The 54960-nt window shown below is 39.9% G+C and overlaps 3 protein-coding genes, 1 long non-coding RNA gene and 1 gene segment (V, D, J or C); 1 reads left to right on the top strand and 4 right to left on the bottom strand.

Annotated features, from left to right (window-relative positions):
- Window positions 1-9529: 9529 nt before the first annotated feature.
- On the bottom strand, window positions 9530-19980 carry LOC137099499 (CD209 antigen-like protein A). 3 transcript variants are annotated; one of them, XM_067476439.1, is made up of 6 exons: window positions 19703-19980; window positions 17599-17715; window positions 13171-13281; window positions 12363-12505; window positions 12070-12197; window positions 9530-10972 (listed from the first exon to the last, which is right to left on the bottom strand). In XM_067476439.1, exons 1-6 carry the CDS (start codon window positions 19863-19865, stop codon window positions 10849-10851), a joined length of 786 nt encoding a protein of 261 aa, XP_067332540.1. In that variant the 5' UTR covers window positions 19866-19980; the 3' UTR covers window positions 9530-10848. The 3 variants fall into 3 exon arrangements, with proteins under 3 accessions (XP_067332540.1, XP_067332549.1, XP_067332558.1); XM_067476448.1 differs by having other exon boundaries at window positions 12079-12197; XM_067476457.1 differs by lacking the exons at window positions 17599-17715; window positions 19703-19980 and adding an exon at window positions 14691-16980.
- A 536-nt stretch (window positions 19981-20516) lies between these two features.
- On the bottom strand, window positions 20517-27712 carry LOC137099538 (C-type lectin domain family 6 member A-like). Its single transcript, XM_067476518.1, has 5 exons — window positions 27407-27712; window positions 26654-26770; window positions 23554-23619; window positions 23003-23145; window positions 20517-22096 (listed from the first exon to the last, which is right to left on the bottom strand). The coding sequence occupies exons 1-5, from the start codon at window positions 27567-27569 to the stop codon at window positions 22037-22039; spliced, it is 549 nt and encodes a 182-aa protein (XP_067332619.1). The 5' UTR covers window positions 27570-27712; the 3' UTR covers window positions 20517-22036.
- Window positions 27713-33076: 5364 nt separating this feature from the next.
- Window positions 33077-41197, bottom strand: LOC137102143 (NLR family CARD domain-containing protein 3-like). Its single transcript, XM_067481331.1, has 9 exons — window positions 41142-41197; window positions 39988-40098; window positions 39208-39343; window positions 38805-39018; window positions 36762-38559; window positions 36487-36660; window positions 35627-35800; window positions 35439-35485; window positions 33077-34414 (listed from the first exon to the last, which is right to left on the bottom strand). The coding sequence occupies exons 1-9, from the start codon at window positions 41195-41197 to the stop codon at window positions 33882-33884; spliced, it is 3243 nt and encodes a 1080-aa protein (XP_067337432.1). The 3' UTR covers window positions 33077-33881.
- A 1329-nt stretch (window positions 41198-42526) lies between these two features.
- On the bottom strand, window positions 42527-47252 carry LOC137099673 (uncharacterized). The gene is made up of 4 exons (XR_010910779.1): window positions 47127-47252; window positions 46922-47044; window positions 46786-46846; window positions 42527-46548 (listed from the first exon to the last, which is right to left on the bottom strand). It is a non-coding gene; the product is annotated as an uncharacterized lncRNA (long non-coding RNA).
- A 6978-nt stretch (window positions 47253-54230) lies between these two features.
- LOC137099626 (Ig kappa-b4 chain C region-like) overlaps window positions 54231-54960 on the top strand; it is a gene marked incomplete at its 5' end in the record, with an annotated part of 1452 nt that continues 722 nt past the window's right edge. Inside the window, 1 exon segment of the C gene segment in view lies at window positions 54231-54411. Within this exon segment, the coding sequence occupies window positions 54231-54411 (181 nt within the window).

Here is a 54960-nt window from a genome sequence, read left to right as displayed (position 1 = left end):
GGAGGAACAAACAAACAAAGCGTTAAGCCGACGCTGACGGACAAGTAAATAATCAAACTTCAAACCAAAAATAGGGTAAACAGGGTCCAAAGACAGAAGTTCAGCAAAACAGGGAAGTCAGGAGTCCAAACAGGAAGACAAAATGTCCAGGAGCATGAGGAGCATAAAAAGACCATTTGGCAGTGAACTGTGGGGAAAGTCGGGTTTAAATAGACGGGGAAGAAGTTAAAATCATAGAGCTGATGATGAGCAGTGACGTGACCGCAAAGGCTAAAGACAGGAAGTAGGGTTGCTGGGCTACAAAATAAAAGCTGGAAACAGGAAATGAAGCTGGGGAAACAGGGACAAACTGAAGTCAGGGACCATGATGTTTTCCATTTTACGTTTTACATCTTCACTTCATTATACTGACATAATTATATTAATTGTGTCAAGAATAGCATTATTATCTTTATCTATGACTGTTGGTCTGTATATGTTTGTGCTCTATAAAACTCTTTTTTCAGCTGGACACATTCTTGCATTCCTGCAAAAATCACGAGGCCTGTAGAGCAGAGAAACAAGAGGTGCAAAAGCAGCGATTCACTCATTGAAAAGAAACACAACTGCTAAAACCCGTTGTGTCTGATTAGGGTCTTAGACAAACCACTGACATGGACACTGCTGCTCAGTCAGTTATTCAGCAACTCATTACCAGCTCAGTGGTGTAGCTTTACTTGGTGCTCTCCATTTGCCTGTGCCAGTACGCTGGTTATGCAGTAGTGAGGAAAGGTCTTTGAAACGAGTGCGGGTGGCAGGTGACCACTGATGAGAACTTAGAAAAAGTGATGGAAGCGTCCTTGTTGATCATAACTTTCCTTTTGAGTTACATTAATATTATTTTTAAGAAAAAGTCCCAAAGATCACAAAGATGTGATTCTATTGGCAACTGATTCCATCCTGATTTTAGTTAATGAAAGTGAATTAGATGCTCTGCACTTATATAGAGCTTCTCTATCTACTGGGACCCAAAGCACTTTACACTGCTGCTTATTCACCCATTCACACTCATAATCACACACTGATGGGGGAGCTGCTATGCAGCTGACCTGAACTCACCAGGAGCAACTAAGTGTCAAGGACACTTCAACATGTGACAGGAGGAGCTGGGAATCAAACCAACAACCCTGGGATTGTTGGACAACTGCTCTACCTCCTGTGCCACAGTCGCCCTTAGCTCAGCCGGATATTTCTATTTCATTATCTTATATGTCACAGGTTATGTTTATGATATTTTGCTTGCATGTCTCTCAGATTTCCTGTGTTCTTGTATTGACTTTGACTTGGACTCAGGTTGGCAAAAGCAGCATGTGCTGTTTCATGTGCTGCTTTATTTAACAAAATGTAACAAAAACTAAGAAGCTCGGGACCAAGAGAAGTCTTCTAATCTTAGAGTCTTGAGTCTGACAATAACTAAAACATTTCTTACCTTCCATGTGCAGGTTGTTCAACTTTAAAGTCAATAATGCGACCTGCAGACCAGTCACTCTTCATAGAGACCCAGCTGGGTTCAGCAGAGTCTGGTCTCTGCTTCTTCATCCTGATCCAAACAAACAAGAGACAAAAGAAAAGTAGCAGTGAAACCAGATGAATTCTAATCATCTTATTTTAAGTTTTGCTGGTTTGTTATGCTTTTTATTTGGGTTGCAGGTGGGCTGGAGCCTTTCTCAGCTCTCATCGGGGGAGAGGGGAGGTAGACCCTGGCCAGGTCTCCAGTCTATCTCAGGGCCACACAGTGAGACATACACAGACAGTCAAACCACTTGCACTCACATTTACACCTACAGGCAATTTTAGATTCTAAACTGTGATTATTAATAACTCTAATAATTTCTTCAACCTTCACAAACTGCACATATGTAACATGAAAAAGACACTGGATGAACTGTAAATCTTCAGTTCACTGAAGCAAACATGTACATTATACTGTCAGGGTTATGTCCAAACTCTGGTTACCACCATCAACTGTGGAGTTGATAGTGACAGAGATCAGCAGCTCCCAAAGCAAGAAGCTCAGTTTTACTCAGACTGTGAAGCTCTGGACTAAGAAATGATTCCTCTTATCAGGCAAATCAGAAAATAAAGCTTGGTTTTTATTTCTTACCTTCCATGAGCAGGTTGTGCAACTTTAAAGTCAATAAAGCGACCTGCAGACCAGTCACTCTTCATAGAGGTACAGATGGGTTCAGTAGAGTCTGGTCTCTGCTTCTTCATCCTGATCCAAACAAACAAGAGACAAATGAAAAGTAGTTTGAAGCTGAAAGCAGATGAATTGTAAGCAGACTGTCAGCAGCTGAAATGTTAGAAGCAGATAGAAAGTCAGTAAGAAGACAGTGGATGAGGAACGTTCTCCTGTTCATCAACATGGAATCTGATGAAAGATGCTGTCTCATCTTAGTTGCTTAGTTGACTAATCAGTGGTTGGCTCTTTGTTAACTAAGACAGTTAGTAGTTGATGATTAGTTCTTCTAAGCTGTTATTGAGGAGCTGAGTGGCAGATGTGACAGTGAGTGGGAATAATGATGGTGGACTGATTTGACATGGACAAGAGTCATGGACAGTTAGAGATCCTCATCTCACCTCTGGTCTTTGGTCTGGCTCTCATGTCCCCCACACAGAGTGGTTTTAGAGGGAGGGACTCCCTCCTCTCTGTCCTCACACTGATTCATAGCAGAGTCCACACCTGCTGGGAGCTGAGCTCAGTCTTTACAGCAACAACACTGACAAAGTTCCCTTGAAGCTGCTCAGCTGCTGAATTCACATCCAGTCACAGAGACTTTGGAACCAAAAGCTCAAGTACAAAAATCTAATGTATTACAACCATCAAACGTGCACACACCAATAATTAGCAGCAATAACACTTGGGAAATATGAAGAATCATATTAACAGGTTAGATTCAGTTCAACTTTATTTATATAGCGCCAATTCTTTTTCTCTTTAGAGAGTTACTGGGGCATCCTGAAAGTAGGGAATTACAGTAGTCCAACCTAGAAGTAACAAATGCATGGACCAGTTTTTCGGCATCACTTTGGGACAGGAGGCTCCTTATTTTGGCAATGTTCCGTAGGTGGAAGAAGGCTGTTCTAGAGATTTGTTTTATTTGTGAGATAAAGGACAAATACAACGCTCAAAAATAACGCCAAGGTTCCTTGCAGTAGTACTGGAGGCCAGACTTATGCCATCTAGACTAACAATATGGTTGATTTTGATCAAATTCTATGACTTCAGCTACCTTATAGGCCTGTGGTACATAGCCTGTTTCTAAAGATAGATTGATGATATCTAATATGAACGTATCTATTAAGGGTAAAGCTTCCTTGAACAGCTTAGTTGGAATAGGGTCTAGCAGACAGGTTGTTGGTTTAGATGAGGTAATAATTGAAGTTAGCTCAGAGAGATCTTTGGGTAAAAAGCAGTCTAACAGGGAGTGGGGCCTTATCGATGACTCTAGCACTGTTGAACATGAAGATCTATCTGTAATTTTTGGGGGGAGGATCTGGTGAATTCTTTCTCTAATAGCTACAATTTTATTCATGAAGTCATTGCTGCTCAAAGTTAAGGGAAAACTAGGCTCAACAGAACTATGGCTCTTAGTCAGCCTGGCTACAGTGCTGAACAGAAACCAGGGGTTGTTCTTGTTTTCCTCTATTAGTGCGGAATAATATGCTGTTCTGGCATCACGGAGCTTTTTTGTACATTTTTAAACTGTTTTTCCAGGTTAACCAGGATTCTTCTAAATTAGTGGAACACCACTTCCTCTCTAACTTTCATGCATTTGTGAATTGTACTATGGAGGTCGGCTCCTTTGATTCACTGCCTTCTTTTTCAGAGGGGCAACTGTATCTAGTATCATACGCATTGAGGCTGCAGAATCGTCAACTAAATAATCAATTTGTACAGGAGTAAGATGGTTACTCACCATAGTATTGACACATGGTGGTGAAAAAGATGAAGAAATAATTTCTTTAAATGTATTCACAGTTTTCAGATAAACATCTGCTGTAGTGGAATTTTTTCCTAACTGCTATATAGTCCGTTATTGTAAATTCAAATGTTATTAAAAAATGGTCAGACAGAAGAGAGTTGTGAGGAAATATGGTTAAATTATCTGCTTCAATTCCATACGTAAGGACAAGGTCTAACGTGTGACTAAAACAGTGAGTGGGTTTATTTACATTTTGGGAAAAACCAATTGAATCTAATAATGAATTAAACGCAGTGCTCAGACAGTTACTGTCAGCATCTACATGAATGTTAAAGTCACCCACTATAATGACTTTATCTGTACTATGCACTAAATCAGATAGAAAATCAGAAAATTCAATCAAAAACTCTGAATAAGGGACTGGAGGACGGTACACGATAACAAATAATAGTGATTTTGAGTTTTCCAGTTTGGGTGTGAAAGGCTAAGAGTAAGGCTCTCAAATGAGTTATAACTATGTTTAGGTCTAGGAATTATTGATAAGCTACAATGGAAGATTGCTGCTACTCCTCCACCTCGGCCTGTGCTTCTAGGAACATGATCATTAATATGACTCGTTTAAACTGACATATTCTTCCTGCTGCAACCAAGTTTCAGTGAGACAAAATAAATCGAATTGATGATCGTTTATTAAGTCATTTACTAACAGAGATTTAGAAGAGAGAGATCTGATATTTAATAATCCACATTTAATAGTTTTGGGGTTTTGTTCTGTAAGAGGAGTAGTCTTAACTTTTATTAGGTTATTATGATTAACTCCTCTTGTTGTCATATTTACTTTATGTAATTTAGGTCGGGGAACAGACACAGTCTCTATAGGTATGTGGGAGTTGTGGGGGGGTGACGGTTGTAAGGACACTGCAGAGAGACGTGTAGGACTGGATCTCTGCATCCTAGGCTCAACTCTGGATTGTCATACTTTTGGTTGTTTAATAAAACCAGCCATATTTCTGGATAAGAAAGCTGCACCATCTAAAGTAGGATGGATGCCATCTCTCCTAATCAGCCTAGGTTTTCCCCAAAAACGTTTCCAATTGTCTATGTAGCCCACATCGTTTGCTGGACACCACCTAGACAGCCAGCGGTTGAATGACGACATGCGGGTCTACATGTCGTCACTGGTCAGATTTGGCAGAGAAAACTACGGAGTCCGACATTGTTTTGGCAAAGTTACACACCGATTCAACGATCATTTTAGTGACCTCCGATTTGCGTAATCGGGCGTCATTAACTCCCACGTGAATAATAATCTACCGCCGACTGGTGGGAACTGCCGGGGGACAGCTAGCAGGGGCTACGCTAGGTCGGACCGCACCAGCTACCGGGGCCTGACTAACTGAGTTGTTTTCTATGGTGCGGAGCCGCGCTTCCAATTCCGTGAGCTTCGCCTCCAAAGCTGCAAAACCTTACACTTCTTACAAAAACCATTATCACTAAAGGAGGCAGAGGAAAAACTGAACATGAGACACAGCGAGCAAGTGAGAGAAGGAGAAACAGAGGGAGACAGAGAAGCCTTTGCTAATGGATAACTGCTAAGCTAACGAAGCTAAAATAGGTCAAATGTGGAATTAGTTCATGTTAGCTGGTTATGTTTTACAAGAGCAGGTGCTTGTGTAATAACAAGCTTATGTCACGACTAAAGTATTAATTATTGTGTGGAGAAAATCACTAATTTTAGTCAAATAAGAGCTGCAATCAATCGGTAAACAGCCCTTCGGTAGAAACCCGAGAGTATGCAGTAACAGGAAGTGACGTAATACGCTTTCCTCACAGTAGCTCACCCAGCGAGCTAAACAACCCTCATTAGCTAAGCAGCTAATGTCGACCTTCGTTCACACTAGACTCTAGTGCTAAATATAGAAGAGTAGTGTTACATGTGGCTTCCTTCTTCCCTTTGGTGCACGGCCACTTCAATCAAATCCGGGGGACAAATGTACAGTTTACCTGCTTCTGCAGACACCAATACGCCGCTGGTTCGAGTCCGCAGACTTCCTGACAACTTTCTGCTACTGGCTCCTCACCTGAACACGGTGGCGAACTGTTAGCTGACAGCAGCTTTTCACACAGACAAACCTTCAACTTGTGCTTTTTACAGTCCATCAAACTGCAGCTGAGAATCTTTTACACACTGAAATTGTCACAGACCAAAGATTCACACGGAGAAAAGATCTGCGCCACAACACGGACAAAGTGAAAGTAAGAACTAACTACAGGAAACAGGAAGTAACCAGGAAGCTTGTCCGGAGAAAAATAACTGACTATTTACTACTGACTATATAGGATAATAAATATTTAGTGGACTATATAGTCTTTTTGTCTGACAAAACACTTTGACACTAATCGAAAATGAACTTGGTGCAGTTGATTACAGGGTTTCTGTCCTCAGAGATGTTTTTTTCTGGTTAGGCTGAAAAAGGTTTGAAGTTTCAAGGTTCCAGACAAAACACACAGCAACTTTTTAAAACGTAAAGGTATTTAAGATTGTAATGTAGTAAATGTAGGTTTTGTAAAATATTTTACAGTAAAATATGAATAATAAAAGCTGACATGAAATATGAATTTAGCTTATTAGTAATCCTTCAGGACACAACTTCCCTTAATTTCAAACAAATGTTTAAAGACAGATTTCATGTCATTCAGTATCAGAATGATGATGATCTGTAGTGTCACTGTGTAAAATAAGATCTTAATTGCTGTTTTTCTCTTTCAGTTTCAGTTTAGAAAGAAGTTAAAACTCAGATTTTTAAGTGATGACCTGCAACAGAAATATCCACATAGAAAAATGTTCAACAAAATGAAACAACTGAACATAAAGGCACATTCATCATAAAATAATTATAACTCAATCTAAAGACTGTTAATTAGTTTTTTTATCATAACAAATAAAGAAAATAAAACTAAGAATTTTGCAACTTTCATTGTTTCCTGTCAGCTGTTTATCCTGTAACTGGCTGTGATTATAAATAAAAACTAAAGAGAAAAAGTAAAAGTTATAGAGGCAGCATGGATTATTATAGAATGTTCCAGTTTATTTAGAAATATTTCTTACTTTCATTTTGGTTTTGGAGCTTTCCTCTTTCAAATTTCAGCAGAATATCCGGTAAGAAAACAACAAAACAAGAAACAGACCAAAAACATCAAATAAATTCTGCTTTAGAAAAGACAAAATTAATGTATTTCCTGTGCATTAATGTCACTATTACTCTGATTGGACTAAAAGGGGCGGAGTCTCTGTGTGGTGTTGTACTGTTGTTATTGCAACTAAACCTGACTGAACTGCTACTCATACAGGATCTTTGTTCAATTCAATTCAATTCAACTTTATTTATATAGCACCAATTCACAACAAAGTCATCTTAAGGCACTTTACAGATTATAAAGATGTATAGAAAGAACCCAACAATTCCCTCTTGAACAGTGTCAGTGTAGAGACATGAAGAGTGGTTTGACTTGAGTCCCTTGTTCTAATCCACCTGCTGCTGTTGCCTTTGTGTGGAGTCTTCATCTTCTTCCCGTGCACGTGTGTGTTTCCTCCGTGTGTTCCAGGTTTTTCTCACAGTCCAGAGACCTGCATGTTACGTTCAGTAGTCACTCTAAGGAGCTAATAAATCATCAGTGTCATTATGATTTAATAAATAAATAACAATATGTTAATTATATTGGTTAGTGATTATTTCCCACTTACCTCCTTCCTGTAGCTGAAAATCAGTCTGCTCCTCTTCATTACTGTCTGGATTATCAGAAATATCCACATAATTTTCCTCCATTTTATGTCCAACCACCTGTCTTTAGAGAACATCAAGGAAGTAACAAGAAAACCACAGACACATCTATTTATTCATGAGACTGTGGGATAAAAATAACTTGTAGCTGCAGTTTGTGGTTTTCTATACTTCAACTAAGAGACTGTATTGTCCAGTTTTTAGATTTGAACCAGATAAAAAACTGTGACAGCAAGACTGAAAAGAACTAACATAAAATTAAATTAAACAGGAAATACTTGTTTCTTTTTAAAGATCCACAACTGTTAAGTAAAGTTCACTTAAAGGCTGATCTCTGACATCATAGTTTTATAGCTGTTAGATCACCATGACAACAAGTGTGGTCAGAGTGTGATGCTTCCACTACTGCAACCATCAGGCCAAACATACATAAACTGTATAATAGTCAGAAAGCAGCTTCATTTTTCATGTTTGACAAACTACTTTTAGTTTCACCTGTTCAGGCTCTAAGAACAACACAAACACTGCTGTGTGTGTTTTATTTCCAGAGGTGCTAGAAGTACACAATGTCAATTCCAAGTAAAGACACAACTAGAGATGGAGCCACTGAAAGTGTCGGTCTCTGCCGAGTGAGTTGGTCTCTTGTCCCGCGGGATGACGTGATGACAGTATACGGTCTGTAGGTGGCGCTCAGCTTACACTCAGAGTTCCAGCTCCAAGACAAAGGTGACGAGAAAACCGAAACTAGACCAAACCTTAAATAGTTTACTGGGACAACAGAGTGTGGAAACAGGAAGGAGAGACAATAAAATGTCTCTGTTCAAAGACAGATAGTAGGAGACTGGGTGGAACCACAAGCCTGGTTCATGTTCTCCGGACATCGTTAGGAGGATCCAGCCTTTCAGACCTGTAGCTCACAGAGTGAGACGCGTCATCAGGAGTGAAAATCCGCTCGATCACAACGTGTTTTACATTTGGGAAACAGTGTAACTAATAAAAAGGGTCAATCACTCTGCTTCAGCAGCTGTTGAGAGACACGAACATCAGCTTTTCATCCTCCCAACGATCCGGGACAGAGCCCTAACGCGCGTGACACAGACATTGCAGCAGGAGGCTCGCAGTATATGATTGGACATTTTCGTTCGCACAAGATGACGTCAGAGTTGCGATGCATGTCTGAAAGTTGCTGTAGTTACAGGAGTTTCTGGATTTGTGCTTTAACAGCTGCTGCCTGTGTCCCTGCTTTCAGAGACACTTTGACCGCTGGAAACTGTCTCTTAGATGTTAATGACAGCGCACGTTCAGCCTCGCACTCCGGTAGAGTGATGGACAAGTGTCCACGTGTCTGTAGGTAAATGGATCCATTCACACCTTCAGACATGTGGCAGTGGGTTATAATCCAAATATCAATTCTTCCTTCATAATTATTTAAGAGTTTAGTTGCTTATGAACGTGTATGACACAGTAACGTAATCTCGTCCTAACCCACGTTAGAGAGACAGAGACACAATCTATAGGACATCTTATGTCCATCACATCATCTGACAAAGTCAACATACACACAGGGTTATGACAGCAGCTGTGTGATGGATCAGATTTAAAACTAGTTTTCACCAAGATGTTAATGCATCCACAGACAGGAGGATTCAGTCCTGTGGACTGAGGACGAGGACGACACTTTGCGTCGCCTGCTGGCTGAAAAGACGAACTGCAGGTTGGATTTAATGAGCCGTTTTCTGAATTCTACACACTGCGTCCCTGACGGCACCAGGACACCGCGGACACACCGCACACAAAAAGCATCACGTTTTCAATGGCTGCAGCTTTACTTCAAGTTCAAATCATTGACTTGGTGAAGATAAGATCACATTTCATAACCGATTTATGTAGAAGAGCATCAAATTACAAACAGTGAAACTCTATATTTCATATTCAGATTATATGTGGGTTACGTTTTTATGCTGTAATAAGCCTTTAAATATTTGCAGCATGTGTGAAATTCTCAACTAAAGCTTTGACTTTTTAAGTCATGACGATATTTTACTTGTCCAGAAATGTTAATCCTGGAGAAAACTTTATGCAGCTGTATTTTTAAAAGTGGTATTTTAGTTTTTGCTTCTTTAATTAAAATTTTTTTGATTTTCAAATGAAACTCTCAAACTGTTGGTTCATACTTCATGTTCCATCATTTGTTTCACAGCCTCATAATTTATTTTTAAATCTTTAATGAACCATTTGAAGAAGCACTAAATTCTTTTTGGGACCAAAAATGGTTCTTCTGTGGCATCAGCCTCAAGTACCAGTTTTGGTTGCAGTTAGTGCCTTTATTTTTCTGAGTATATAAAAAATGACCCTTTACAGAATGAAACTTTAAAAAATATGAATGTTCTCATGTTAGTGCTCATGTAGGTGCTGTCCACCAGTTTCCATTCCAATGCATCAACAGTCAGAAGAGAGGAGAATTATTCCTCTATAGTATGTGAGCATCTCTGAGGACAAAGCAACATGGTGAATTAGAAATGAAACAGAGTAACAGCTTTTACTCAGAACAATTGAATTCAGTGTTAGAATTTATTTTATTTTAATGAGGAAAGAGAAGAATGTAAAACTAATTTATTCCAATGCTGTGGACAAAATAAAATGAAATTCTTCCAGATTAGTGTAATGTGAGCTTTCTAAAGTCTGATATACATGAGCTGAATGTGGGATGGAGAAATACTCTGATCAACAGGATCAAGGACCTAATGACCACCTGCCTAAAGATCAGTGAAACAAACTAAAGCTCTCAGTGTCCTGATGAAGGTTTTCACTGGAAGATGAACATGAAGAGTTTCCTGTGACTGCAGCAGTTTAGTGGGACTACAGAGTTAGTAAGTCCACATGTAGTTGTTGTGTGGACGACTTCCAACCCCACTACTCTGTCTGCACCATAGAGCACAGAGGGACAATATCTATGGAATAAAGAGGATTGAACATGTGACACAGAATGAACAAGTCAACACATGTGAGATGACTCTGAGGATCAGGAAGAACATTTCAGAGTTTGACAAACAGCTTCATCCCAACACTACACACCTCTCTGTCATCAGAGGAAGCAGCATCTACTTCTCACAGATCCAGTTTTTAACATGATTATAATAATAATCACTTCTCCATCTTCCTTGTTGATCACAATATGCTGCATATAAATACGTAGTGGGATGTTTCTCTCCTGTTGCCCAGAAGCTGTGGAAAAAATCAAACATTGTTTTTGACTTTGATAAATTCATGATTATTTTCACTTCCAAATAAAGTTAAATCTCATTTTAATGATTTGAAATAGTGTCATTTTAGTAACTATGAAGGGGATTTGCTGACACCACAAGGATCATGGGGATAAGTCTGATCCCAGATGTGAACTGAAACCTGGATCCAGGACTCTGAGATCTCCTCCATTCATTCCAATCAAAGTTAGTGACTCTGCTCAGACTCCAGCAGCATTTAGTGTCTTCCTGCTCTGATTCCTGCTTTTTAAAGCCACTGCACATGTTCAGTAGTGTTTCTCTCTGTTAGACTTTTCACTCCCAATCAGCACATTTGTCAACAGGTTTCCTCACATCACTTTCAGCTTTGTCTCTGAGGAAAATGATTTGGTCTCTTTTCCTGCAGGTGCAATGCCAGCGTTCATTCAAATGCAGCTGTTATGCAGTTTTTCTGCAGGCAGAACTTCATTCTGTTGTTGAGGGAGAACAGGTGCAGCTTCACGTGTTTATGCTGATTAGATGCTGCACAACAATTTTGGACTAACTCAGCATTTGAGATCAAACCTACTCAGACCCCCTGTTGTAGCTAGATGCAGTATAATTGGTGTGTAGACAGTCACAGAATCACCCTGTATCCAGGTGCAGTAACTAAATGTTCTAAACCTGCAACAGGAAAGATTCTATTCCCAGATTCTGAAGCTATAATTCTATGGAGTAATACAACTGTCCTCACAGTGAGTCTCGAGCTGCATCATGGGTGTTGATCTCTGTAAGCATATTTATGGAGATTTCTATTAGCATCATGCTCATACTGCATTCCTGCTAACACTGATGTATTCCACCTGTCACCACGTAGGGCCTGGCTGCACCCTTCATGCTCCAACTATCACACAACTTGTGCCTTGTTTCAGGGAACTAGAGGTTTGTACAGCAGTTGTTCATTCAAACAAAGATTTCTGTCATTTCATTCTATTTTCAGACTAACACTGATATAAATTAGTATTTGAACATGTTATTATCTTTTAACACAGGTGTTAGTTTCTACCAATGACATTGATGAAAGTGTAGTAGAAACAAAACCTGTCAAACTCTTGTGTTAGTGTTGATCCGTCCACCCATTTCCATTGATACGTTCCCCCTGAGTGTTGCTGTTCTGTCCACAGACCAATCCAGGACTCTGCATTCTTACTGAGCTCACTGACAATTTTCTAATAAATGACAAGAGACAAACACTTAATTGTGTTTCAGTTGTAAAGACATTTAGAAAATTTTTGAGCAGGGAAATAAATAAATGAGGATCCAGACTGACAGCAGGTCAGAAACAGATCCATCAAAGATCAAACACACACACACACACACACACACACACTCACCTGTTCCTCTTTGCTGTTGATAATCACCAGATCTGATGCTCTGTTCTGACAGAATGACCTGCTCTGATACCAACTTTTCTTCTCAGTGGACGTAAAGTAACAGCTGCATCCAAACCTCATCCATCCTTCAGGACACATCGTCCCTTAATGTCCAGTTTTTAAACACACATTGGATGTTATTCAGTGTTTCACTGTATAAGTTAAGATCTTTAAACTAAACTTTATTGCACTGATTTTTTTAAGTGATACATAGCAAAACATCATCATTAAATAATTATAACTTGACGTAAAGACAGTTAAGTTATGGATTTGATTTTGATTTGATAAAAAAATCATTTACATATTAAACTTTCAGCTGTTTTACTTCATCCTGTAACTGGCTGTGATTATAAATAAAACCTAAAGATTCAAACTAAAACTATAACATGTAGACAGTGTGAATTATTACAGTATTTGCTTGTTTGTTCATAAATATTTCTTACCTGCAATTTTCTCAGGTCGTTAAATGGTTCTAGATTTTTTTAAAGCTGCAGATTCAGTATTAGATTCATAAGACTTGTAATGTCATTGTGCAGGTTTCGATGTTTCTTTCAGCTTCTTCACACAGTAAAAACTATATCGCTCCCAGTGTCATTAGAATTCAAAGACACAGCTAAATCACATCATCAAAGCTGTTTGTTGTTACTGTCTCAAATCTTCTCACCTTCAGTTTTTCTCTCTTAGCTGCTTTATTTCATCCTGTGGTTTTTACTCAGTGTTTTCTAACTGACCTGTAACTGACTGGAATTCATCAGTTATAAGCATTTACCTGCAATCTGATCCTGGAGCTGCTGGATTAAATTCTTTGACTGATTGTTGATGATGCTGAGGTTGTTGACTCTGTTCTGCAGGTTGTATTTTTCAGAAGTGTCAAAAATATCTGGTGAGAAGCCAAAAAGCAAGAAAGGGGCAAAATCTTTTAATCAATATTCATTTTTAATTGAGCTCCTGTGAATGGTTGAATATCACGATGCCTCCTCAGGCTAATTTAACTGATTTTGCCCGTCAACTGTCATTATTGTGTCTTATGGACAGTACATGTTTTCTGCATCATCATGGCTGCTATTCTGTGCTTTATTGTCACTGTTCAAGTCCATGTTGGTTGTGGAGGAGTCTGACAATGTCTGTGTGCAGGTCTAAACTCTGTCTCTTCATATCGTCATTTTTGTGTTTAACTCTAATCCAGTTTTTGCTACTTGTTCATTTTAACCAGGACAACAAATGTCACACATATGATATCACATATTGTCTACAGTGGCTGGAAAATCGAGAAATGAAAAGGACCAAAACAAAAACAGGGCTGTGAAAATAAGATCCACAACTAGGGAATAAAAGTCCTCACAGCGTGTGATGATCCCAGCCAGAATAAGAAGATACAGAACTCCCAGAGACACTGTAAAAACTCTGAAACTGCTGTTTCTCCCAGCTGGAAGCTTCTTCTCACTGTGTGGTTCTACAGAGACAAAATCCACAGACACATTTATTTCAGAATTGTTGGCCCTTTCTTGACAGCAGTGTTCCAGTGTTCTCATGCTATTGAATGCATGGTTATCAGTCATTGTCACAGCCACAGTTATGCTTTAGTAGGTCACCTACTACCTAATGGCACAGTTGTTATGATCAAGATGTGAGGGGAAATGCTGACATCTAGTGGCCGTAGTCAGTCTTTGTAGAGAAGGTCGGGGTGGATATGAAGGCAACAAAACACAGGGCTTTGAAACCAGAGACAGCAGTTTGTGTCCTGTTTCCTGTGACACTGTCCTGAACATCAGCTTTCAGACCCTGTCTCACCCTGACCAAGCCAACATACAGGAGACTGTAGCTTCTTTTCTTTGACTGGAACAAGTCTCTCAGAGCTGAAGTCATTTAGAGAAATGATTCGAGGCTTAAGCCACAGAAGCCGCCCCCCCTGCTCCGCTGATAATTTTAGCCCAAACTCTTTTTCTCAGTCCACATCCTTCTCATTTTTGTTTCTAACCATAAGCGTGTAGTTTCTGTAGCTAAAGTGAAGGACACAGTGACATCTAATATCCCCTGAAAGTCACCTACTGGCCTGCTGCCATGTGTGAAGGTGAACAAAATGGCTGTTGAAGCTGTTTCGAAGCTGTTTTCCTTTAAGTTCAGCTTCTTGTGGAAAACAAAGAGATTTAAACTCCGGAGGAACCAAATGACACCAAGTGACCTAATAATCTACTTTACTACACTAATCACCATCTTTGTTTTTAACAGCAGGAAAAGTGAAGAGGTTGTTTGAACCTAAAACTTCCTCACAATCATTTTTATACTTACCAACATCATCACACTGATCTCCATCCTCCATCATCTCCACCTCCATGTTCTCTCTCTCTCCTCTGATATATTTCACCCTCAGATCAGACTCAGTTTGAATTTCTGTCGACATGTTGATGAACTAAAGAGCTAAAAACTAAGTGAACTTCTTTGTGACCAGTCTTCACTGTCTGATTCTGTCTGAGTCAGGCAGCTTTGAACAGAGAGCATCAAGGAAGTAGCAGCAAGACAAACCACAACCACTGACACTTTAAATACATTTGTGTTTGTCTGAATACATTTTTATTTGTTTATTTCTTAATGTTTGTGTAGTGAATGTAATTGAATGACTATTTCTGCATTATATCTGGAAAACTTGTAATAATATTGAGAAACACAGCTCATGCTAACTTATTTTTAAATGTTTCCTGGTCATCGTGCTAAGCTAGAAGGTTCATTAGCAGAAGTGTGTGTGCCTGCATATCATTAGCATATAATTATATGTGTAAAAAGCTGACTTCCTGTCTCAGATCAAACTAAATAAAAACGAAGTGTTTCTGACAGGAAATGTGATGAGTGAGCTGCTGTCACAGTTTGACCTTTAGGTTTGTGGACTTTGAACAGAATTATGTTTAAAATAAATGTAAAAATTACAGCTTAAAACATGGACAGAGCAAGTGGTGCAACGACTCACAACGGTCATGAATCTGAGAAATGTACTTACTCTCTAACAAACACAATAAAACACAGCTTTATTTATCCCAAATGCAACCGCAAGGGGACACAAGCCAGTGTCTTCTTGTGTCAGTCCCAAGTCTGGTTACATGCAGAGGGTTGTGTCAGGTGTAAGAGAAATTTCATAGTCTCTGTAACACTGTTTCACTGTTTTCACACTTCTCACAGACCCAGTATCAAACCTGGTTACACCAGTGCTTCCTCACCTTTTGCTCCCCAGCAAGACATCATGTCTCTGGCCACACAAAGAAGTGAACTACCTATATCTGAACATTTGATTCCTAGATGGAAACCAGTACAGATGATCAGTCTCAACGACTTAAAAGACATGGAAGACAAAAGGACAAAGTGACATGAACTTCCTAATTAGACTCCTGACCACATTGTATGAAGGTTGATTTGCATTGACTCATCCCTTTGTTCTTTGTGTGAACCCAGCTGTTGAGTTAAATGTATAAAAGGCTGAACAACCTACACATCTGGGTCAAATCTGATTTGACTCACTCTAGAGTCTAGTTCTGTTCTCTGCATGTTTCTGTGTTTTGCTGATTAAATTCACCATTATCATTCACTTGTTGCCTTTTGCCTCCTAACTTGCCTTACAGTTTTTGCCATGATATCAGGAAGGGCACCCGATGTGAAACACATGCCAAATTAAAAATGCGAATCATTTCACAGTGAAAATGAAAATACCGGATCGGTCGGGACCTGGGTTAATAACGACCGCCACCGGTGCTGTTGACCTACAGGGTCCTGGTGGAAATTGGACTACTGTTGGTCGAAGAAGAAGAGGAGGAAGGTGTGTTCACAGGTAGAGAGAGAAGAGGGAAGCTAAGAATGTAGGACTGACAGTAGGGACTTTGAATGTTGGTACTATGACAGTGAAGGTTAGAGAGTTGGTTGACATGATGCAGAGAAGGTAGGTGGACATACTGTCTGTCCAGGAGACCAGGTGGAAAGGTAGCAAGGCTAGAAGCTTAAGACCAGGGTTCAAGTTGTTCTACATGGGTCAGATAGGAAGAGAAATGGAGTAGGAGTTATACTGAAAGAGGAGTTGGTGAGGAATGTTCTAGAGGGGAAAAGAGTATCAGACAGGTTGATCAGTCTGAAGCTGGAAATTGAAGGTGTGATGTTCAATGTTGTTAGTGGTTACGTCCCACAGGTAGGATGTGAGTTGAAGTGATGCAGAGCATCTCCAGAGATGAGAGAGTGGTGATTGGTGCAGATTTCAATGGGCATGTAGGTGAAGGGAACAGAGGTGATGAGACTGTGATGTGCAGGTTTGGTCTTCAGGACAGGAACACAGAAGGACAGATGGTGGTAGACTTTGCAAAGAGGATGGAAATGGCTGTAGTGAACACTTTCTTCCAGAAGAGGCAGGAACATAGGGTGACGTATGTAAGTGTCAAGGAGAGGTGGCAGTAGAGTTTCTGACAGAGGTGAAGAAGGTGCAGGACTTTAAGTACTTAGGGTCAACGGTTCAGAGCAACGGAGAGTGTGGAAAAGAGGTGAAGAGGCGAGTGCAGGCAGGTTGGAAGGGGTGGAGAAAAGTGTCAGGTGTGTTGTGTGATAAAAGAGTAGCAGCAAGAATGAAAGGAAAAGTTGGTGTGAGAGAAGAGGGTGCAGAGGACAGAGTTAGATGGAGACACATGATTCACTGTGGAGACCACGGGAAGGAAACAGTCCAAAGGAAAAGAAGAAAGATCTGTTGATGAACCACAGATCATAGACTCAGATTGTCTGTGATGAACTAGTCCCTGCTGTCTGAGACGTTTGGTGAGTTTCACTGCTGCAGTTCAGTTGATCATCTACTCCTGTGCTTGTTGGTATAAGAACAGTTTCTGACATTTGTACATCCTGTTAGTAACATGTTGGTTTGCTGCTTCATCACAACTCAAGAAATGAACCAACGTTCATGTGTCTCTCAGGCTGCTGAAGTTTCACACTGACCTTAGTTGTGGTTTCTGATGCATGAGAACTGTAGACACTGTTTCCTGTTTCTCACAGTGGAGTTTAGGGGAAAGTGTTTATTTAATGTGCAGAGAGGACGAATAAATAAACTGACCAATGACTTCAGATTTGGTGTAAGAGTGTAACATTGTCCTATAGACACACAGGAGTTGATCCAGTTTGTCATAAAATGCATCATGTTACTGTCACATTGTTAAAAATATTCAGAGCTGTTCATTCTTACATCGTGTGGACAGAGTGATGATCCCGACCATCAGCAGAAGACACAGCACTGCCAGACACAGAGCAGCAGATCTGAAAGACTTGTTTTGGACTGGAGGACAATTCAGACTGTGTGGTCCTACAGAAGACAAGAAAACCATCAGTCCCAGCTGTCATCATTTTACTGTTTGGTTCTGGTTGATGCTGAAACACTCAGGAAGGTGGTATCAAAACTGAAGTCTTCCACCTGTGCCCTCGACCCAATTCCCACCTCCTTTGTCTTAAAAATGTTTTAACAAAGTTTGAACTATAGTCAATGACTCTCTTCAAATGGGTGTTTTCCCTACAGCCATGGTCCTCAGGAGACTCTGCCCAACCCCCTGCTGTGATCTACAGTCTGTACAGTACTTATTACTTCACCCTGAGTAAAGGATTTGAAGTGGTACTAAGTACTGAGTTTGGGTATTTCTCCCATCTCTGCATAGACCAGACTTTTATAAATGCTCCTGTAAATGATCACAAAACCTGTTATTAGAAAAGCAAAGGTCCCCAAAGGGAAACCAAGATGAAATCAATTACTGTAATGCACTGATGATCCAAAACTACAGCAGCTCGCCTCATTAATAATCAGCCAAAAAGGACTAATGTCACACCACTCTTCAGATCTCTGCACTGGCTTCCTGTAGCTTCCTGCATTAGGTTCAAATCTTTGTCTCTTGCCTACAAAGTGGTCAACCCAACATTACTTAATCAAACCGAACACATTCACAAATAAATACCAGGATGTATAACTTAAACTCCAAATCCAAAACAGAAAATGAGTAAAATAAAAGGGCTTCTCACTTGTACTGTGGCGACCTGGTGCTGAATATTTATAGTGAATTATTGGGGGTGAATGAAGAAAGACTCTCCACCTTGTCCAATCAGGTGGTGACAATTAATTCAAATGGACCAATCTGTGAACACCACCTGTGGCTCATCCCTCACACACACACACACACACACACACACACACACACACACACACACACACACACACACACACACACACACACACACACACGGATACACACACACGGATACACACACACACACACACACACACAACATGAGGAGGAGGAGGAGAGACAACAAAACAATTCCCAAACAACAACATCACAAACAATGAGCCAGGTCATAACACTGGTGGTTCCAGCACATCACCAAAGACACTAAGCAAAACTCTCCTGCTCCGTCATCATGGAATGATCTACCAAACTCTGCTTGCTCAGCAGCCTCATTCCCAATATTCAAAAAATGCTGAACACAGAACTCTTCTCCAACAAGCAGTGAAATCTTTAAAAAAAACTTCCTGTCTGTTCTTCCTTGCACTTGCATCTTATGAAACACAAACACTTCTTCTCATAGAACTTTGCTCTGATGTTTTCACCTCGACTTCTACCTCACTTGTACGTCACTTTGGATAAACTTGATTTGTAATTGTATTATGTGGAACAGGAACTGACAAAGATGACTGATTTCTTCAAATATTAAGATTTTTGTTCCAACAGTTCAGTGATATAATCCCTCTGCACCTGCCAACAGGTAGCGTGACCCTGTGTTGTTGAGCAAACTGCTCCAGCTGTCTCAGGTTTGAAGAGGAGTGTGATATTTGCAGCTTAACCACAGGAACATCAAAATGCTTGGATATGGTCGTATAGACTTTACCACTGATGTTTGACTTTCTAAAGATGATGAAAGATGAACCAACATCTGCCTTTTTTCATTAGTTTTGTTCGTAGTAATAAAAAATAATCTGTGGTAGCAAAAAGTAATTACATTAACACATTGTAATTGACATTGTTACATTGTCTGTATCATTTACTCTTTGAACACGTCCTTGACAGCTGCCAACGACTGAAGCAAACTTCAGAAACTGAAGCAAGACAACAAGGAAATGAAAATGAGCAGTCGTTTGTCGTCAGATACGGAACATTTAATAACTAATACTGATTTTAAAAAGCAAAAATATTACACTGATTACACTGTTGTGTTCTAACAAGTACTGAGATGTTGTATTATGATAAAAACATTTCCCAGAGACAGTGGCTGTTTATTCTATTTATTAGTGATGATTTCCCACTTACCTCCTTCCTGTGGCTGAAAATCAGTCTGCTCCTCTTCAATACTGTCTGGATTATCATAAATATCCACCTCATTTTCCACCCAAGCTGTTCCACCTTCCTCCACCTTACTGTTGTATCTCACCTTCTTGGAAAAATCTGGATTGGCGTAAATAGCTGACGACATCTTGAGACTGAGACAGAACAGTGGCTGAACTTCACTTACGCTGCAATTGAAGCTGTAAAAACAGTAATAAAATCTACTTTTCTGTTGCTGTCAGGGTTTTTGTCCAATAGTCTGTCTTTAGAGAAAATCAAGGAAGTAACAAGAAAACCACAGACACATCTTTTTATTCATGAGACTGTGGGATAAAAATAACTTGTAGCTGCAGTTTGTGGTTTTCTTTACTTCAACTAAGAGACTGTGTTGTCCAGTTTTTAGATTTGAACCTGATACAAAACTGTATTTGCAAGACTGAAGACAACTTCATTTTGATAATAAGTTTAAAAATATGAAGGTTTTTGTCAGAAATATCAATGTGTGCAGATGTTCACACACAGGATTAACAAGACAGAATTAAATAGTAAATACTTCTTTCTTTTTAAAGAACTGAAACTTCATCTCTTGCAACATAGTCTTACTGCTGTTAGACAGGTCACCATGACGACTGTGGTCAGAGTGTGATGTTTCCACTACTGCAACCATCAGGCCAAATATACATAAACTGTATAATACTCACAAAGTAGCTTCCTGAACTTTTCATGTTTGACAAACTGTTTTAAGTTTCATTACTGTTCAGACTCTAAGAACAGCACAAATACTCCAACAGAGTGTGTTTTATTTCCAGAGGTGGTAGAAGTACAAAATATTAATTTACAAGTAAAAACACAAATATTTCCTTTATAACAAAAACTACTTCACTCCAAGTTTAGTTTCAAATCATTTACTGCAGCTAAAGAACCAAGTACATGCTCTGAAATGTACTGAAAGTACAGTAGTACAGTACTCCACTGTATTTTAAACAGTATTTGATCAGATGGTCTCTTCAATATTTCAATTCAGCTCTATACACAGCATTACAGCATTGGGTTGAAATGCAGAACGCCGCGGGTTCGAACCCCACCAAGGGCGACCTGGATAAAATGGGAGGGTTGTGGCAGGCAGGGCATCCGGGGTAAAACCACATGCAAAATCAACAGGTGTAGCACGTCCCACTGCGGTGAAAGCATTGATCTTTTTGAAGTATTGACGTCTGGGATCACAGATGAGAGGTGAGAGGTGCACTGTGGGCCTTCTGTGAGTTGGTCTGGTTCTTCACAAATCCATGAAAATGTAGCCAGTGTGTGAACAGTATTTTGTCCTGACAACAGTGTCTGATCCAAAGGCTGCTAAGATGTTTGCTTTGTTATCCAGTCAAAGTGCTGGTTGTGTGTCAAATGACAGAGCAGCCTGTTCTGACTCCCATGGCATCAAAGTGCAGCTTAGTTCAGTCCAGGTTTTCAGTAAGTACAATACAAACCCAGACACTAATAATTTGAAAGATGGTACAAAAAGAACTTGATCACAGGAGACCAGAGTTTGACTCTAGTGAGTGATGTTGTGCTCTGTAATAATCGTTACACAGCGTGATGCAAGTGGTTCCTATAGTAAGAAAGTATGTGTGTGATGATGTCACTGTGTGTGATGATGTCACTGCGTGTGATGATGTCACTGTGTGTAACGTTTTGTTTTCATCTAATTATTCTTATAACTTGATCTACCCTGAACTTTTGTACTTAACACAGTTTATCGTGAACATAAACTCGTTCCAGGTCGTGGAGCCTCCAACAGAGACGTCACATTGTACCTGTGGTGTCAATACGAAACGCAAACGGATGTAAAGAAGCCTCATTATCTGACGCTATTTGTTGGACAGACAGGTGGACGCCTGAAGGAAAAGGTTGTTTAGCATTTGTTTTAACTATTCAGGACAAAGTGCATCAACTGTTTGTCCCTAGTAGACAGTTTCTGGCTAATTAGAGAACAACAGGAGAGAGAAGATTTTCCCATTTAAAGAAAGCAGCATGATGTGTAGACACACGTCTGCATTCAAACTGAATTAGACTTTGTTACTGCAGAACTGATCCAGTGAGCATCATTCTGAGGTGAACTAGACCAAGTAACATGAACATGTGACACAGAATGAACAAGTCAACAAATGTGACTCTGAGGATCAGGAAGAACATTTCAGAGTTTGACAAACAGCTTCATCCCAACACTACACACGTCTCTGTCATCAGAGGAAGCAGCAAATCTACTTCTCACAGATCCACTTTCTAACATGATTATATCCCTGTGTTGTCCATTGTCCCTGTTGATCACAACAAACTGCAGCAGTCCAGACTGTGGGATTGTCCACTGGACTTGTTGCCCAGAACCTGTGGGACAACATTTGGTTTTCTGTGAGACTCCTGATTATTTTCACCTTTAAATAAACTTAAAACCTGAAAACACAAAGGATTATGGGTAAAGGTCTGATCCCAGATGTGTAATGAAATCATCCCCTACTCACCACATAGTGTGTTGTTATACTACACAGTCTGTAAATTCAATTGAAATTTCATCTCAACTTTATTTACATGTCACCAATTCACAACATGGTCGTCTCAAGGCTCTTTACAGAAATCAAGACTGTACAGATATGTAGAGAAAACCCAACAAACCCTGAGCCCCTTTCAGACATGCACTGGAATTCAGACATTTCTCAGACTTTATCTGTGTGTCTGTGTGAACGCAAACACCCAAGTCTGTTGGCCCTGACATTACCCACATTTTACCAGCCAGCTCCCTGATGCAAAGTCCCGATTATCTCCACCCGAGCTCATTTGTGAATAGAGGAGGTAAAACTCCAGAGGATTCACCGTGAGTGAGTGGGCGTGTTGATGACGTCCACTTCCTGCGACTGTCGCAAAACCGGCCAAATACAAATAACTGAAGGTGAAGAACTGTGTGTTTGTGTTCACACATACACATACACATTCTGAAAGGGGCTGAAGAGAATCCAGCTAAACCCGTTTATCTGATTAAAGACTTTTGCTGTAAATTTTTTCCAAACTTTGATTCAATACAACAACTAACAAGCATAAAATGATTTTTAACATGTCATGATCAGGTTGAGTTACACACACTCACATTAACACACACACACACACACTCACATTAACACACACACACACACACACACACACACACACACACACACACACACACACACACACACACACACACACACACTCACACTCACACACACACACACACACACACACACACACACACACACTCACCTGTTCCTCTTTGCTGTTGATAATCACCAGATTTGATTCTCTCTTCTCACAGTCTGTTTGGCTGTTAGACCAAGTTTTCTTCTCAGATGATTTAAAGTAACAACTGCTTCCAAATCGTGTCCATTCTTGAGAACACAGTTTGTCTTAATGTGAAACAATTGTTCAAAAAAAGCATCATCCTTAGCAAAATGATACATTTCCTTGTTAACATTGTCCCTCTGAGGTTTTTAATGCTGTAATAATTAGAAGTAAAGTCAGCAACAAAATGAAACAACTATATGAAAAAGTAAAAACATGTTTATGTCATAACACATTAGAACATTTCTGGTGTTTAGTGTCTGTTTTTTACATTTATCAACTTTTTCAGCTGCTTTATTTCACCCTGTAACTCACTGACTATGAGTCTGGAGAAAACCAACTATATCAAACGTGTCATGTGTTAAAGTGCAGGTGAAGCTGAATCTTTTGCTTGGTGATTTTCAAACCTTTCATAAAATATTTCATACGTCAAAGTTTGTCCTGGAGCTTTTTCACTTCATTCTGTAACTTACCACACGTGTTGTTCAGGTTGTTGAGTTTCTTCTCCGGTTGCTTTTTTTCTGAAGTGACTATAACATCTGGTGGGAAACAACAAAACCACAAACAGATCAAAACATCAAAACACTCTTAATAACAAAACAGCATCATGATTATGATGTAAGCATGTTCAAATATGAATCAATGGAGTTTAAATGAATGCTGTTGTCCTTTAACCTGCTGGGTGATGACCTCTCACATGGAGTCATAGTAGCTCAACTAGCAGGTAACAAGAAGTTTTTGCTTTAACAAGACATTTTGTGCCAAATGAAGACAAAAATGAAAGTGCAGCCAAAATAATCCCATGATTCAAATCCCTGAAAGCAACAGTTTATTTGACTAACTGACTGAATTCATGGTGAAGCGTGGAGCCTACAGAGACAAACGAACCATTTCACACTGAAGAAGAGAGACTGCATAAAGGCCAGTATCAGGAAAAAAACAGCTTTGGCATTGAACATCTAACTATATCAATAGAGCCCCAGAATAAAGCTACTGAACACATGGTTGGTGCTTGGAGAGCAGCAGCACCAGCCAGGTCCAGTGTTTCCCAGTCGGGTGATTCCTGGAGTGAATCAGGAATCAGGTTAACAACAGTGTTAAAATGTGTTTGCTGTTGCAGTTTCCATGATTTCTAACAGATTTTGTGGTTTAAAGAGGCTTTAATTAAGACAACAGGACGTCCAAAGGTTTAGAATAAAGCTCCTCACAGACAGAGACACTGTAAATGATCTGAAGCTGCTGTTTGTTACAGCTGGAAGCTTCTTCTCACTGTGTGGTTCTACAGAGAGAGAAACCTTTTCATTCGGGACGATTTCCCCTGATTATTTTCATCTGCTTTTCACCTCTTCACCAAAAAGTGACGTCATGATGACTCAGACGAGATCAGCATGTTTGCTGTGCAGTTACAAACTGTGGTGGATGCTAATGTCATTTGTTGTAATACTTATCAGTAAAACTCACCAGCTTCTTGTGATCCAACATCATCATACTGATCTCCATCCTCCATCATCTCCACCTCCATGTTCTCTCTCTCTCCTCTGATATATTTCACCCTCAGATCAGACTCAGTTTTTAGCTCTTTAGTCCATCAACACGTCGAAACAAATTCAAACTAAGTGAACTTCTTTGTGAGCAGTCTTCACTGAGTCAGGCAGCTTTTAGCAGAGAGCATCACGTCTTCATGCTACGATATAAGCTTCACTAGCAGAACTGTTTGCCTGCATATAATTAGCATATAGTTATTTGTGGAAAACTCCTTCCTGTCTTACATCAAACTAAATAAAGAAATAAAAACACAGAAAATGTGATGTGTTGTAGGCACAGTTTGAACTGAAGTTTGTGTGTTTTGATCAGAGATATAACTGGATAAATTCTATTTTAGTTTAAAACATAGTTTATTATAGTTTGTGGGACATAACTGCAATAACCTGGATAACTGCACACGCATCCTGGGTTAGAGTCCAGCTGGGGACCTTAGCTGTTTGTCATAGCTCATCTCTGTCCTCATGTTTCCTGTCTACTCTCCACTGACACCTGATGCCTTGATGAATGACACAACCACTGTCATATATTACACACACACTTATACTGCCCATAACTGTGTGTGTCTATCACACCTGCGTGTAAGTTCATTGTAACTCAGTGATGTCAGCATCACCACCTGCTGCTACAGCATCAGAATAACTGTGCTGTGCTTTGTGGAGTTTGTGACGTCAGGATCTGTTTGCTGCAATAAATCAACCACTAGATGTCACTAGGATATAATGAGCTCTTCAATGAGGCTTCATGACATGAAACTACTGGCTGTGAAGCCTCAACAGCTGAATGAGGCTTCATTATCTCATCACTCGTCTGTCTGCTCAGCACCACACATTTTTACAAACTAAATGCTTCCTGCTCTGGTTGGAGCCTTTTTGTACGTGGTTAGTTCACTGTCCTGTCACACATTCAACAATTTCTGTTGTTAAACATGTGCACTGACCTGATTGGTCACGTGACCCAGCTACTGCTTGGTATTTTAGTTGATGTCAGAAACAGAGGAATCTGTCACAGAATGTGTTTATGATTTCTCTTATAGAGGAAATATCGTTACTTCAACAGCTTCTGATTTTGTGATGTTTAACCAATTTAACTGCTAAAGCTAAAACTCTGAAGGTGAAAAATACCGAAGAAGAGAGAGAGGTGGAGATGTTAGAGGATGGAGATGATGCTGGATCACAATGAGCTGATGTTTGGTGTTAATATGTGGGAATTTGAACAACTTTTACCTCAAAAAACAAATGACATCATGGTCTATTCCACTTCCTGTGACACGATGAACTTGTCTGACTCGTTATCGCTTGATGTCATTTGGTTCCACTGGAGTTTGAAAGTCTTTGTTCTCACCAAGCAGATGAAGATAATTAGGTGAAAAGAGGCTCCACAGTTCAGAATCATCCCTCAGCAATGCTTAATAAAAATGATATTCAGTGTATTTTAACTGTAAGAAGCTTCTACCTCCATCATTCATGAACCTTTTTGTCTTTTCTTTAAATCACTGACTTCCTCTGTCTGTCTGCATGGACTCTGCTCTTAGTTTGTCTCTGCAGGTTCTTTCATGATACAGGCAAATAGAACAGGATCTTGCTTCACGCTACAGGAATATTTTCATACAGTTTCCTCGTTTGTCTGAGGTCAAAACTGTGACTTCTGTTAAAAAAGGAAGTGAAACAGCTGATGAACAAAATGTGGGAAATTATGAAATAAACAGTAAATATCACATTTCTATGTTTACATGTTATTTATCAACTAATTTAAGTTTATTCTTTGCTCAGAGAATATTTCAGTCCACATCAAAGTCAATCTCATAGTGACTGAGATGAAATCACAGAAAAGTGAAGTCATCTCATGTCATCAGCTGAGCTTCATGACGCATTTGCACACAGTTGTTTTCTGACGGTGGAGTTTTGTTAGAAAGGCTTCAGTTAACAGACAGTGTGAAGAGGTGGAATAATGACAGTGAGCAGTGGCTTTAAATAGTGTGGGACTGATGTGTCCATATGTCATATAACCAATCAGAGCAGTTTATCTTACGATATGTGGACAGGACGATGATCCCAGCCGCCATCAGAAGACACAGCACTGCTAGACACAGAGCAGCTCCTCTGAAAGACTTTCTGTGGACTGGAGGATGATTCTGAGTCTGTGGTCCTACAGAGACAAAACAACATGGCAGCTGGTTGTTACTGATCATCAGCTTTAATCATGGTGGTTTAACCACAAGCATCGTGGTTCAGGTCTGTGGTTGTGTTGGCATCTGTTCAAAATGTCCACAGAAGTGTCCAACTGACTCACAGTCACTTTACACCTCCCACTTCTTCCTGTTGTGTGTTTGTTGCACTCTGTGGTAAAACTCTGTACCAGAGCTGATGCTTCTACAGATCTGACAACTGATTCACTGTTAAACTGTGACCAGTAGGACTGAAGCCAAAAACTGAACACATTCAGCAACAAAACCCCTGAATATGAGTTTTCTACAGAAACCTGTGTTAGTTTACATGTAGTCAGCAGTTTGTCAGCAGAACATGATGTTTCTTTTTTCACTTCAGCTTGAATAAAGTTTTATTTATAGTCCAAAATCAACAATTTAAAGAGATAATTTGCATCAACATCCTTTAACCTTAGAATAAGAAAATAAGTTACTTATGGATGTTATTAAAAAACCTTTAATGGAGAATAAAAGAAAGAAAGTTCAGGAAGAGCAACAAGATGAACAGATGTGCAGTAGATGCTGTGTGGACAGAACAGAGCAACAAAGCAGATTTACACCTGTGTCCAATCACTTACCTTCTTCCTGTGACTGAATATCAGAGCCATCATCTCTGATATCATACGTGTTCTCGTAGATATCCACCTCTCTTTCCTCCCACTCTCCTCCATCTTCCTCCACCTTTCTGTTGCATCTCACCTTCTTGGAAAAATCTGGTTTGGTGTAAATATCTGAAGACATCTTGAGACGACTGAGACAGACGGACAGTAGCTGAACTTCACTGACTGTTTTCTACTGTAGTATAAACTACTAGCTGTGGCAGAGAGAAATGCAGTAACATGATCTACTTTACTGATGCTGCTGTCAGGGTTCAACCTTCTGTCTGCTTCAGAGAAAATTGAGGAAGTGAAACAAATGTGTTCACACCTTTTTATTCATTTGAATGTTTGATAAAAAATAACTTGTAGCTGCAGTTTGTTGTGTAATTTACTCCAATCAGGAAACTGTGATGTTATGAAACTATTTAAAGTAGAACAACCTGGATACAAAACTGACAAAAAAGACATTGTCTTTTTGTTGTTGTTATCAAAACTGGTTCCCAATTTTTTATTACACCTACATCATATTTGTGTTTTGCCCTCAAGGAGTCAGGCTCACTTCTCAATGCTGGTATAGTTGCTGCCTCTGTTCCTGATAAGAAGGAGGATGTGTGTGAGTGTGTTTTGCTCAGATGCAGCAGGACAGAAATGAAAGACTCTGTGATCAGAGACGGTGAAAACATCAATTTCAAGTTGTTTCCATCAGGCACAGAAAAACACTTTTTAATAAAACAGCCTAAAGTTGCCCATTCATCTGATTCTGACTTAGCTAATGAAATGTGTGGAACAGCATTTGGAACATGATAGAAACAGGTTTGTTCCTCATTCAGAGACACAGACACATCTGTGATCTGACTTCACTGACTCCCATCTTTGTTCATGAGGAACATCAGGGCCATGTGAAACATGCTCTGTACAATGTAAATCACCTTCTGACATCAAATCTGTGCACAGTGGGGAAACCAGAGAACGTGCACGTGAGAGTAACTCTACAGACCAGACAGACAGCTGCAGCTTCCATTCATACACATGTAACAAAGAATCAGGACTGTACTTCACCATGGTGTGTGTCTGCAAATCCAAATTACTACACACTTGTTTTCCTTCTGATGTCGACATCAAACAAATCCCAAGTTTCATCCTTAATCACGTCCTAATAAATTGACGGGGCACAATTTTGAAAGATTGATCTTGAGAATCAGCACAAGACACAGAGTCAAATGCTGTTTCTGTGGTTTTCCACAAACACCTACACTATACACATAGTTACCACTCGTCTTTGGAGGTGTTTGAAGTTCAGGTGCTTTTATTACTGACCTAGTTGTTCCACTGTCGACCACAAATGTCACCTCTTGACCATTTACTTATAATTTAATTTACACTTTCCCTCAGCAAACTGAAAAAAGCTTTTCACATGGGATTTAAATTTAGCTTCCAGATGTTGGACACATTGCTCAATCAAATCTATATCTACTTCAGCATGTGTGAGCTTTATATCTGCACAAGCATTTCTTCATTGCAGTTAGCGACAAATCAGTGTGTGTGTGTGTGTGTGTGTGTGTGTGTGTGTGTGTGTGTGTGTGTATCAAATTCTTCTGCCAGATTCTTGACAGCCTCCCTGTGTACAACACTGTGGCAGCTTTGCCATGACCCTCTGCAGATCTGATGGTTTTGCCTTCATTGCCAAGAGTCGTCTCAATTCTGCCCCAGTGGGTCTAAAGTCTCTGCAGAACATTTGAAGTTCTTCAGCAAAATTAGTACCAGGGTCAGCTGGATTAGGCAGGTGACTGCCAGCTGCACAGACGTCTTCATCAGTCCAAGCCCTGAAGACCAGCTGTGGGCCCTCTCGACCAGCCACTTCGACCATAGGTGCATTAAATTCTGCTTGTTGGGGCACATCTGTACTTGAGCTTGTCAGCATTTGGACTGACGAATCAGATGCCCCAGAAGTGTTTGAAGATGATGGTGGAGATGGTAGTTGAATCAGGTTCTGGATCCTGTCCTCCTTCTGCTCCTTGAACTGGTGGTGGTGGGACTGACGGACAGGAGTCCAAGTCAGCGTCCAGTTTCATCGCTGTAATGTCTGGATAGAGAGAAGACACACTGAGGGTATATGGTGGTGGTATATGTGTGTTTGGTTGTTCTGCTGCAGCATTATCTGTTCTGTGTGGTGCAGTAGTCATAAGCTTTTGCACTTGTTTTCTTTCTCTATTCTCTACTTCAGTTTTCCACATACTCAAACATTCTTTATGCAAGTCACACATCTGTTTATGTTTCTGTGACTCTCTCTTTTTAACCTTCAGTCTCTTTTCTTGTCTTAACAATTTTTCTTCTAATTTTACGAGTTGGTTTTTACTAAAGAAACCAAGTTGAGAAAAGCCAAAATCCACCAAATTTTCAGACATTTAAGACTTTTGCCACCATGGTTTTCATAATCTCAACAATTGGGCCTCGAGGGTCCCAGCCGTGCACAGATCTACAACACCGACGCCTCTGTGAGGGTGAGGATTCTTAAGCTCCATTTCACTTGCTTTGTTCATTTGTTTGTTTACTTGCCTGTTTTCTTATTTGTTGGCTCCTTCATCCAACTTAATAGTTGCCCTTTATTCTCCTCAACTAACTAGAAGTTGTTAGGTAAAAACACCTAACCATCAATGCCCTTATCCTCCTCATTGATTAATAGTCGCGGATTCAATCAGATTAATTCAACCAAGAACAACAACCTGAGCTCAATAGATTTCATTTAGAAACTTCTTTACGACTCACCCGGTATCTGTCTGGACCAGTATTAATGTGTAGTTTGTGAATCTGTCGACGGCAACTAGAGGAGGTTTGTGATTCAAGCCCCCGTCTCTCACTTATTCTTACAGCGGAGGTTGAAGCTGGAGTTTGTTTCTTCTCCAGGCTGCATACAGACCACTGTTCACTCCTCCAGCAGCCGCTCGCAGATCCTGTTCGTCTTTCAGGGTTTTATTTTCTTACAAGAGAGAAGTTGACCAACATAGTCTCAAGCCTCCATCCAGTGCAGTTCTAAAGTCTTAACGTGTCAAACATGAATTTATCTCCTCCTGTTGCTGGGCAGAATACTCTTTACCCCCCAGGCTGCTGCCTCCAGCTTTTCTCCTTTTACAACATATGTTAAGCACATAGGAACTTGGTGTAACCTGGAGAAATCTCCATGTGGACAGTCAACCATGAAACTGACCTTGTTCACCTCTACAGGCACATTCCTCAGGTCAAAAACATATATATCAAACCAAGTGTCACAACATCCCCATAAAACATCCTGCACAAGCACAATGAGCACATTCCATCAGTACAACTAGACTAAACATAAGCATTCAAAGTGTACATACGTGATTTTCCATCACACATTTCATCTAAAACCATAAATTTATCATAAAAATTTTGTTTTTTTTTCACCTCCATCCAACTGTTGGCTATAAAATATAGAAGCCTGTTTCTGTCACTGGGAGAAAAATATCAGGATCTTGTATCTCAAAGTGATGACTTATTAAGTCAAAGTGATGAGACACCACCAGGAAGTGCTGTGCACATCTTCCTGTCATTGGATAGTTAAAGTAGCTCTCAATAATTGTGTCCATTTAAAACTGTATGTACGTCTGTTAGGCTTCGTCTCAACCATTTGCTTGTGTCACATATGAGGAAAACACAGCAAATTTCAAAAATGCTTCTTGCTCTTTTGAGTTACCCAGTTGGCAAACATCCTCCTCTCCCCCACCCACTCCACAGAGTCCAGTGGACAACCCAGGACAGAGCTGGCCCTGCTTAGCAGCCTATTCAGTCTCTTCCTGTCCTGGTCAGTGCTGCCTGAACCCCAGCAATATGACTTGTTGTTGAGGTCTGTCAACAGGAACTGCTGCCTGAGATATGCACCAATAACTTGTTCAATCCCCATCAATCAAATAATGAGAAACAACTAAAAGGGCTTTTCAAATGATTACTTGTATTTATTTTTGTATTTCTTGAGCAGCCCCCCCTACAGCAGTTAGTGCCCTAGGCTACCACCTATATGGCCTGTGTCACATTTATTAACTAGATTTTTTTAATAGTCTGTAAACATGAACAACAGAAAACTGGATTCAACTGTAGTTTTTGTTTCAGACCAAAGAAGCCTGAACTCTGTCATGTCCATACTGACTCTCATTTTCACAGGGAGGAAAAACATAATCAGCTGCAGGTGTGTCAGAAAATAAAGAAGATGAATAATATTAATAAACCAAGTAAAGACAAAGGGAAGCTGCAGTTGACATTGTGGGATGGAGCTGGACGCACAGATCAACTACACAAACTTAATAGAAAAGTAATAGAAAGTAAAACTGCAAGTGCTTCCATCCATCTGTTACCTAATCTAAGGGTAGTTGGGAAGCTAAAACAAATACTGCAATATGAGTAAAGGTTACTTCCAGTACTTGACTCAAGTTAAGGTGGTGAAGTTTGCAATTAATTGAAAATGTTCTGTTTCTCCTGCTATTCTCCATCTGTCCAGCAGATGTCCTCAGACTTCCATCCCTTCAGTCACCTGACTCTCCTCCCAGATCCACCTTTGTCCCCTCCTTCCTACACACCTGTTCCCACTTCCCTCATCAGCTCCTCTGCATAGAAACCAGCCTGGTTTCCACAATCATTTGGTTGAACACATCTCATTGTGTTTCTGTTTGTGCTGTGGATTCATGTTCTTACATCCTGAATCATATTTATATCTATATATGGATGTGATCTTTTAAAACATCCTAAATTCCTCATGTTGATGTATTTTCATTTTCTTATTCCTGTGACCAATGTTTGTTTTTACTGACTGCAGATTGAAATCAAGAGGGACTAATTATTAGACTGTATTTGGTCGTAAATATCAGTTTGATTCTGTGGAAACTAATTCACATCAAAGTCGACAACATTTCTTTGTGGAATATTTCTCGGGTTGATTATTTTTTTCCCCCATACATGGTAAAAATTAACAATAGAAACGTGGATTAAAACACATTTATTTGTCAGAACATTGAACAAAAATGTATTTTCTTAACTAAACCTCTCAGTCTCCTGATGAATGTTTTCACTGGAAGATGAACATGAAGAGTTTCCTGTGACTGCAGCAGTTTAGTGGGACTACAGAGTTAGTAAGTCCACATGTAGTTGTTGTGTGGACGACTTCCAACCCCACTACTCTGTCTGCACCATAGAGCACAGAGGGACAATATCTATGGAATAAAGAGGATTGAACATGTGACACAGAATGAACAAGTCAACAAATGTGAGATGACTCTGAGGATCAGGAAGAACATTTCAGAGTTTGACAAACAGCTTCATCCCAACACTACACACGTCTCTGTCATCAGAGGAAGCAGCAAATCTACTTCTCATGTTGCTGCCAACTGTCTGATGCAGCTTTTCCCTGTTTCTGTGTCTAGTGCCACAACAGAACTTACAGCATCAACCTTTCAAAGCAGAAGTATTGTGACAGTGTGTCAGAACCTCAATTACAGAGAAGCAGAGAAAAATCATGTGACCACCTCAAATGAAACTTTATTACATCACACTCATGTCAGAGAGGTGTTGTGCTGCTTTTTAATATTAGATATACTTCTAGTTCTGTTCATTCAGGGTTAAAAAGCCCATTTTACAGTGATCTGATTTCATAAGAGACTTTATTGAACAAAATACCAATAATAATACTGCCAGCAAGAAAACAGCATTATGTATTTCACCCATTCATGTGTGATACCAAGGATGTGATCAGCAGGTGTCACAGTTTGTTTTATGTGTCGAATGCGTCAAAACAATAAAGCATTTTCACCACTGTCAGTATCAAAGCTTCAGTTTCTCCACAACCAGCACAAACATCTTTTCATTGCTTTTATTTTTTATAAAAATGAGACAAACAGTGTTGTAGATTTTCTCTCAAGTCAACTCATCTCCATGTTTCATCTTTGAATCCTTGGCAGCTGCTTTCTGACCAAAGGCTTCTTTCCTGTTTGAAGCAGGTCAAAGGCTGTGATGTCCCACATCATATATTCATGGAGTTAGGAGCAACAACACAACTCTGCTCCACACTAACCACACAAGTCGAGCGTCCACATCAGAGTGGTCATTATTCTCCTACTTCTACCGGAGGCATGATCACAGTCTGTGCATCCTGCCCATTCTTTTTCTCTTTCTTTGCTGTTAGTGCTGAAGTTCTAATTAGGAAAACACAAACACTCAGGGTGGACAGTATGGATGACTTGGTGCAAGAGTGAACACATTTTCTTCATCATCAACACAAACCTGACACCAACCTAAATGATTGTCAGTAATGAAAGAACCATCCAAATGTTTCTCTTAAGTCCAAGTATCAATGGTGCAGAGTGTGTGTGATGGTGAACAGAGGGAACTTTGATTTCAGCAGCTGATCTTCAGTCAGCAGAGTTTCTGTCCACAAGAGACACTCTCACACCTACACACTGCACAGAGACAACGAGGAACCAGGACAGAACCAGAACCCAAACCCAGGATACAGAGGTTCAGTGAATGTGGTGTTGAAGGTGTGGAGGTGGATCAGTTTGTCTGAGGAGACACTGTAGAAGGACAGAGAGCCAGCAGGACAGTCCACATACACTGCTACTCTGTGAGAGACAGAAGACGAGGAGATGGATGTTTGTTTGTTATTGTGGCTGACAGAGAAACCATGATCAGAGCAGATCAGACTCCAGGACTGATTGTTCCATCCAAACACACAGTCTTCACTGTTTCCTTTCCTTCTGATTCCTCTGTAACTCACTGATATATCAACTGTTTCTCTCCACTCGACCTCCCAGTAACAGCGACCAGTCAGAACATTTCTACACAGCAGCTGAGACCAGTTCTCAAATCTGTCTGGATGATCAGGATATGACTGATCCTCCAACACACGTGTCACCTTCCTGTTGTTGTCAGACAGTTGTAGGTTTCTGTTTACTGTGTTTGGGTCCAGTTCCAGTTCACAGGCATCTGATGGAGAGAACAAGACACAAACAGCTGCAGTTTATCATCTGTTGATTTATCAGTAACTTTACTGACAATGAAAGTAAATTATTCCAACTTCCATTTCATCTTCAACTGTGAAGAATGTTTGACTCCATTTCAAGTGAAATTCAACAATCCAGTTAGAACAACAATCCACTTGAGCATTTTATGAAATGGATCAATGAAATCCACATCATACACACATTAGACACAGGTCAACTCTGGAACACCTGTGTTTTTTTCCACTTGAAGTCTATTTTTCTCCTCCTGGTGTTTAGTGAAGCTTCATCTTTAAACACAGGTGTTTCAATGTGTTTTAAAGCTGTTGCAAACTTTTTCCTGGTGTCTGTATTAGTGTTGTCAATAATATTGATTTATCAATACATGTCTATACTGAGAATTTGAAAAAGTTTCAATATCCACACACTGGTATATGTTGTATATATGTTTTGAATTTGTGGCCGAGCTGCCGTGTTGGATTGTACAGGTACCTAATAAAGTGGCCAGTGAGTGTCCATGTTCTCCAGTATCAATAAGCTGGTAGCAGCTGCACTCCCCCTCCTCTCTCTGACAGCCCTGCCCCCTCTCTTTCACTGTCTGAATAAAACTAATCTGTGGTGGGAAGCAACTTGACCTCTATGAGACACTTTCTCTAACAGAAATCTACCTGGGGAAACCAGGTTTCCCTAATCCCAGACCCCGATTTGGAAACCAGCTTTCTGGAACTGGAAAGGACCAAGCCTCAAGCAAAACTTCACTTTCTGTTGGCTGTTAATAAAATGTATTTCTTAGTTTTGTTGGATCACTGTGTTCACTTTGTTGTGTTGGTGGATTTGAAATTGATTGATTGAATTCTAACATCTTTCCAGCCACACTGACAAAAAACAGAAGCTAAATCCTGAATGAAACTCTGGAGAAATTCATCTTTGTTCTTCAGTCAAGAAAAGCTTCAAATCTAGTGGAACATGTGCAGCTGTGTTCTCAGGAATCAAACTTAAAACACACTCACACTTCCTCAGACCAGGTTTCAGTCTCTGTTGTCCACCATGATCCACCCTGGAGGAAGAGACAAAGTCAGAATCAGCTTCATCCACCTTCACTCATCTCCACCATTAAACATGAACCAGAGTTCCTCAGTTAGACAGAGACACAGAGAAACAGTGTGAGAGCTGATGCTGTCTGTCCATCTGTCCATACCTGAGAGTGTCCAGTCTCCAGTGTGGATCCTCCAGTCCAGCAGACAGCAGCTTCACTCCTGAGTCTCCTGGATGATTGTAGCTCAGGTCCAGCTCTCTCAGATGGGAGGGGTTGGAGCTCAGAGCTGAGGCCAGAGAAGCACAGCCTTCCTCTGTGATCAGACAACCTGACAGACTAAACACACACACAGACACACACACACACACACACACACACACACACACACACACACACACACACACACACACACACACACACACACACACACACACAGAGACTTTATTCATTTGCTGGAGACATAACCATAAACTAAATCTAGGCTATAAAATGTCATCATTCAAATTCATGCTCCACCTTTTTTACCAACTAAACAGCCAACTGTAGAAACTAGAATTAAGGTGGGTCATGGAACCAAGTCAGGTTGTGGACCTGCTCTTTGCCTTTGCAAGGATACTGGAGAGGTCAGAGGAGTTTGCTACACAAGTGAAAACATATTTTCCTGCTTATGATCTGCAGAATCTCATGTGTGTTATAGTAACTAATGTCCATCATTTGTTCCTTTCATTTCTGACAATAATACAATGACATTGGAGCCTTGTAGTTAGTCCGAAGTAAACGCTCTCCATTAGTTCATCTGTGTCCACTTCAATTATTGATATTTTATTGGTTGTGGGGATTATTCTCTTCAGACCAAACTCGTGGAGTCCAGCTGAATATAGTTGAGAAACTTTACTTTACAAACAAGTCAAGTTTCTGTGGGTAGAACAAAAACATTACCCAGCTGACAATCTGCTGAGTCAGCAAACCTCTTCATCACGATAGCTTATCAAATGACTGTTTACAAAAATCTGAATCCTGACCTGATAGTTTCCAGTCTGCAGTGATGTTGCTTCAGTCCAGCAAACAGCAGCTTCACTCCTGAATCCTGCAGGTCATTGTTACTCAGGTCCAGTTCTCTCAGAGTAGAGGACTGGGAGCTGAGAACTGAGGACAGAGCTTCACAGCTTCTCTCTGATAGGTTACAGCCACTCAGTCTAAAATAATCCAGTAAAACCAAAGAAACCAGTTACAAACATTAGTTTTCTGTCATGCCAACAACAATCCACTTAATCTGAAATAGTCTATGTGCACATACAGAGCTTTGTTGGAGGCTTTGACCACTGGCAGCAGCCTCAGAAGAGCCTCCTCTGAAGCAGAGTATTTCTTTAGGTCAAACACGTCCAGATCTTTTTCTGATGACAGTAAGATGAAGACCAGAGCTGACCACTGAGCAGGAGACAGTTTATCTGTGGAGAGACGTCCTGATCTCAGGGACTGTTGGATCTCCTCCACTAGAGAACCATCATTCAGTTCATTCAGACAGTGGAACAGGTTGATGCTTTTCTCTGCAGACAGATTCTCACTGATCTTCTTCTTGATGTACTGGACTGTTTCCTGACTGGTCTGTGATCCACTTCCTGTCTGGGTCAGCAGGCCTCGTAGGAGAGTCTGATTGGTCTGCAGTGAATGACCAAGGAGGAAGCGGAGGAACAAGTCCAGGTGTCCATTTGGACTCTGTAAGGCCTTGTCCACAGCACTCTGGTAGAGAAATTTTAGATCAGGTCTAAACAGTTTAGACCACAAAGATGTTGATTGTTGTTCTGACAGCAGATTGATTCCAGAGTTGATAAATGTCAGATGGACATGAAGAGCAGCCAGAAACTCCTGAACAGTCAGATGGACGAAGCAGAACACCTTGTCCTGGTACAGTCCTCTCTCCTCTTTAAAGATCTGTGTGAACACTCCTGAGTACACTGAGGCTGCTCTGATATCGATGCCACACTCTGTCAGGTCTGATTCATAGAAGATCAGGTTTCCTTTCTGCAGCTGCTCAAAAGCCAGTTTTCCCAGAGACTCAATCATCTTCCTGCTCTTTCTATTCCACTGTGGATCTGTCTCAGCTCCTCCATCATACTTGATGTTCTTCAGTTTGGACTGAACCACCAGGAAGTGGATGTACATCTCAGTCAGGGTCTTGGGCAGCTCTTCTCCTTCTCTTGTTTCCAACACATCCTCCAGAACTGTAGCGGTGATCCAGCAGAAGACTGGGATGTGGCACATGATGTGGAGGCTTCGTGATGTCTTGATGTGGGAGATGATTCTTTTGGCCTGCTCCTCATCTCTGAATCTCTTCCTGAAGTACTCCTCCTTCTGTGGGTCAGTGAACCCTCTGACCTCTGTCACCATGTCAACACACTCAGGAGGGATCTGATTGGCTGCTGCAGGTCGTGTGGTTATCCAGAGGCGAGCAGAGGGAAGCAGGTTCCCCCTGATGAGGTTTGTCAGCAGCACATCCACTGAGGTGGACTCTGTAACATCAGTCAGGATCTCATTGTTGTGGAAGTCCAGAGGAAGTCGACACTCATCCAGACCGTCAAAGATGAACACAACCTGGAACTCTTCAAACCTGCTGATTCCTGCTTCTTTGGTTTCAGGAAAGAAGTGATGAACAAGTTCCACCAAGCTGAACTTTTTCTCTTTCAGCACATTCAGCTCTCTGAAAGTCAATGGAAATGTGAACTGTATGTCCTGGTTGGCTTTGTCTTCAGCCCAGTCCAGAGTGAACTTCTGTGTTAAGACTGTTTTCCCAATGCCAGCCACTCCCTTTGTCATCACTCTTCTGATTGGTTCATCTCTTCCAGGTGAGGCTTTAAAGATGTCTTCTTGTCTGATGGTTGTTTCTGGTCTGTCTGGTTTCCTGGATGCTGTTTCAATCTGTCTGACCTCATGTTCATCATTGACCTCTCCAGTCCCTCCCTCTGTGATGTAGAGCTCTGTGTAGATCTGATTCAGAAGGGTTGGGTTTCCTGCTTTAGCGATGCCCTCAAACACACACTGGAACTTCTTCTTCAGGTTAGACTTGAGTTCACTTCCACACACTGCAGCATCAATTCCTGAATGAACAAAGAAAAAAATAAATCAGTGAGTGGATCCTTCAGAAAATCAGAGAATCTAAACATTTAAGTGTCTGTAGAGTTTTTCTTCCTCCATCAGTTTTATCATCAGTGGAGGACAAACAGCCTCTGATCTGATACAGATGTGTGCATCATATTTACAGCAGAGTTTGGAAATGGAAACCTCTCTCCTGCTGTTTCCATTTCCTCTTTCCATCATGTTAAATCTGTTCAAACCCTCTTACTGCTCTGCAGACAGTCAGCCAGCTCCTCCTGCTTCATTCTCCTCAGGAAGTTCACTGTGATCTTCACAAATGACTCTCTGCTGCTCCTCCTCTGCTCTTCATCCTCCTCATCCTCCCTCTGACTGTCTGAGCATTTTGAGTAATTTGGTCTGAGGACCCTCTGGATCTCCTTCAGCTGGTGCTTCACAAAAGTGACAATGTTGTCCTCCAGCAGCTGGAACAGAATGAGAAGTGAACATTTCATTTAAACTGGTAGAAGACAACATGTGATTCATCTGTGAGTCTGAAGACCTGCTGGTCTGAACACAGCAGCATGGACTCTGTTAGGACCTGAATGGTTGTTGAACATTCAGTCTGGGTTTTATGTAGTTCATAGTCAAAGTGTGATTGGACATGTACAGACCATAAATATGGAGTCCAGGTCTGGTTGATGCTGCTGGGCAAACTGATCACTGTGAACCTCTGAGCTCTGCTGCTCAACTCTGGGGAGAAAATAGAAACTTTCAGGAAATGTAATGACTGATAAATAAAGTGAGTAAAAAGTAAGTGTTCATGTGGACACCTGGTGGACACCTTCACTTCAGGACAAATGGGAAACATTGAGTAAAAGTTGCAGTACAGTGGCTGAATGTGGAAGGTGAAGAAGGTGCAGGACTTTAAGTACTTAGGGTCAACGGTTCAGAGCAACAGAGAGTGTGGAAAACAGGTGAACAGGCGAGTGAAAAGTGTCAGGTGTGTTGTGTGATAAAAGAGTATCAGTGAGAATCAAAGTAAAGGTGTTCAAGACGGTGGTGAGACCAGAGATGTTGTTCGGCTTAGAGACAGTGGCACTAAAGAAAAGACAGGAGGCAGAGCTGGAGGTAGCAGAGCTTAAGATGTTGAGGTTCTCTTTGGGAGTGACGAGGGAGGACAGGATCAGGAATGAGGACATCAGAGGGACAGATCATGTTAGATGTGTTGGAGATAAAGTCAGAGAGGCCAGATTGAGGTGGTTTGGCGACTCCTGAAAGGGAACAGCAGAAAGGAAAAGAAGAAGATGTTATGTGACACAAACAAGGCACTGGATAAAGTGTAAGTATTCAGTTCACTGAAGCAAACATGTACATTGTCTGAAGCTCTGGAATAAGAAATGGTTCCTCTTATCAGACAAATTAGAAAATAAAGCTCAGTTTTTATTTCTTACCTTTGACCAGGAGCTTGTGCATCTTTAAAGTCAATAATTTGACCCATAGACCAGTCACTCTTCATAGAGACCCAGCTGGGTTCAGCAGAGTCTGGTCTCTGCTTCTTCATCCTGATCCAAACAAACAAGAGACAAATGAAAAGTAGTTGGAAGCTGAAAGCAGATGAATTGTGAGCAGACTGTCAGCAGCTGAAATGTTAGAAGCAGATAGAAAGTCAGTAAGAAGACAGTGGATGAGGAACGTTCTCCTGTTCATCAACATGGAATCTGATGAAAGACGCTGTCTCATCTTAGTTGCTTAGTTGACTAATCAGTGGTTGGCTCTTTGTTAACTAAGACAGTTAGTAGTTGATGATTAGTTCTTCTAAGCTGTTATTGAGGAGCTGAGTGGCAGATGTGACAGTGAGTGGGAATAATGATGGTGGACTGATTTGACATGGACAAGAGTCATGGACAGTTAGAGATCCTCATCTCACCTCTGGTCTTTGGTCTGGCTCTCATGTCCCCCACACAGAGTGGTTTTAGAGGGAGGGACTCCCTCCTCTCTGTCCTCACACTGATTCATAGCAGAGTCCACACCTGCTGGGAGAGCTGAGCTCAGTCTTTACAACAAGGTCTCATGACACATTAGTTGTCTTTCCTCAGTCTAACATGTCACAGATACAGTAGAAAACACTGAAGCAGCTGCTCTTTCCATCACACCCACTGAGCAGGTCCATCTAAAGACTTTGCAGCCTCTGGGACAGTCCACACATGGACTGTGCTAAAGAGCTTTCAGTCAAACCAAGTCTGTCTCAGTGTTGGAAGATGGTTGTGTTTTGGATAAAATGCAGCTCAGCCAGTTTGATCCAAGCTGTCCGACCAGTTCTGACACTCTGATCTCAGATTACAATCAAACTGCTGTTGGTTCTACCTGAGAACCACTGACAGTAAAACCTGCAAATCCTTCTCAATCCACTCTCCTTTAACTCAGAGAGAAACTCTGAAGAATCAAAATGTGAAGGATTCAACAGATCTTAGGAAACAGAGCATCATCATCCAGAAACATTTCTACTGTCCAGTCAAACAGTGATACAACACAATGTGATCCCAGTGATCCTGTTCATCACACATTTACACATTTCTCTGGTAGGATTCTCACCTGCTGAACTCACTTCAGGTCCACTTCCAGACACTTTCCACCTTCATGTGTAGAGAAGAAGCTGCTCATTGTCCCTCCTCAGTCCTGGTGTCTGTGAGCATTTGTTCTGAGGACGCCGTCACATCCTCATAACTTCAGATTCCAAGTCTAAAAAACATCCGGGTGACGTCAAAACCAGTGGAACCTGTTTCAGAAACCCAGTGTCAGATGATGGAGTTCTACTACCTGTCCACTAGATGGTGCTGACTGACCAGAGAAACTCCAGGACAGTAACATCCTCAGGAAATGGAAAATGGTGGAGATCCACCACTGATCCTGCTCTACAAACACATTTCAATTGGACCTGAATGATGTGGAGTCTGTGTCACGTGAGCTGCTCACTACTGAAAATGTCTCTGTGTTCCTGTTTGATCCCCTCTGTCATCTCTCAGCTCAACTCTGGGAGGAAAAGCTGACATGAACACAGAAACCTATTCAGGGCTAGTTATACAGACTACTTTCATTGAAGGTCAAGGAATGTGATTCAATTTACATTCAGCAATTCAACAGCAAAAGAAGTCAAACAATTAGCAGAGTTTGTCTCTGCTTCATATCCTCCCACACTTTAGATGATCACGGTCTCATCAGAGGACTCGCTAAACTCAGTCATCTTAGTTCCTACTGGCTGGACCCCATCAACAGTTTGACTAATGTAGGGGGGGAATTTCCTAAAGGACAAATGGACAGAGAAGTCAAGGAGACAGTTGAGTTATATTGAGATCTACCAGAAATTCCTAATTGACATAAAGACTCATATTATTCATAGTAATTTCACATGTGATTTGATATGACTTTGACTTTGTTTTTGATGTTAGTATAGTTTTTACTGTTTGATTACAGGCCTCATGCAGTGAGGTGCTGTTCACCTGCTCCTCCACCCAAATGTGTAATGAGCAAATCACAGGCCAGCAACTCAATGCATTAATGCTAAAGTTCAAAGTGAGCATCAAACAGGGAGGAAAGGTGTTTGAAGTGTATTCAGAGTATTTCAGAAACTGTTGATTCAGGGGGATTTTCTCAATCAACAATCTCTAGGGTTCACAGAGAACAGTCTAAAAAAAGAGAAAATAGCCAGTGAGCAGCTGTTCTCTGGGTGCAGAAGGTGCTTTAACAAAAGTAACTCAGCTTAGTCGTAGGTCACATGACAGGGCTGCTTTAACATTTTACACCTATCAAAAATCCATATTATTATTATTATTATTATTATTATACTTCTCCCTTCCACTAAAAGTCATTTCAACTCTAGCCCTCATCATGGTGGCATCATTTAGATTTTTATATGTAAACACTCATATATTATATAAAAAGAAAACTATCATTGTTTAAATAAGTATTAAAGACAGAAAATGTTTTCACAGTGTTTTTTTTTATTATTTAAAGCAAAAATGAGATCTTAACTAACAAACAGTGACAGTGACAATAAAAAAAATCATTTTCAACAATACAATTACAAACAGTGCCATTACTTTTCCTTGAAACTCTCTATTGCATATTCAGCTTATTACTTCTTATGCTGTAACAGGCCTTTACATATTTGCAGCATGTGTACAATTGTCCAAAAATGTTAATCTGAGAAAGAACTGTTCAAACTATTCTTTAATATTTCAGCTATGTTCAATCATTAGTTTTACAGCCTCATAATGCATTTTGAAATGGTTAAATTTCTAAAGAACGATTTGAAGAACCCTTAAATCAAGGTTCTTTGTGGAACCAAAAATGGTTTGTGGTGAACATGGTTACTACAGTAAGGAAGTATGTGTGTGCCGTTGTCACTGCTAGTAGCAGGCTTGTTTGGATGTCATTTATTTTCTTACGTGTGTCGATAGTCGTTCCCATGGCGACAAACAGTGGCACTTCTGGAGCATCCAATATTGAAGCCAAAGTGTGTCAATATGATGCTCAAAGGAAGTCAAACAGTGGCTCAACTTGATGCCTCAGGAATCTATGGGAATTAGTCACATGAGTCAACTTTTACATTTCCTTCTAGGACAGGCAAGAACGGCTGTACACATGAGCAGGGGGAGGAACGTGGACGAGTACATAGAGCTTGATATAAATGTGTATTTGTAAAAATGGTGAAGTCCAGATTTATGGATTCCAGTTTTTACAAGGCTCATTAAAACAGAAGGTTGTGAGGGAGTGTTGGGCTTTTTTTTTTGGTCATGCACTGATGTAAATATGTGATTTTCTACTAGTTGGCAAAAAGCACTATTATATGTTTGTACAGTGTATTTTGTGGTAAATAATAATGTAAAAAATTCTCTCTCTCTCTGTCATGTTATCCTCTGTCGACTGCTCCCTCAGGAAATCAGGTTGCCAGGGAAGCAGGCAATTGCCTGGCAACCAAATGTCCCTGGGACCATCATTGAACAGGTTTTAGGACACCTGAGTTAGTTAACAGTTAAGCCTGTTAGTGAGCACTGATCTTGGGTCTGTGTGTGCAGGTTGGTGAGGAAGAGGCAAAAGGAGCAGGTGGTGATGAAGAAGAGTCAGTTCTCAGGGTTCAGACCCAGTCTGGTGTTTTACAGGTGAGTCTGGTTTTATTTTGGACCATTAAACTTATAAAACCTGAACATCTGGAAAAGCAGGAAACATTCTTCTGGTTTGTTAATAAAGTGCATATAGTTTTATTTTGACCTAAAACATAAAGTTATGTATATTTTGTGTTATTATTTTTTTAAATGTCTTCCTGTTCCATATGTTGAGAAATGTTGCCTTACGTTCCTGCTTCAAGATGTTTTGTCCAATAAACAAAGTCCAGTCAAACAAGCTGTGAGTTTTCCCTTTCAGGTTCAAAGCTGCTGTTGGTTTTTGTCCTTCTCTTGACCATTGGTGGCTGTATGGCCCAAGAATTGCCAGGTCAGTTCTGATCTGGTTTTAACAACACAAAAACTGAAACACCAACCACGTTAGATGTTTGACTGTTGCTGAGATTAGTGGAACTGGACAGTGATGTGGTTGGACAACTGAGCAGCTCTAGTCTATGATTGGACACTGCCATGTGTCTTTCCTCCCAGGTTTATTTTACACACATGTAGTCTGTGGTGTATCAGTCCCAGTCTAGTCCACTTTGCTGCTCACAGTGACACACAGCTGCCCTGAAGTGTGGGTGAACTTCCTTTATTTAGCAGCCAGGTTTGTCATTTTCAGCCTCGGATTGGTTGGTGTGTGTCCCACTGGTCCATCCAGGGAAAGGGGGAGCGGGACAGGTAGGTAGTGACTAGGTAGGAGATCCAGACCCATCAGGAGCTGGTTATGCGTGGCAGTAAAACTAGACACACAATCAAAGGCAGGGAAAACACTGCAAGACAGGTTCACCTACAATGAAATCCAAAAGGACTGTAACAGTCCACCTTCCCATCTGGTGTTTTCAGACTTCCATCCCTGCAGTCACCTCACTCCCCTCCAAGATTCACCTGCTCACCTGTCGGCTCTTTCTCCACCTGTCTACACAAAATCTAGTAGCTCTGTCAACAATAACCATTACAGATTCATCCTTATGTCAGTGTTTAACTGTCCACCTGTTTCCATTCCAATGCATCAACAGTCAGAAGAGAGGAGAATTATTCCTCTATAGCATGTGAGCATCTCTGAGGACAAAGCAACATGGTGAATTAGAAATACAGCAGAAACTCTACCTAAAACATTTTAGCCAGTGAAAACAAAGACTGAAGTGGCTCCGATGGAAATTTACCACATTGTTCTGTGTAACGGAAAAACGCAAAAGTGACTTTTTATTTCAACCTCAGGAGAGAAAGGAGCTTAAATCTCATTTATCTCCATAGTGTAAAATAAAAAAACACCTGATTACCGGCTTTGTCATCCAGTACAGACAATGATAGGATCCCAGTGAAGCCCAGTTGTTTTAAGCTCTCGTCATGATTGTCTGACTTTTTTGGTCAAATTGTGATGTTATTATAAAAAATTAAGAGAAAAAAACACCTAAACTAATAGGAATTGTGATCTTTACAACTTTCTTTTAAAAGTTTTTCATTTTCTTATTCCTGTGGCCGGTGTTTTCTACTGACTGCAGATGGATCTAAGAGGCTCAATATTGTTTCATCTCACTGCCTGATTATTTGTCAAAAGAGATAAATTTTCTGTTTTAATCAGTGAAAAAGAAAATGACGTGCAAATCTCCAAATTTGTTTTGTATAATGTTTCTCAGCTATAAGTTTTTTTCATGCATGGTGAACTTTAACAATGGAAAACTGGATAAAATAAATTTATTTTTCAGATCAATGAAGCAAGAAATCATCAGTGGAAGCAGTTAGTGTTTCTCTAACACATCCTGTATTTTTCATCAGTAAATCGAATTTGTGTCCATTTTCCTTGTTGACCACAACATGCTGCATACGACCATGTTGTAGTGTGTGACTGTGTTGTCGCCCAGAACCTGTAGAACATGTCTTTTAAACCTCATTATATAAACGTTAAAGTGAGCTTGACTTTGTTTGAATATTTCATATTCTTTTAAGAGCATTTGCAGTTTTTGATCAGTGACTCTGCTCAGACTCCAGCAGCATTTAGTGTCTTCCTGCTCTGATTCCTGCTTTTTAAAGCCACTGCACATGTTCAGTAGTGTTTCTCTCTCTGAGCCCAGTCACTGTCTGTTAGACTTTTCACTCCCAATCAGCACATTTGTCAACAGGTTTCCTCACATCACTTTCAGCTTTGTCTCTGAGGAAAAGACTGAACTGTGACCAGAGCTTTGAACCATGTTTCAATCCTAACTCATGTTCAATCACACAGTGACTTTTACTTTGTTACACGTGATTCCACATCTGGAGGCTGTGTCACATCTGTCACTGTTCTACATTTTAACACCTACTATTTCCTAACAATGACTAATGGCAGTGTAATAAACATAAAAACTGTCTCATGTTACTGTCAGCGCTGATCCATCCACCCATTCCCACTGACATCCTCCTGAAGTATATTGAGTCATTAAATCAATCCAAGACTCCTCATTTATATTCAGCTCAGTGACAAATTCCTAATAATTAAGAAGAGATAATCATTTCACCATTTATATTTCAGTTTTTTTTTCTGATGGGAGTAAAATCTATTGAATCTGTTACATTTCTTTGTCCTCTGTGTCGCACATCCACCAACTATTGTCACAGTTTACACAACTTTAACCATTTCCAACTAAAGAGAAGCCTCCATTTTGAGGGCTTTGACCCCTATATATTCAGATTGTGAAGAAGTTCTAAAACACTGTACACTGGTCACACACACAGTAACAAACACTCACCTGTTCCTCTTTGCTGTTGATGATCACCAGATGTTCACCTCTGTTCTGCTCTCAGACCAAGTTTTCTTTTTAGTGAATTTAAAGTAACAACTGGATCCAAATCTCTTCCATTCTTCACAACATTCTGATCAAACAAGAGTTTTAAAGTTAGATTCATGTCAGTCAAATGCACTTTCACTTTCTAGTTTGCTGTCACTCTTGTCTGCCACTTCTGACCTTCAGGTTCATTGTTCTCTGACTATATTTCTGTATTTTTAAATGATTGTGTCCAAACTAACCACAGAGGAAAACAGTTTAAAATATGAAGTAAAGGCACATTTTTTTACTATTACATAAAACTATACTTTCAAACTTCCCTCACCTAGTTTTGAGCTGCTGTTTCTTTACTTCATCCTGTAGATGACTGTTGATGACCAACAAGTCTGTAGAGAAACAATCAGTAAAACAAAGAAAGACAGAAATGTTGCTGCAGGAGGATTTTTGGAGGATTTTCTCACCTGTAATTTAACCCTGAATCTGCTTCACCTCATTCTGTGACTGACTGGAACTGTTGCTCATGTTGTTAAATCTGGTTTGTAGCTGCTCACTGAAGATTCTGAGCTGTTCTTTTTCTACTGGAACTGAAACACAACAAAACAAGTCACGTTTGTTTAATCTGATAATCAGTCAGCCTCTGAGAATGCTCAGAAAAAACCTCCTCACCACCACCACCTATTCATTTAGTCTTCATGGCAAACAGATGGAGCAGCCTGATGCTGCCTGATTCATGCAGGAGTCTGTGCAGATGCTGTATGTCTTCCATGCATGTTCTCAGCTGAATGTCTCTCACCGTGATGACATAATGAAATCAGACCCCACCCTTGTTGCCACCTCTAAACCACCACCTCAAAAGCCTGTTACAATGCTGTGTGGATCCACAAGGTGGAGCAGTGATTAGTGTTAGGATGGTGGAGGAGTGCGTGATGATCTGAACTTTGTCAAACCCTCAGTGATCTGCACCTCTTTCTTTTTCTGGCAGTGATCTGCATTGGGAACATTGACGCTACAAGAATCCAGTGAATTTGTGTTTGACATGACTCATAAATATGTTTCTCTAATCTCATTGTTCATTAATTCTCTTTTTCTTTCACTTGATGAGCTGATCACATCATTTAGCTGCACAACATTCAAACCCTTAATTCTGGGAAGGGACATCTGAGCCTTCAGGGTTATTTTACTTGATACAAGTTCAGACATAATGCAAAACTGAAAAAGAACAATTTTTAGCATCAACACATCACTGCTATTGTAAAAGCTATTGCAGCCATGAAACACTGCACTAAACTCAACATCACAAAAACAATAAAGTTTGTTATTTTGTAGCTGACAGAACAAACCTAATAGAGGTTGGTAACAATGACTTTACTTCCACAGCTACAGCACCACAATACTACAGCAGCTTTTACCAGTAAAATGTGCATTGAATGAAAAGTGTAACACAGTAAACACATCTTTGAAAAGGTTGTGACTCTTCAATCTTTACACACCAACACAGCCTGACACACACTTACCATTGACTAAACCTCAAACTACACATGGTCTGAATCTATAAGAGAGGAAATTAAAACACTACATTCAAATTGTGCGTTTACATTTAAGTAATGTTTAATTTTTGAGCACTTGTCCAGATCAGACATCATAAAGTCCTTAACAATAAAAATAAAAAAGATACAAGTTTAAAATTAAAGAACATATAAAACAATAAGCAGACAGTCACTGCTCAAACACAAGTCGAATGTACAGTAAATAGTTGTTGAGAATTGTGCAACAGCGTTGAAGCATTGTGTTGGTGTTTTAGTGACAGTTCTCCATGAGAAACTAATTACATCCACTGTTCTAAATCAGAAATAAGCATTTGTGAAAATGTGGAAGCAATGAAAGGGTTTTATGTGCAACAATTTATAAATTCATGATGTACAATATTTACAATATTGTTCGCTGTTTTTCAGGGATGATTGCATTTATCAGGGAGCATCAGTATAAGGTGGTGTTCCCCAAGGTTCCATCAGGGGTCCTCTGTCTTTAAAACTTTATGTGATGCTGGTGCCAGAACTCTGTGTTAAGTATATTCATTCTTCCTAACAATCTAATTTAATTACAGCAGGACTTTAACTAGTGAATGTCAGAGTTTCCTGCTGGAAACTTTTTGTCTTCAGTACTGAAACCTGTCTGTTGCCATGGTTCAGCAGTGATGCCTGTCTGTTGCCATGGTTACTGAGCTCAGAGAGGGAAGTGAAACACTGAAGACCAGTTTGATCTAATCTAAGGAAAAGACCAACAGAACCAGCAGCTACACCCTGAGAAATCTGTGACCTGTGAGGCCAAACAGAGATCCCAGACTCTGGTCTGAGAGTCACTGGGAAGAGACCAGTGTTCCCAGTGCTGACCAGTATGTTGTGTAAAGTTTGGGAACACTTAATCCAAATACAAGATATTTACATTGAAATGCAGAGCTTCACATTTAATGTATTTACTATTGTGTAAAATCAGCATGAAATTAAAGGGCAACATAACGTCAATGGTTCATGGTCTGTTTATGTAGCACTTTTATATTTATAAGTGTTTTATATAATGTGTTATTTCACAATCAAGCATTCAAACACCAGTGACAGCAGATGCCATGTCAGCTGCTCTCCTGACCCACCAGGAGGAACTTGGGGTTCAGTGTTTTGCCCAAGGACACTTCAACATGTAGCCAGGAGGGATCCTGTGGTTTGTGGACCACTGCTCTACCAAGTGAGCTACAGCTGCCAGTTCAAATGATATTTAATGTTTTCTCTACATGTACATGATCAGCAATGATCGGTACCACCACCATTCTCATCAGTTTTTTATTAACTGATGAAAAAGAGCATTACATTGAAATTTATTTTAAGTGAGATTACTTAATTTATACAAGTGGCTTTAGTGGATATAATGAATTGTTCTGAAATTATCATTTCTGTATTCTTTTTAGTGAAAATCAACAGTTCCAGCTCTTTTACTTTTCTTGGTTTGAAAAGTCATTTGACATTAAGAACTTTTATTTGCAGCTGTTGAAGCCATAAAGTCTGAATAAAGCAGTGAGGTACTCTACATGTCTGGGCTGGGGGTCCACATTTAATTCAACACTCCCCTTTATTATAGTTAGCATTTTATTATGTGACTAAACTAATGATTTAATATACACACACAAAAAAAAAATACAAGACAATTTCCATCATGAAGTCATTCATTAAACTACAAAATGAGACCTAAATTGTATAAAATTGAAAATATAAATATAAAAAACCATTACCATTGGACACCATTACCACAACCATTGGAATATTCCTGTGTGGTGGTTTACAGTGTGCTGAGGAGAAGATGCCTTTAGTTACAGAGCTGTGCTATGATAGATGAATCACTGCATTTAGTATTGTGACAACGGTGCAGTGAATGAAACTGTAGACAGAAGATGAGAAATGAGGGACAAAGTGTTTATATATGTTTGTACAATAGAATGTATAAAGACTGTAGACACTGAAAAAAATCATATACTAATAGAAAGACAGTAAATTTATCTTCATTTATGTCGACTCCTCTTATTCAGGGCAGAAACACAGACTGTGTGTCAGTGAAGAGATGATGTTTGCCGGTTTAACATTTATCAGATACTATGAGAATGAGGTTCGGTGTCTCCAAGGCTAAAACTGTTTAAACTGTTCACTGCTCTCAGAAATATTTCAGAAATGTTTCCATAAGGCAGATGGAAAATGGGAGTTTAAAAAACCTTCTCTATAGATATAAAGCTTAGCAACCCTTCAATGATATATATAAAGTAGTGGTGTGTAACATGTCCCTCAGCTGCTGTGTGTGTGTGTGTGTGTGTGTGTGTGTGTGTGTGTGTGTGTGTGTGTGTGTGTGTGTGTGTGTGTGTGTGTGTGTGTGTCCTCAGTGAACTATATCAGTCTCTGCAGTAGCTTCCAGCTGCAGCATCAGTTCAGTTTCTGTTCAATACCTTTGACTTATATGAATTCAAATTAAATTAGAATTTGTATTCTGTTGTCTGAAAAATACAGGCTTTAATGTTTTTTAGTTGGTAGGTTACATTTTCTTTTTTTGTTGTTGTTGTTTTTGCATTGACTATTCCAGATTTTTGCTGTTAGATTCTTACAAGTAAATACAAGTAAAACTTCTGTTCATAGAAATGAATTATAATATTTTCACTTTGTCTCAATTTTCATATAAAATCATGTAACATGTTTGAAATAAATCACAATTATTGACAGGATTTGATCATTTAAGAAGTCAAAGATTAGTAAATGAGGAGACCAATATTAATGAGATTTGGTTTGAACTAAAAATTGTCAAAGATGAAATAAAAAGCTCACACTCCTGCTTCAAAGCATCATTTTAATCCTTGAACACTGATGTTGAAGTTTGTTCATGAAACTAAAGTCAGTTTCCTGCTGGAAACTTTTTGTCTTTAGTACTGAAACCTGTCTGTTGCCATGGTTCAGCAGTGATGCCTGTCTGTTGCCATGGTTACTGAGCTCAGAGAGGGAAGTGAAACACTGAAGACCAGTTTGATCCAACCTGAGGAAAAGACCAACAGAACCAGCAGCCTCCTCTGCTGCAACCAACAGGGTGGAGTTTATTTTCTCTTTGTATCAACTTTCTTCATATTGTCTCTCTGTCTCCTCCTGCAGTGGGTCCAGTCGTCCCCATCCTGACTGTGCTGCCCCCCTCCAGTGAGGAGCTGAAGCAGGGGAAGGCTACACTCATGTGTCTGGCCAACAAGGGGTACCCCTCAGACTGGACCATGTCCTGGAAGGTGGACGGCAGCAGCACCAGCAGCAGCAGCAGCAGCTGGAAGGAGACCAGGAGTCCCGGGGTGCTGGAGAAGGGTGGACACAGCTGGAGCAGCACCCTGAGGATCCCTGCAGACCAGTGGAAGAAGTTGTGCTCTGTGACCTGTGAGGCCAAACAGGGCTCTCAGTCTCCAGTCTCAGAGACACTGAGGAGAGACCAGTGTCCCCAGTTCTGATCTAACTCTCTGGGACTTTAACTGGTTTTAACCTGCTTCTGCTCTCTGCGACACTGCCTTGATAATTTTTCAATATTTACCAGCCTATGTTAACATTTTTTTTTCTGTGCTTGCTGATAATAAAGATCTGTCCATCAAATTCATCCAGTTTATTCAAAGTTTCTTCATATTCCAGTAATTTGAACTGTAAAAAAAAATGATTTTCTTCAATGTGAGTTTAAAGTTAAAAATTACTTAAATATCATCATCATCATATTGTTTGTTTAGTAATAAACAGTAGTAGATACTTTATTAATGCCCAAAGGGAACTTTTTGTGTTGCAGTAGACGTCACATAATAATACAGTATACACACAAAGTAATAGGATATTAATACAGTCAAAGTAAAAAAGTAAAATAACAATACTATTAATACACTGTTACACTGTGCAGTTCAGTGAGGTGAACAGTGGTAAAAAGCCACAGATATGTAACTGTATTGTCCAGTGAAAGGCCTTAGTACATGCTGTATACTGTTTGTACTCATGTGCATATTCACAAACAGTGGCTGTATGTTACAGATATTGTAGTTATGTTGGAATGAAATGATGAACGTCTGTCTCCTGATACCACATAGAGTCAATGTACAGACTAATAGCAAATGACTAATAGTAGTGAATGTTAATACTGTCAATACCTTTTGCTGAATTGACCCCAGATTTTGATTTTATAACAAACTTTCTAATAGTTAAATTGAACTAAATCTAATGATAACAGATGGGACTAAGGACTCTACTGTTGTTGTAGGTACATGCAATGAATGTGCATAAGATTTGAAATACCACAACAAAACAATCAAACATATAGAAAATAATGAACTGCATCATCAGCATAGAGGGATATAAAATCCAAATTATTAGCAATTTCAACACTGAAAAGGTTCAGCTGTGATCATAAAGGCAAATTAGGAAATAAAGGATTGAATTAGTGGTACTGAATCACAAATTCACTGATTTACTGAAAAACTAAATATACCTCATGACCTAAATATGTACAATCACATAATAATATTTTAATAAGACAACTTGAACAATATTTTTTTAAGTTTAGGTTTGGTTTCTTTATTTTTCGCTGTGGGATAAATTTGTCTAGGATAAAAGGACAGTGCTGCCCCCCTCCAGAGAGGAGCAGCAGCAGCAGCAGAAGCAGCAGCTGGGAGGAGACCAGAAGTCCTGGGGTGCTGGAGAAGGACAGATCCTACAGCTGGAGCAGCACCCTGAAGATCCCTGCAAATAAGTGGAGGAATGCAGGAGTCCCAGTCTCCAGTCACAGGGACACTGAGGAGAGACCAGTTCTGAGCTGGTGTTTGGATCTTAGCAAAGAGACACAGAGCTCATGAAAAGATTAGAGATGCCTACATAACACTATAAAATAAAAGTAAATTGAGTTGAATTGAACAACACATAACAGTGAAGCATAGAGGTGGAAATGTGATGATCTTGGGAAGCTATGGCGTTGGGAGAGTGTGTCCTCAGCAATGTCTGCAAGGCCTCAAGTTGACCTCAGTTGGAGTCGACCTAATGGAACTCTTAAGATAGAAATATTATTTTACACCAACATGCATTGGATTTAAACAAACCTGTTATTAATGAAACTAAATTAAAGCGGAAGTGACAAAAAAAGACAGAAGAAGAGAGGACAGAGTGGGATCAGTGGTCCCAGAGACCACGAGCTCTGTGTGTGTGTATGTGTGTGTGTGTGTGTCCTCAGTGAACTGTATCAGTCTCTGCAGTAGCTTCCAGCTGCAGCATCAGTTCAGTTTCTGTTCAGTCTGACTGAGGGAGGTTTTTGTACGACGAGTTTTCACTGTGTAAACACAAACTGGCTGTTGACATAGTGTTCACCATGACAGTAGTAAACTGCTGCATCTTCAGCCTGGACTCCACTGATGGTCAGAGTGAAGTCAGTCTGTGATCCACTGCCTGAAAAACGATCTGGAATCCCTGATACTCGTTGATCAGCCAAATAAATTAAAAGTTTAGGTGTTTCTCCACCTTTCTGTTGGTACCAGGATAAACCATCTTTAGTTTTGTTTCTAAAAACTGTTACTCTCTGACTGTGTTTGCAACTGATGGACACAGTCCCCCCAACAGCAGAGCTCACTGCTCCAGGCTGAGTCACTGTGACCTGACCTCTGGACTCTGAGGACACAGAGACAAAAACAGAAAACATCATGGTTTTGTGGGCTTCATTTCAGAGGGACGGATGTTGATAGAGGAGAAGAGTTGGATTCTCTGGACTTTACCTGTGAAGCAGCAGCAGAGGAGAGTCCAGATGAGGACGGAGATCAGAGTCATGTTTTTGATGAGGAGGATTTCTGTGTCTTCTGTTGTCATGAAGGACAGCTGTCAGTCATCCAGTGTTCAACTCTCAGGACTATAAACTCTCCCAGAGCACTGGAGCATGGTGCTGCTGATGCAAAGTGGCTCTATGGAAATGATCACACTGACTCCAACAGGGACTTGGATCAATCTGATCAGGCTGATCATCAACGGATCAATTACTTGATTATCAATATTATTTACATCTATTTTAAAATAATATATGTGTTATTGTGTTGTCAAAAAATGTCCCTTTTGCCCTTATACTTATTTGAAAAATCACTATCCTTTCTTTTCAAAAAAAAAAAAAAATCAAAAATCTTCAAAACTCTTTTCTTATTATAAAATGAAACATTACATAAAGCTAAATAATGATGTATAATTAAAGATATTTTGAGGTTATTTTAACTTTTCATATCAGCTGAGACATGTTTACAACCAACAACTGATTTTGTTGAGTTTGTTTGTTCCAAAGTCAGAGAGTCGTGTCTCTGTACAGTCAGAGGTTTTTGTACGACGCCTCAGTCACTTTGTATCACTGTGGCAGACTTTTGGTGGAGGAACCAGACTGGAATTTGGAAGTAAGTTTCTGATAAAATATTATATTTTAAAACATCAGTTATGGTCACACAACTTTTTGTTTACGTTTCAGTAAACTTGTAAAACAGCTTAAAGGCAAAAAGAAGCAGCAACATTTTTATTTAACTTTTAAATCTCTTATTTGATGTTTTCAAGGTGAGTTAAAATGATTCAGTGTAAGTAAAGATTTTTTAATGTTGACAAATTTGAACCTTTTAAAATGTCTCAATTTATTTGTTTTAAAATCAGGAAAGTTTGACTTCAAATTCAGGTTGTTATTTAAAATCTGACTGATTTCAAAAATGTTATTTCTTTGTGGTACATAATGTTCTTTAACAGTGGATGATTTTTTTTGATACATTAAATGATGAAATGTTTATTTAATGTTACCTCGTTTCTCAGTATAAGTAAAGCACATGTATATAATAAATATACAAACTATTCATGTTCAAGATTTATTATGACATTTATAAGATTTTAAAGATTTATAACAATGTTTGTACAAATTAATGTTATAAAATTAGTGTAAATCTAAAATTATTTTCAATTGC

The sequence above is a fragment of the Channa argus genome, chromosome 1 (assembly GCF_033026475.1).
Source record: "Channa argus isolate prfri chromosome 1, Channa argus male v1.0, whole genome shotgun sequence".
Lineage (NCBI taxonomy): Eukaryota > Metazoa > Chordata > Actinopteri > Anabantiformes > Channidae > Channa > Channa argus.
This window is presented reverse-complemented; position numbering and strand designations above follow the sequence as displayed.

What these genes read in the sequence shown, in the direction of transcription:
- LOC137102143 (XM_067481331.1), bottom strand. Translation starts at nt 41,197, where the DNA reads ATGAGCAGCTTCTTCTCTACACATGAAGGTGGAAAGTGTCTGGAAGTG. An exon ending in TGCAGACTGGAAACTATCAG is followed by an intron (nt 35,801 to 36,486) that starts GTCAGGATTCAG and finishes GTGTGTGTTTAG; the next exon opens with TCTGTCAGGTTGTCTGATCA. An exon ending in GAAACCTGGTCTGAGGAAGT is followed by an intron (nt 34,415 to 35,438) that starts GTGAGTGTGTTT and finishes TCTCTCCATCAG; the next exon opens with ATGCCTGTGAACTGGAACTG.
- LOC137099499 (XM_067476439.1), bottom strand. Translation starts at nt 19,865, where the DNA reads ATGTCGTCAGCTATTTACGCCAATCCAGATTTTTCCAAGAAGGTGAGA. An exon ending in TTTTCAGCCACAGGAAGGAG is followed by an intron (nt 17,716 to 19,702) that starts GTAAGTGGGAAA and finishes TGTCTTCTGTAG; the next exon opens with GACCACACAGTCTGAATTGT. An exon ending in TCAACAGCAAAGAGGAACAG is followed by an intron (nt 12,198 to 12,362) that starts GTGAGTGTGTGT and finishes GTCATTTATTAG; the next exon opens with AAAATTGTCAGTGAGCTCAG.
- LOC137099538 (XM_067476518.1), bottom strand. Translation starts at nt 27,569, where the DNA reads ATGTCTTCAGATATTTACACCAAACCAGATTTTTCCAAGAAGGTGAGA. An exon ending in TATTCAGTCACAGGAAGAAG is followed by an intron (nt 26,771 to 27,406) that starts GTAAGTGATTGG and finishes TTGTCTCTGTAG; the next exon opens with GACCACAGACTCAGAATCAT. An exon ending in CAACCTGAACAACACGTGTG is followed by an intron (nt 23,146 to 23,553) that starts GTAAGTTACAGA and finishes TTTCACATTAAG; the next exon opens with ACAAACTGTGTTCTCAAGAA.